This window comes from Akebia trifoliata, chromosome 6 (genome assembly GCF_017979445.1).
Source record: "Akebia trifoliata isolate Shusen 1 chromosome 6, ASM1797944v1, whole genome shotgun sequence".
NCBI classification, from domain to species: domain Eukaryota; kingdom Viridiplantae; phylum Streptophyta; class Magnoliopsida; order Ranunculales; family Lardizabalaceae; genus Akebia; species Akebia trifoliata.
The window spans coordinates 8,505,439-8,577,527 of NC_141380.1; the positions used below are offsets into that span (position 1 = coordinate 8,505,439).

The 72,089-nt window shown below is 33.0% G+C and overlaps 3 protein-coding genes and 1 long non-coding RNA gene across 5 annotated transcripts; 2 read left to right on the plus strand and 2 right to left on the minus strand.

Moving 5' to 3' along the window:
* Nucleotides 1-1,003: 1,003 nt before the first annotated feature.
* On the minus strand, nucleotides 1,004-11,339 carry LOC147400086 (putative small nuclear ribonucleoprotein G). Its single transcript, XM_086445700.1, has 4 exons — nucleotides 11,199-11,339; nucleotides 11,085-11,107; nucleotides 1,366-1,487; nucleotides 1,004-1,257 (listed from the first exon to the last, which is right to left on the minus strand). The coding sequence occupies exons 1-4, from the start codon at nucleotides 11,231-11,233 to the stop codon at nucleotides 1,195-1,197; spliced, it is 243 nt and encodes an 80-aa protein (XP_086301826.1). The 5' UTR covers nucleotides 11,234-11,339; the 3' UTR covers nucleotides 1,004-1,194.
* A 3,102-nt stretch (nucleotides 11,340-14,441) lies between these two features.
* Nucleotides 14,442-23,822, plus strand: LOC147400087 (hemerythrin HHE cation-binding domain protein). Of its 2 annotated transcripts, none has more exons than XM_086445702.1 (4): nucleotides 14,442-14,624; nucleotides 14,728-15,408; nucleotides 21,952-22,106; nucleotides 23,350-23,822. In XM_086445702.1, the coding sequence occupies exons 2-4, from the start codon at nucleotides 14,841-14,843 to the stop codon at nucleotides 23,632-23,634; spliced, it is 1,008 nt and encodes a 335-aa protein (XP_086301828.1). In that variant the 5' UTR covers nucleotides 14,442-14,624; nucleotides 14,728-14,840; the 3' UTR covers nucleotides 23,635-23,822. The 2 variants fall into 2 exon arrangements, with proteins under 2 accessions (XP_086301828.1, XP_086301827.1); XM_086445701.1 differs by having other exon boundaries at nucleotides 14,839-15,408.
* Nucleotides 23,823-26,043: 2,221 nt separating this feature from the next.
* On the plus strand, nucleotides 26,044-32,400 carry LOC147400088 (small ribosomal subunit protein uS11z). Its single transcript, XM_086445703.1, has 6 exons — nucleotides 26,044-26,200; nucleotides 27,352-27,471; nucleotides 27,567-27,612; nucleotides 30,216-30,301; nucleotides 31,396-31,525; nucleotides 32,103-32,400. Exons 1-6 carry the CDS (start codon nucleotides 26,198-26,200, stop codon nucleotides 32,168-32,170), a joined length of 453 nt encoding a protein of 150 aa, XP_086301829.1. The 5' UTR covers nucleotides 26,044-26,197; the 3' UTR covers nucleotides 32,171-32,400.
* Nucleotides 32,401-37,998: 5,598 nt separating this feature from the next.
* LOC147400089 (uncharacterized) lies at nucleotides 37,999-39,923 on the minus strand. The gene is made up of 3 exons (XR_015179526.1): nucleotides 39,039-39,923; nucleotides 38,635-38,726; nucleotides 37,999-38,448 (listed from the first exon to the last, which is right to left on the minus strand). It is a non-coding gene; the product is annotated as an uncharacterized LOC147400089 (long non-coding RNA).
* Nucleotides 39,924-72,089: the final 32,166 nt, after the last annotated feature.

The following is a 72,089-nucleotide window of genomic DNA, read 5'->3' on the forward strand; positions in this document are numbered from 1 at the left end:
TTCATTTAACTATAATAAATATTTAAATCATAAAATAAAATAAAAAATAAAAAGAAGGTAACTTTAATTAAATATACAGAACCCCTATTGACTCAATAAAGATTTTCAAAAATATCATCTAAGTCATCTTGTTTGTCTCTTGAGACGGTGGAACGAGATTTGAAGCCATTCTCTCATTTAGGCAGAGATCAAATGTGCCAACTGCAAATGGAAATATTTGAAACATAAAAGCAACCAGCAACCAGCAACCAGGAAGGATTATTTTGGAAATATGGGACTTGGCATGGGCATAACCTGAAGGTATCGTTCTCCAACTTTAACAATGGCTCAAGAAAAGAGCATTAGTTATCAACCCATCCCATACTGCCCAAGATACCACAAGTGAATAAAAAGTTAAAATCCACATATCTCATCTGAATCACGCCCTTTATCCTCTTGAAGAGAGATTTTCTTTCAAATTCTGATTCGAACTCATGTTTTTGCCTTCAAAGGCAACATGACAAGAAAAGCTGGAGTGACCTCAACATTGGACCTCATAGCCACATCTTGACGTGAAAGTGGATAGGAATCATAGATGCATTTTCCCTCATATCTCGAGGAAAGCATCTATTTTACCCCTACACTTTTGGACCAGGGTGTGCCATGTGAGATCCAATCTTGAGGTCACTTCAGCATCAGCATTATTCTAGTTTGATTTCTCTTTGCTCCACTCCATGCATGCAATTATCATCCACCATCCATACAATTCAAGATGCTCACGACACATTGATCGACCACCACCACTAATGTTTTCAATTTAAAGGGTTCCCCTTTTAATCAATTCGGGCTGTGATATCTTATGCATCCAGGTCTCTACTGTCGGGTTTAGCTCAGCTCACTTAATCAATAACCGTGGACCATCCACTTATCATCATCAAAGCTTTATCCTAATCAAGCAATCTATGAACTTAAGGGTTATACATTAGCAATTAATATCCTAGTGCCTATAGAGAATAATCAAATATGAAAGAAAAAAATCATTAGAAAACAGAAATATTCTATTTCATTACATCAGTATATATGCCAAAATAATGTAGGTAAATAGGGAATGGAAAGCCCCATAAATAAGTACACCTTCCACCTATGCTACGAACCATATGATCCAAAACATACACGAAGATAATACCTAGAATTGCAACACCACCAAAGAAACAACTATTGTGCTCTACTAACAGGCTCAAGGGCTTCAATCATAACCACACTGTTTCCCCTGATAACCTGCAGGGGATTGACCAATAGACTATCAAAGTACTGCAAGCAAATCATTGTTTTGTAGTTTATATAATAGAGATTATTAAATAATACGGAGGAAGAGTAGGGACCTACCACCATGCCTATATCGTTTTTCTCATTGCCGTTCATTTCCACCGTGTTGTCAATCACCAGATTCATAAACTGGTCAAACCCACGAAGTGTTCCAACCACAACACGGTTTGCATTCAGCTTTACTGCAACAAAGATTTCCGGCTTAAGTTCAGATGCCTTATAAATTATTAATGAAACAACCACCAATATTCACTAAAAGGAAAAAATCATTAAAGGCTATCTACAACCGTCGCACCACAAAAATGTGACTAATCCAGCTATGCTATGATTAATTCCTAATTGGCATACTCATGAACAACTGCCATTCCAAGGAATGAGTTTTACCTATTTCCAGTAGAACTCGTAAGCATGTGGGATTTGAAGAAAATAGAGTATAAACCATCAGTATGTTACTTACTGGTTCTTATTTAGAACCAACTACAAATTACTATTATTGACATGACAGCAAATGAAGAACCCTACAGCTGAAGAGAAGATCAAGAAAAGAATGAGTAAATGAGAGAACATTGGAGATAAATATCAACTTCCTCACTCTTTAGTCAGGTTGTTCACTTATGCCTTGGACGCCATCCCTATGAACAAGTATGGATTTCTTGTTAAGAGTTGTTTCGTCTCCAGTTCCCTCCTAACAAATGGACTAAACAATCCCCGCTTCAAACCCAAGAGGAGTGGAAATCAATAAATTTCAATATTTCCAGACAACTTCCAAAATTACGAAGCAATGTCCATCCATGGACTCTTATCTACTAAAACACAGACCATGATGGAAGAGGAATATATGTCCACATGAGAAACTATATTGGTATGATTTCTGTGAAAGGATGCATACCCAAACACTGACACAAAGAAGTCATTTATATTTCTAAACCTGTGCGCCACACAACCTCAGCTGCGGCCAAAGCTTCAAAAGAAGTGTTTTTCAAGTGCCCTTCAATTTTTAATTTATTTCTAGTCAACTTATAAAAAGGATTTCTTTAATTTGCACTCTTACGATTCTTTACATGTTTTTTTAACAAGTATCATAGGTAAATAAAGCCACTTATGAGACTAGCAAATTATTCGGCCATGGCTTCTGCTATCCTTTAGGCACACTAACCTTTTATTGCATGATAGATGCAGAAAATACGAAGTCTTGAGATAGTTATAGCATAATGTCCATTATGTTATTGCTGATGAATGATTAGCTTAGCTTTTTTGTGTGCAAATGGATCAAACGATGGCCATAGACCATATGATATATATAATGAGGGAAAAGCATAGAATCAATAGATGGCAGTGTAGGATGAAAAAAAAATCTTAGAAAGTGAGGTCCAAGGTCATTTAATCAATGAAAGTTAGCAGAGCCCCTTTTGGAATTTCAGCAATCAAATTTCCCCAAGAATGGGCTTAGCTACATAGAAGAAAGATAATGAACTATACGACAGTGCCAATTTGATTCTTTCTTGAAGGTTTGGTGGCAGATGATGAAAGAAACCTCCCCTAAATCACACAATAGTACCTGGTATGAGATTTGAGGTGGTGGGCTCAAATCCAATTTACCAACTAAATAAAACATTACAGTACGAGAAGTTGTGATAGCTACTTAACACCAATGAAGCCACTCCTCTGGCAACAGCATACACAATCATTTCAGAGGTACAAATAATTTTGGCTTCTTGGGTATTTGTAGGAGTTTATGGCTAGGTCTCGGGGCTGTGGCAAGGAATATTTCATTTAGTTACATTCAAAAAGTTTAGGGGGAATCTCCACCAATCCTAATGAATAAGTTCATCAAGATAAAAGTGAACTCTGTTCCATGAATGTTACATTTTAAACAGGAGGAATTGGTGAGAACAAATCCATTCAACAGATTGTACTCCAAAACCTTACATTCAGAGTTTAACGGGAATATGCACCAATCCTAATGAATAAGTTCATCAAGGTAAAAGTGAACTCTGTTCCATGAATGTATAAACAGGGAGCATTGGTGGGACAAAATCCCTTCAACAGATGGTATTCCAAGGCCGGAGATGAAAATACTAGAACATCAACAAAAATTCATTAAGATCAACTTTAACATTGTTCCATAAATGTTACATTTTAAACGGGAAGTGGAATTGGTAGGACAAATCCATTCAACAGATGGTACTCCCAATGTAGTCAAGGCGAGCACCTCAGGCGTGCCTCATGTGAGGCGAGGCAGTTTAAGTAAGGCGCACCGAGGCACGCACCTTGACCACACGCTTCAAGGTGCAAGGCACACTAGGTGTGCGCCTTACTAAAAATGAATTAATTTATTTAATTAAGACTCATTTCAGATTTGATTGTATACTTTTTACATACAAAATAAAATTTCTTTGGAAAGTTCAATTTTTTACCATAAAAAATATTGAATTTTACATATGGTGATTTTTACTCAGCCCAAGCCCGTTAGGACTTAGTTGACTTAGGCCCAATAAGGGTATTGGGCTAGTCTAAGGTTGAGCCTACCTTTTTAGGGTCTGGTTAGTGCTCAACCAAGCCTGACCAAAACCCAACCATTGATAGCCATAGTTGTTGTTCTGCCTTAGCAGCAACTACACATGTTGTTGAACCCAACTTCATTTGCTAACCACTAGCCATTTACCTATCCAAAAAAAAAAAAAAAATTTGTTGGCCTACTTTTTCTTTATTTCTTCTCTTCTTTTTATTCTCCTTATTCCTCTCTACTTTTTCTTTTACTATTGATCGTTCTTCTTGAAGTGTTGAATACTTTAACTTGTTTGTAAAAACTCACATTTATAATTGTAAAATATCTAGAAACCACCTTTCACTATTTAATTTTCAATTTTTTTCTGAGTAAAAATTTTATAAATGGGAGGACCAAGAGTCCTCAAAGGCTACATAGATATCAAGAAGAAAACACAAAGCCAAAAGAAAACAAAGGAGACAAAAAAAACCACAAGAGAAAACACAAGCAAAAGATCTACTCCCTAGTCATGGTATCCCATCTAAAAACAAAATCTTCAAAGAAAACACCTCGAAACTCCTTATATTGCTTGCACCAATAAAATAGCAAGCCGGTGATATTGAAGATTATCTCTTGAAAGGTGTTTTCCTTCCCATAGAAAGTTCGGGAGTTCTTCTCTTTCCACAAGTCCCAACAAGTTGCAAAGGGTGTTAATTTCAAAAGAATCCTTACCTTACTACCATGAAAGGGAGTCTTCCAACCAAATAAAAGGGAAGGAAATGAACGTGATTGGCACCAAGAAACCTTAAAGTGAAAGGAAATGGAACCAAATGAGATAAGCCAACTTGCAATGGATTAAAATATGATCAACCGACTCCCCACTTGATTTACACAAGCAACAATAGTCAATCAACACAAGACCTTTACGCCAAGGGACATCGACCATGGGGAGTCTATTTAAAGCCGCCAACCATAAAAAGAAAGACACTTTGGTTGGCACCTTAGAGGACCAAATAACTGATGAAGGAAAACAAACCTCTTGGTTGCCTTCAAAAAAGGAATAGAAAGATTTGATAGAATAACGACCATCCATACTACCTTTCAGATCTGATGATCAACCCAGTCTATCAAAGGACTCGTTTAAGGCTAGCAAATCCAGGATGAAGATTGCATCTTCGATTTCCTAGTCATTTAATCTTCTTCTAAGACCTAAGTCCCAGAACTCACCCCTCTCATTCTGGACCAAGAAAGCAGAAACAAGCATTATTTTCCTCGTCGTAATAGAGTATAGGCCAGGAAATAAAAGCTATAATGGAGTTTCGCTACACCAGCAATCTTCCCAAAAAAGAATACGGTTCCCTTTCCCTACCTCGAAACGGACATGCTCACCCAAGATTCTTCCCTCTCGATATGTCTTTCCAAACCCCACAACCGAACGAGATATTGCTAGGTAAACTACTCCACCCTCCTACATACTCCACAAACTTCGCGGCAACAATTTTTCTCCGAAGCTCCTCCCTTTCAACTACAAAGTGCCAACACCACTTCCCGAGCAAAGCTTTATTCACAGACCTAAATCTCCTAAAACCAAGATGTCCTAACTTTCTAAGATAACAAACCAACTTCCAATTCACAAGATGAATCTCTTCATTACCCAATCTATCATTCCACAAGAAATCTCTAACCAACTTCTCAACCTCCAACTCGATCTTCCTTGGTAGCACAAACAGATTAGAAGTGAATCGGAATGCTAGACAATGTGCTTCTAATTAGGGTCATCTTCCCCCCTTTAAACAAGTATCTATCTAGCTTTCCACACACTAAACCTCTGCTCACCCTCTCAATTAGGGCCACCCAAATCGACAAAGATTTGTGTGTTGCTCCCAACGGGAGTCCCAAGTAGGAACAAGGCAAGGAACTAATTTGACAACCTAAAAATTCAGCCCACGCTTCAATATCAAGAATTTCACCCACAGCATAAAGGTTGCTTTCTCAAATTAATGGGAAAGCCTGACACCACCTCAAACCAACAAAGGAGTCCCTTAAGGAAACAAACCTGACTTGTATTGGCGTCCAAAAAAACTAACGTATCATTTGCAAATTGAAGATGCGAGACTTGCGGTCCATTATTAGCCACACCAAAACCAAACAACGCTCCCAAAAAGGTGGCATGATGGAACATTTTACCCAAGGCTTCGACCACTATATTAAAAAGAAAAGGGGATAACGGATCGCCTAGTCTAAGTCCTCTAGAGCTTCTAAAGTAGCTAGTTGGGCTTCCATTAACCAAGATAGAGAACAATGTTGAAGAAACACACTTTCTCATCCAATTATTTCATTTCTCCCCAAAACCAATACGATACAAAAGGTACCAAAGGAAGCTCCAATTAACATGATCATAGGCCTTTTCGATGTCAATTTTATAGATAAGCCCCACCATGCCCATCCTTTTCCTAGAATCTATACACTCATTGACCACCAAAATACCATCCAAAAATATTTTGGCTCTGATGAAAGCCCCTTGTTTTTTGCCAATATTGTTTGGAATCACTGTTTTTGGTCTCAACGAAAGAATTTTTTATAAAATCTTATATGCAAACGAAATTAGACTAATAGGCTTGAAATCTCTCAATTCTTCCGCCCTTTTTTTTTTAGAATCAAAGTAATGAATGCCGAATTAGAGCCATAATCCAAAAAACCTTCCTCATAGAAATCACTTATAGCCTTTCACAAATCCTCTTTTACCATGTCCCAACAAGCTTTGTAGAAACCCATCGTAAAACCATCGGGACTTGGAGCTTTATCATTGGACATGTTGTTGATTGCTTGTACAACTTCATCCTCTCCAATCGGTCTTTCAAGCCAAACCTTATCGCTCTCGAAATATTTTCAAAGCCTAATTTATCCAACAAAGGTCTCTCTTTGCACTCCTCCGAATAAAGTTTGGGATAGTAGTCCACAAGTTTCTAATACTCTCTTCATCCTCGAGCAATCTACCCTCCACTAAAATCTTCCCAATGAAATAACTTCTTTTGTTAAAATTAGCAACATGATGGAAAAATTGTGTTGTTGTCACCTTCCTTCAACCACCTCACCTTAGACTTTGGTTTCCAACTAATTTCTTCTAAAAGAGCCACTTGTTGGAATTCAGCTTTCAAATTACATCAATGGCTTTTTTTCACACCATCGAGCGCACCCAACTCCTCTTCCTCCCTATACAAATCATCTATTTTATCTAACAAGACTTTCTTCCTCACCTTGATTCTACCAAAGCACTCACGATTCCAAGCTTTCAACGCCTTAAGATTTTTTAATTTTTATAATATTATTGTGCCTTACTTTACTCAGGCACTAGGAGGCATTTGCACCTTAAGTGCACCTTTCACCCTTAACTACACTGGGTACTCCAAAGTCAGAGATGAAAATAGTATCACATCAACAAAGAAGCACTTTGCCCGGGCAGCCATGGAGGGGAGCCATATAAGTTAGGTATATTGAAAAATATTAGCCGAGTCAATGAAACATGACTAAGGGCCTGATTGATTTAGCTGTCAGCTTCTGCTGTCAGAATCTGCTGTCAGAATCTGCTGCTAGAATCTGCTGTCAGAATCTGAAACACTGAAAAGCTTGCTTGATAGAGCTTTCTAAAAGTGCTGTGCTGTCTGAATCTGCTGTCAGAATCTGGTAATTACTGCTTGATACAGCTTCAAGAATTTGCTGTATTAGGGTAAAATGACCAAAATACCCTTAAGGTTGATAATGCACCCAGAATACATTAAAAATTACCAGAATACTCCTATAATTATATAATTACACTAAATATATATAAATATAATAAAATTATATAAAAATTAAAATAATTATTATTTTAATTTTAAAATGTCTATAAAAATTATAGAAAAATTTATAATTCTATAGAAATTTCGGCAGCATCTCCTCTTAAAAATGGACATATAAAATTTTCCTGATAAACAAAATACCTGCATAATACACAATCCACCAATACATATATACATACATAAATTCATAAATACAAGTAAATATAAGTACTGATTGGTGATCTATGTAAATCTTATTTACAATTACAACTAAAACAATCAGTTGCTGATTCAGAATTAAATCATTTATTACATCATCTATTTCTTTATGAGGATGAAGTGACAAAAGGTGAACCTAAAAGCTTGAGATTTTTGAGAAGATATCATCTGCATCACTTAAATAAATTAATGAAAAACAACAACTCTTGTTCGCACCAAAGAGCATTCCACACATTTTAAATTGACGAGGCAATCCAAGAAAACTGAGGGTGGGCAACTGGTTTTAGTCACTGATTGCATAATACACTCATTCTCTGAATAAATGAAGAGTTAGAAAAATGAAAATCATACCTAGTTCATCTTAGTTTGAAATGATGGTAACTAATCGAAAAAATAATGACATAATGTCCAATGGGTGAAAATCTTTAAGTCCATTGTACAACCCTCCAATACAATCCAAACTATGATGTCCCCAAGCGAAGAAATGATGGACTAGGCAGAGGAAACCTGATTGTTGGGAAAAGCTAACAATGAATTATATAAGAGGAAGTTGGCTTAAAGTAGAAGTTGAAATATAAAAGCAGAAGAGAGAGAGAGAGAGAGAGAGAGAAGGGAATCTTCGTTCTGGTGGCCCCCTCTATCTTACCACTTATGTAGTACTTGTTTTTTAAGCTTCAAAAAGAGTTAAAACTACAAATTCAAAATATACGCATAATCTTGACCTGGTAAATAAATAAAACCAAAACCAAAGCTTATAACATAAAACCAAAGCTTTTCTAAGTTATAATCAGACACAAAGCTCCAAAATCATATCAGATCCTTATTAACAGATGGATTCAAGCTTATAGAATTTTTAAACTTCATTTCCATATATAACTTATGCTAAATCATTTTATTTGTAAAACATGGTTCGAAGTTCCAATCTTGGGGGCTCTTTTGGTCAGTTGAAATCCAAGACAAATCCATAACATGGCATTCCCATCAGCTTGAGACCAAGACATCTTTGGATGATAAATTCTAAGAATAATCTATACTTTGAACCATGACTAATCATTTAATCATAAAAATGGGAAAAATGAAAATACATAACACTATTAGCCACAACAAATTTTAGGAGAATGAAAAGTTGACTTCAATTGGCTTGCCCTCTTATGCTGAGATTTTCCATGGTTGTGTAAAAATGTTAAAAAACAGTAAACTAGTTTTTCTTTATAATTGATGGTGGGACTAGACTAAAAGGAGATTTAGATTTTCAGATTTTCCTAAGGTTTTATTTAGGGGAGAAAAGTTAAAGATGGCTATATGAGAGAGATCCAGCATATAGGAGAGAAATCACAGAGAGAAATCACAGAGAAATCACAGCATATAAGCAATAATTTCTGATTCGATCAATAGTAAATATTTATTTTTTTAAATAAAATCTAACAAGAAAAACAGTAAAACAAATCTAAAAATCTAACAAGAAAAAGTTCTGTTAATCGATCTTCAAGTTGCAATTTCTTCAAAGATCCAAATCGATGAGAGAGAGAGAGAGCTCACAGATCTTGTTCGAAGCTGCTGTGAGAAGGAATCGAAAGGCATCGATCGGAAAAGAGGCAAACGGAGAGTTTGAGTTCGCTTAGACTTCGATTCGTCGTCGTCAATGGCGTCGATCGGACTCGGAGTTGTCAATGGCGTCGATTGGCGTCGCTGTCTTCACCGATTTTAGGTTTAATGACAAATGGGTTTCGAATCCTTTGTTGGTAATCGATGGGTTTCGGTTTAACAAGACAACGTCGTCTTTGTCGATGGGTTAGGATCGGAAAATTGATCGCCGGTCGTCAAGGTAGGTCGTCGATACTGTCGAAATCGATGAGAGAGAGAGAGAGAGAATGGACGAAGGGTTACAGTCGAGTCTTTCGTTTTATCGCTGACTGTGGCTGAAAATTTGATAAAAGACGAAGGTTATTTTCGTCTTTTCACTTCCGCGCTTTTCAACTCAGCTGTGCGAAGCTCTCGTTATGTGCTTTTCAAAACCGCGGTCAACTATAACAAATTGCGTTTCAAATTTCGAAACGCAAAGTTAAGAAGCGCTATCAAGCACGTTGCACGCGAGGAAAAATTTGCTTTTTGACGCAAACGCACCAAAAGCTGCGTTTAGAAGCGCTATCAAGCACGCCCTAAGTAATCCAAGTTTTCAATTTTTGATTGAAATAATTTATTTTTAATAATGTAAACTTTTATTATCTAAAAAAAATATGATCTTGTGACTAAACACCTACTAATCCACCTTATTTATTAAACAAATATAATTATTTGCATATAAATATGCTAATACATAAGGGAAGCGTTCAGAAGCCCTAAACAGAGCCAAACATTTTTCAAAATAGGGGTTAAAAGTTTTGGAATGGGCTATTTTTTTGTGAGGATGATCTCTATGGCGAAGAGATCATCCTCACCAAAAACCAGCTCATTCTGAAACTTCCTACCCTTATTTAGAAGTTGAAGAATCGTGGACCGATCGATTTTTATAAATCACTTTTGACAAGGTTAGAAGTTCCAAAATAGGCTGATTTTTGGTGAGGATGATCTCTATGAGATCTTCTCATCATAGAGATCACCCTCACAAAAAAACATCCCATTCTTAAACTTCTAACCCATACATTGAAAAAATGTCTAGCACAATGTTTGGCTCTCTTTAGGGCCTCTAAACACCACCCAATACATAATTATAAACCAAGTTAAACAGTTTATTCTCGTCAAAGACGGTGGGCCAAACAAGACAAAATACCAAGTTCTTAAACCATGGTCCAGGTTCCGGACTAGAATCAAGAATATCTATATATCCGCAGAGTATAGGGGTGAGGATGGTATCAATGAACAAGTCATTGCTAGGAAAATGGCTACAAAGGTTCAGCAAGGAAGGTTTCATGTTTATTGGACCTAGATTTGGAGTGAAATATTGGAAGGTACTCACTTCAAGTGAGGACTTCTCAAGTAGTTTGGGTTTGGAAGAGGCGTGCATAGTACTAAATTTATTGTTGGAGACGATGAAATATGGGGATGTGAGGAGTATAAATGGTGTGGTGTAGACAAATTTTTATCAATTTTTTTATGAAACCATATTAGTATCAATTGAACATTGAAGAAAGATAAAAATAGGATATAAAACCCTAATTGTGCATATGAAACCTAGCAGATAAGAAATACAAGAAAACATAACGAAGCAGGCATAAAAAGTTTGTACGAGTGTAAATTAGAGATCAAGAACTTACTCTGAAGCTGCTTGTCCATGTATCTGTTGCAGGTGAAGAGAAGAAGAAAAAAAAGAGATCAAAATCGAAGCCCTAGAAACACACACACACACGCATATGGAGAAAGAAGCTTACTTCTTGAGATCCGGGGGCTGGCCTGATCTGCTCATGGTGGAGAAGAAGACAAGCGAGACAGACACAGAGAGAGCGAGAATATGGTTAATCTCAAGTGATTGCGAGTCTGCCCTCAAAACCCTAAACCGCAAGACAGAAAAACGAGGGTAATTTAGATTTACCCCTTAGATTTTATTGAATACTTGAGATACCCCTCTGTTTTCAAAACATTTCCTTGACCATGGTATTCTACGAAAGTGCAAATTACTAAAATAACCTATCTTCCACCTTCTACCATAAAAATCATCTATTTCAATTTTAACTGATGATGCTCTCTCCCTAAAAATTCATTGGGAATTATGGTAATAGCCCCGGCAAAATTGGCAAATAGTGTTAGGATTATCCCCTATAAAATGTATGTTTAATTTTATCATCTTAATCCATTGTTAACTACGAAGGAGTTAACTGTTAGATTTTGAATTGGTAATTTATCTATGTTCTTAGAGAGTATTTGAACAAATACCTAAAATCGTTGATTCATCGCCAATCAATAATGCAAACTTTTGATAAACAGGGGATAAACCCAATCTTGTATTTTGTGGGAGGATAATCCTAATATGGTCAATTTCACATTGAAGTGTCATTAGAATTTTTGTACTCATTGTCTTCAATCTTTATGGAATAAATTTATCCAAGATTTGAATTTTTCATGAAAGACGATGGTGTCAATTCCAGTAGGCTTATTTACTACTCAAATTATCCAAGATCAAAAATGCCTAAGTTGTATTTCTATCCTCCTTGAAAATGATTAGTGACACTAAATTGGATCTAATAGATCTCTTCATGGAATTACACACAAACAATCAACTTTATTTTTGAACTATATAAAATAAAAATAAAAAAAAAGGATAAGAATTAATTACAAAAAATAATTCATAAAATATGAATTATTGACAGTTACCACAACAGTGCCATCACTAAGGAGCAAGGATGACAGAGCAACAAAGTTGAGTAACTTGAGGTAAACGCAAATTCCCATCTACAAAATTTATTAATATTATGAGTATATGAAATTTTGATTGATTGAATGTGCTATGATACATTACCAAAAGAAAAACTAAGTTAGGAACGTTTATAATTGCAATACCATTGGACATCCAAAAAACATGATCGGCCACGAGGAGGTAGATCACAAAACTTTTAGAATGTTCAAACAATTAAAAAAGATTTAAAAATTTTATTTTTTCACCATTGGATTTTAATTTTAGATCAAGTTCAAAATATTTTATTTCAATCTTTTTTTAAATATGTTATATAATTGTAAGTCTAGAGGATTTATTAGGCAAACATAGGAGTCGACATGAGCCCCCATGACCACTTACTAAGTTAGTAAGATTTCACTTACTTACTTAGTAAGAAAAGTATTTTTCACTATGCATATTCTTACCCAAACTGAAACAGGCAATTAGAAAAATGAAAAAAGATTATTTTTGAGTCCTAATAATATGACTCGCGAGGTGGCATACTCAATTGACTCTATGCATGACGTGGACAAGTTTGGGAACTGTAAATTTGTAGGCTTCGGGATGCATGATTCCGATCTTCGTAAGAATAGTAAGTGCTTCTCATAGTTTTTTTATGGCATCAAAATCTTTTATCCCAAGAATACATATCTTAGCTTTTTTTCTTATCTTCGTGTGCGATTTGAAAAATGTGTATTTGGAGCATTTTTCTTGACTATTATCAAATTGAACGTTTGTGAGTCAACTCAGTTGTATTGAATACACATATATTAGATTAATAATATTTTAAAATAAATAATTATTTTTTCTCCACGAAAATTTAAACACGGCTAAATATAATTAGGTCGAGTTTTTTATTTGACTAGGTACATCCTCAATCTAACAAGGATGAGTTGATAATTTGGCCTGATAATCTTTTTAATTGTCTCAACAGTTGTTCCATCAACTTTTCAACCGAGTCACTTCAAAAACCAATCAAGTCGACTTAACAAGTTTAAAAACTAGAGTTGTCAATGGATCAAATTATACTCAAAATTTGATTCGATAACTTAAGGTTTGGATCAAGATTTGGAGTCAATAAGTTTCTAATCTGATATCATATCAGATCCATTTTTGACTAATCACACCTCGATCCCATAAATGTGAGAAAGTATAATAATTACATTTTATTTTAATATATAAAGTTTATTTATATTTTGTATATCAAATCAAGTTTGGCCCACTTTGGACTTGATGCAGTAGTTGTTGGATTGGATTCGATTCAAGTATTATTTTTGAGATCCAATAGTTTTGGTTCTGATCTATTAGATTGATACTAAATGGACCCAATCAAATCCGGTCTGATCCATTGATAGTCCTAGTCATTACTCATTGAATTTTGATGAAATGATGCAATTTTGGTTGAACGCCCTTGACACACCTTTCTCTCTCTTGTCCATAGTGAAAAAAGAAAAAATTTCTGATTAGATAATCTTTTGACATTTAAAAACATGATCTGATGTTATGAAATTGTAGGAGAAAAAATTATATGAAATTTAATTAATTTTTATCGTTGAATTTTATTTTTAAATTTGAGTGCTTGGTGACTATCTATTTTCAACACCTTGGATTGAGATAAAAAATAATATCTTTTTTTTTTTAATATGAATATTTTCATGAAATTTAAAAGATGTTGTTGGATTGTCAATGTGACAATATCAAGATGGGCCTAAGGGGTCTTCTTTTAAGATTTGAAATCTTAAAAAATTAATCTGTACGCGACGGGTAGGAGAGAGAAATTCTCTCTAATGAAATGAAATGCAAATCGGCTTTAATTAAGTCGAATTAATGAGTGATTTGAAATTGGATTACCGTTAGCAATTCAATGACCCTAAATCCCGTCATTTCGTAAACATAAAGATATTTTTTTGAAATTGGCATATTAATTTGTACTAATAGCACACCTCCTTTTTTTAAGTTAAAAGGTAGGTGCCAATGTGTACTATAAGTAAAAAGATAGTCAATCTCTGTAGATTGGTGTCCGAAATACATCTCTAAACCATATTTGCCATAAGCTACCGTGACATTGAACTTGACATCGTTTCACACATTTGTGCATATAAAACCAGAGTTACATTTAATTCGTATCTCGATGAAATAAAAATATGAATCCGTACATACATCCACGTCATCAATGTATGAAACGATGTCAATTTTTAATGTCAAGTCGGCATTTTCCTTGCAATAAAGTCCAATATAGAAGAATGATATCTTGATAAAGGTTCGTAAAACAAGTGATACGCTCTTCCGCACTGCAATTTATCTATAAAAAATGCTTTAGTTCTCAATTGTTGTTTGAAATCTAATTTCTTGCGAGAAGCTCCTCTGAAGGCGTCTGCAAGTCCAAAGTGCCCCAATTTCTTCGTATTTAACGATCTTGAATTAGGTTAATTTGTTGTTATTTCTCATCTTATTATGTTTTGAATTGCTTTTGACAGAATAAAATATTTCAAAATTTTCTCCAATGGTGTTTCCTCTTCAATTTTCAGATTTCGTCTCCATTTCTGCAAGTTTCGGACGATCTTTATCTTCTTCACTGTTTTAATCTTCGTTTCTCGTCAGGATTTCGATTTTTCTTGATCTTCTCGTCTCTGTTTCAGCCATGGGAAGCTGTTTCGCTAAACCAAAGAAATTAGTAGAGATCGTACCATCAAATTACACCAAAAGTTTACCTGTCGTTCGACTTTCCGGATCTCCGTCTGGCATTCAAACCTCTCACATCCGAATCGCGCTTTCGTACAAAAACGTCACTCTGCACTTCATTACGTCCGAAAACCCTCATTTCGGATCCGATACGCCTGTTCTACAATTCGGTTCCGATATCGTAACGGGATGCTCCGAAACGCTGTTACGATACATCGATGAAAATTTTCCGAATCCTCCCCTGCTCGATCGCGTAGGTCACGTTGAGAATCAAGCGGAATCAGCGATTGTTTTGGCGGCTGTGTTGCAACACAAGAGTATGACGTGGCATCTTGAAGGATTGGTGAAGTTGGTGGAGGATCTCGCGACACGTGGAACAGGGATGGTCGTTGATCCTTCGATGGGAAGTCCTCGAATGGAGGTGAGGAAATTGGGGAGGAGGTATTCGCAGCTGCTTGAGATGATGCTGGAGCATGCGCAGTTGGAGGAGAGGGTCATTTTCCCAGCATTGGAGAGAGCTGATCGAGGTAACTTAAGAAAATTACTGGACCAGTAACAGTCATAAAATAATTCTAAAATTGGTAAATTTACCGTTTTGATAAATAAAATTAATTTTCCGAAATGACAACTTCTTAGAAAATTACCTTTATTCCCCTGTTTTTTGGAAATTGGTGACATAATAGACTAAAGAACATGACACTCAACCTCTTTAACATACCCTTTATCCCTAAAATCTTAGATTTTTATAGTTGAAATTTTATTGTTTTCTATTTTTCTAAAAAAAGTTATTTGATTTTTCTTTTCATTACTAGTCATTTTCAACTTCTTTTATAAATTACTTCAATCTATATGACCTTATCTTCAGTCCATTATCAGCATCATTTCTAAAAAAAATCTTGTTCATGAAGCTTGAAGATTGAAGTGGAAAGAGGGAAATCAACAAAAAAGAAGACGTGAAAAGAGGGAAATCAACAAAAATAATAAATTATCAATTTTGAAATTTAATATTTTTTTTTATATCAAATTTACCGTTTTGATAAATAAAATTAATTTTCTGAAATAACTTCTTCCAAAACTACCTTTATACCACTGTTTTTTAGAAATTGGTGAGATAATAGACCAAAGAACATGACCCAGCCCTTGCATGCAATCTCTTCAATTTACCCTTATTCCTTTGTAGAAAATCTTAGATTTTTATAGTTAAAATTTTATTGTTTTCTACTTTTCTTAAAAAAAATTATTTGATTTTTCTTTTCATTTCTAGTCATTTTCAGCTTCTTTTATAAATTACTTCAATCTATTTAATCTTATCTTTAGGCCATTATCAGCATCAATTCTAAAAATATATTGTTTGTGAAGCTTGAAGATTGAAGTGGATAAGAGGTTAAGTCAAAGAAGGCGTGAAAAGAGGGAAATCAACAAAAATAATAAATTATCATTTTTAAAATTTAATCTTTTTCATCAAATTTACCATTTTGATAAATAAAATTAATTTTTTGAAACAGCAACTTTTTCGGAGACTACTTTTATGCCCCTGTTTTTTGGAAGTTGGTGACATGATAGACTAAAGAACATGTCTTTAACCTTTTTAATATACCCTTAATCTTGGGTAGAAAATCTTAGATTTTTATAGTTAAAATTTTATTGTTTTCTACTTTTCTAAAAAAAAATTATTTGATTTTTCTTTTCATTACTAGTCATTTTCAACTTCTTTTATAAATTACTTCAAGCTATTTAACCTTATCTTTAGGTCATTATTAGCATCATTTCTAAAAAAAATCTTGATTGTGAAACTTGAAGATTGAAGTGGATGGGAGGTTTTAAGTCAAAGAACGCGTGAAAAGAGGAAATCAACAAAAATAATAAATTATCATTTTTGAAATTTAATTATGTTTTTATATCAAATTTATCATTTTGATAAATAAAATTAATTTTCCGAACTAGCAACTTCTTCGAAAATACCTTTATGCCCCTGTTTTTTGGAAATTGGTGGCATAATAGACTAAAGAACATGACCCTGCCCTTGTCTTCAATCTTTTTAATATACCCTTAATCCTTTGTAGAAAATCTTAGATTTTTATAGTTAAAATTTTATTGTTTTCTACTTTTCTAAACAAAATTATTTGATTTTTCTTTTCATTAGTAGTCATTTTCAGCTTCTTTTATAAATTACTTCAATCTATTTAACCTTATCTTTAGGCCATTATCAATGTCATTTCTAAAAAAATATTGTTCATGAAGCTTGAAGATTGAAGTGGATAGGAGGTTAAGTTAGAGAAGGTGTGAAAAGAGGAAATTAACAAAAATAATATATTATCATTTTTGAAATTTAATCTTTTTTTTTTAATATCAAATTTATCATTTTGATAAATAAAATTAATTTTCCGAAATAACAACTTCTTCGGAAACTACCTTTATACCCCTGTTTTTGGGAAATTTGTGACATAATAGACTAAAGAACATAACCCTGCCCTTGTCTTCAACCTCTTTAGCATAATCTTTCCTTTGCAGAAAATCTTAGCTTTTTATAGTTAAAATTTTACTGTTTTCTATTTTTCTTAAAAAAAATTATTTGATTTTTCTTTTCATTACTAGTCATTTTTAACTTCTTTTATAAATTACTTCAATCTATTTAACCTTATCTTTAGGCCATTATCAGCATCAATTCTAAAAAAATCTTGTTCATGAAGCTTGAAGATTGAAGTGGATGGGAGGTTAAGTCAAAGAAGGCGTGAAAAGAGGGAAATCAACAAAAATAATAAATTATCAATTTTAAAATTTTATGTTTTTTTTAATCAAATTTACCGTTTTGATAAATAAAATTAATTTTTTGAAATAACAATTTCTTCCGAAACTACCTTTATACCACTGTTTTTTGGAAATTGGTGAGATAATAGACTAAAGAACATGACCCTGCCCTTGCCTTCAATCTCTTCAATGTACCGTTATTCATTTGTAGAACATCTTAGATTTTTATAAGTAAAATTTTATCGTTTTCTACTTTTCTAAAAAAAAATTATTTGATTTTTCTTTTCATTACTAGTCATTTTCAGCTTCTTTTATAAATTACTTCAATCTAGTTGACTTTATCTTTAGGCCATTATTAACATCATTTCTAAAAAAATCTTGTTCGTGAAATTTGAAGATCGAAGTGGATAGGAGGTCAAGTCAAAGAAGGCGTGAAAAGAGGAAATCAACAAAAATAATAAATTATCATTTTCGAAATTTAATCTTTTTCATCAAATTTATCGTTTTGATAAATAAAATTAATTTTTCGAAATAACAACTTTTTCGGAAACTACCTTTATACCCTTGTTTTTTGGAAATTGGTGACATAATAGACTAAAGAACATGACCCTACCCTTGTCTTCAACCTTTTTAATATACCCTTAATCTTTGGTAGAAAATCTTAGATGTTTATAGTTTAAATTTTAGGGAAAATTATGAAAAAAATCAAAAAAAATTATTTATTAAAAAGAATCTAATTTTGAAAAATTAGAAAAAAGATAAAAATCAGGTCATTGAAAGACTGGTTTCTTCTCTCTCGAATTTTTTTTAAAAATACCGGTCATTGAAAAACCGATTTCTTCTCTCTCTTCACTTCTCTCTCCTCTACATTTAAAAAAAAATCAATTTTTTTTTTTAAATACCGGTCATTGAAAGACCGGTTTCTCCTCTACATTTAAAAAAAAAAGGGAAAATTATGAAAAAAATAAATAAATTATAGTAATTATGATTCTAATATTCATAGAAATCAAACTGGAACCGATCCATTGACACTCCTAATGTTCACGAAGTTGGTCACTTTTCCATATTATTTATTTAATATTTTTTTCATCCCTTTTTCTTATTCTACAAAATATGCTATCGCTTTTTAAAATTAACAATAAACGATGAGATGGTGATTAAACTCTCCCAAGTCCCAACCCTTCATACATAACGGTACAAGCTAGGCTATTTGCACCCACCATTTGTGTTCATTGCATTCACTTATAATCATAGTCACAAAAATTGGTGAATTAAAAAAAAAAAAAATCACATTTAAAATGCGATTTGCAATTTCTCTCTTTTTTTAAATGTGGGATTTGATGTATGATAGAATTTGGTAACTCATAAATGTAGAAATATGGGATTTGATGATGATAACTTGATTTTAAGAATTTTTATTAGATATATATTTTTTCATAATTTGTATTAGACATATTAATGATTGGTATTTTTTTAAAAAAATTTGATTTGATTTTTTTTAAATGTAGAGGAGAAAGAAGTGAAGAGAGAAGAAATCAGTCTTTTAATAACCGGTATTTTTTAAAAAAAATTTGATTTTTTTTAAATGTAGAGGAGAGAGAAGAAACTGGTCTTTCAATGACTGATATTTTTTTAAAAAAAATTGATATTTTTTTTTAAATGTAGAGGAGAGAGAAGTGAAGAGAGAGAAGAAACCGGTCTTTCAATAACCAAATTTTTATCTTTTTTCTAATTTTTCAAAAATTAAATTCTTTTTTATAAATAATTTTTTTTTTGAATTTTTTTCATAATTTTTCCAAAATTTTATTATTTTCTATTTTTCTAAAAAAAAATTATTTGATTTTTCTTTTTATTACTAGTCATTTTCAGCTTCTTTTATAAATTACTTCAATCTATTTAACCTTATGTTTAGGCCATTATTAGCATCATTTCTAAAAAAATCTTGATCGTGAAGCTTGAAGATTGAAGTGGATAGGAGGTTAAGTCAAAGAAGACGTGAAAAGAAGGAAATCAACAAAAATAATAAATTATCAATTTTGAAATTTAATCTTTTTTTATATATCAAATTTATCGTTTTGATAAATAAAATTAATTTTCCGAAATAGCAACTTCTTCGAAAATACTTGTATACCCCTGTTTTTTGGAAATTGGTGACATAATAGACTAAACAACATGATCTTGCCCTTGTCTTCAACCTCTTTAGCGTAATTTTTCCTTTGCAGAAAATCTTAGATTTTTATAGTTAAAATTTTATTGTTTTATATTTTTCTATAAAAAAATTATTTGATTTTTCTTTTTATTATTAGTCATTTTCAGCTTCTTTTATAAATTACTTCAATCTATTTAACCTTATCTTTAGGCCATTATCAACATCATTTTTAAAAAATTCTTGTTTGTGAAGTTTGAAAATTGAAGTGGATAGGACGTAAGAAGGCATGAAAAGAGGGAAATCAATACAAATAATAAATTATCATTTTTGAAATTTAATTTTTTTATCAAATAATAAAAAAAAAATTATTAAAATTACAAAAATACCCCTTAGTGTTTATTATTAAATATGACGTTTTGAAAAACTATTTTTACAATATAGCTTAGACCTTTTCTATTTGATAAATTATATACTTATTTATTATAAAAAGTGATAATTTACTATTTTTGAAATTAAAACAAGTAGTACATTCAAATGAGAACTCCACAAATTTCAGCAAATATTATGATAAATTAACTAAACAAAATTACTCAAGAGGTTGAAGTTGACAAGCCATGGGAAGAAAAATCAAGGGGTTTTGACTACATGTTGAAGTCAAGGGCATTTTAGTTATTTTACAATGGGTACCTCTAATATTCACCAAAATATGGTGGGGTATTTTAATAATCACCCTAAAATAAACGATAAAAAAAGGTACATTGCATGATTCGAAGTATCAAATTCATAACTAAAGTGAGAATCAAACACCCTTTATGATCATGTGTGACTCACTTCATTTTATATGTCTTACTATTATGATGTGAGACCGCCGAATAAGCGTTTGTTTATACCAAAATTACAAAAGACCAAACATGCTCCCACTTTACATTTAACCTCTCTCTTTATATTCATTTTCAACAAAAGGAACCATGACCTCCTATAATCATGTTAAATAGTTTTTGGCTTTCTAAATTTATAAACGTTCCTTTATTATTTTACTATCAAATCACTTGATTAACATTTAAAATTGTAAAAAAAATAAGTTCTTATAATATATTAAATGATAAAATTTTATATAATAAACCGCTATCTTCCCCAATGTTTAACCCCATAAATAGTGGTTCAGATTCAATCTTGAATATATCTTAAGAAATAATTTCAATTTTATTCTTTTTTCTCTCCTATTTTTTTAAGAATAACCCTTCAACTTTATTGTCTTTTCTCTTCTATCTCTTTGCAATAATTCCCCTCCAATAAGACTTAAAATGGTATGGATTTTATTTGAAATTCGAGTGATTCGAATTTGAATTTTGCGAGTTTGGTTTCATCAAGTATATTCAAATAAAAATATGATTCGGATATGACTTGATGTCCCTTGATCTGAGTTGGATTTGGGTCGGATACGATTTCATCCCTATATCCGTCAAGATCCGAATGATATATTATTTTGTAAGTTATATTCTTATATTTTTTAAATCATCATTCAACAACGATTTGATGTAATGGTCAAGGCATTTCTTCAAAATGGAGAGGTCTTGAGTTCAAGTCACTATTTAGTCATATTTTAGCAATTTATTTAAAATCTTAAACAGGTTGACATTATCCGACCCAATCGGATCAATAAATTCAGTCAGATTGAATCCAAATATACTTTTAATGAAAGTTAAATGGTTCGGATACGATCTTAGCTAGTATGATCTGTGTCTGATTCAGATCCAGATAAAAAAATCGGATATGGATATGCCTACACTCATATCCAACCCGTATCTGACCTGTTTTAAGTCCTACCCTTCAATTTTATTGTCTTTACCCTTCTACCATTTTGTTAATAATACCTTTACAATTTAGTTGTCTTTTCTCTTTTTACCTCTTAAGTACATGGACAAACTCTAGTATAACATAAAATTAGATTGTTTATTTAAAATTTTAAAATTTTAAATGATGTATAAATCTTAACTTTTGTAATACATGCGTTTTTTTCATTTTTTCCACTATCCAATACTTCATAAGTAACGAAGAAATCAATATGAAAACCATTGATTGATTAAGCAGAAGAGTAAGTTGTGAATTTTTACTCATAATTCTTCAATGAGGGCATCGTTTGTCCAACCATAAAGTTTTTATTATGGCACAGGATTGACTAAAGTTGCAAACGAGGAGCACGCGAGGGACCTACCCATCATGAATGGCATCAAAGAAGATATAAAATCCATTGGAGTGATCGAAGCTGGGAGTTATGTCTACCTAGAAGCTTTGCTCAACGTCACTTCTCGACTTAAAATTTTACAGGTTCGATCTATTAATTGTCCATTAATAATAAAAGAAAGTTTAGCTTCTAATACCTTTCAAAAAAAAAAAAAAAGTTTAGCCTCTAATAATGGGGTAAGTTGTTAGGATGAGGGAGATTAATCATAGCCATCTATTCCTCTCAAAATTCTTCAAGTCTATATGAACGGATAATAAAAAATTCAATCCAAATTCCAATGCGTATCCCAATAATCAGATCCTATCTGAAACTTTGAGATATAAGATTCAAATTCAGATAATATTCTATATTAAAGTACCTTCTTGCATACGGATTGGTATGAGGGAGATTTACCGGTTTGCATTTATTTAAATTTAATTACTTTATACCATTGTTCAACTTGAAATAAAAGTTGATGGAAAAAATAAAAATAAGAATAATTATTTAATAAAAAAAAATTCCATTTTCGTATAAGGAAATGTCCCTTATCTTCTAAATATTTTAAGAAGGACCACTTAACTAAGTGGTAAGACCTTGTGGAGGTTATTCCCAAGGTCTTAGGTTCATTTCTTATACTAAATGCTAACTATTAACCACTAATCCCACCAAGCAATAACAACAAAAAATTCTTCTAAATATTCTGAAAAGAAATTAGGCAATATTTGATCAGACTTCAAAAGTTTCATCCAGTGTCCCCATCATTGATTCAAAACTTCTAAATTTTGATTTTAAAGTCTAAAATCTGCAACAAAACAAATGGAAATAAAACTTTTGAAGTTTAAACTTTAAAGGTGGACCACTTCCATTCAAACTTCACAAGTGTTATCAAACACACTTAACTTAGTAATAGAAAGTTTCCTGACTACCTGTGCATGTGGCATCTAAAACATACATGATTGGATGCAATGTTGATCACAGAATTTTAGAAACTTAAAAAAAAAAAAAAAAAATTTATCATTGAATTTTCAGTTTAAATTTAGGAATTTGATGGCCATCTACTTTCAACGCCTTGGTTCAAGCCCAAAAAAGATTTATTTTATTTCTTTGAAATGGGGTTTTCCATAAAATCTAAAGGATATTGGTACCGGATTGCCAATCTGGTAATTAATTTATGTTAGCCCGAAGATTCTTTATTAGATTTGAAATCTTACTAAGTTATTCAGGCTAACCCTTTTCATATCTTCACCAAATAGGATCTCACAATGGTCAGGATTCATGAAAATCAAATAATATGTGACTTATTATTATTATTATTATTATTATTATTATTATCCTCTTAATTATTAGGAGCATTGCAAAGAACACTTTGAAAAGGAGGAAAAAGAGTTGCTACCACTGTTGGAGTTGGAGGCAATCGAGCCAAGCGAGGTGGGACAAGAGAGCATGATGAAGCAGTGCTTGGAAATGATGGAGGCTACTCACTCTCACCTCTTCCACTTTATGATTGAAGGTCTCATCCCTCGTGACGCCATGAAGTACTTGAACATCATCATTAGAAATAGTGACGAAGATCGAGTGGTCAGGATGCTTTGCTCATTGACCAATAATAGGAACGAAGTTACTATGTCTTGAAATGGGGACTCTCTTGATTTAAGAGTGTGATAGAAGGCAAGTAGTCCTCAATAGGGGACCCCTCTCGCAAAGGCTAAATCTCAATTCTCACTGCACATACAATCAAGAATTATGTTCTCTCTATCTTTTCTTGTCTGTTATATCTCAACTCTCTTTTGCTGGAAAAATGAAAATATGACTTGTTAACATCGAGTTGAAATTGAAGATGGATACTTGGTGAGTAAGCGAACATGATGGGGCTTAGGCCCATCACCATCAAGGCTAATTATAAATGTGGACCCCCAATGTACATTTTAAGATCTTAGAGCATCTCCAACACTGCTCTTTGAAATAAAGAGACGTCTAACTTTAGCTAACCTAAAAGTTCTTGTGTGTTTCAACAGGCTCAGCAAATCTTTCATTTGTCGAAAATTGACTTAAATTTTAATAAAAGTCGTGACCTCACATTTTGAAATCTAAAAACATAATCCAATGGCACAAGTTTCTAGTTAAAAGTTTAAAAAATTATATACTTTCACCGTTGAATTTGAATTTTAAGTTTTGGTAGTTCGGTAGCCATCCATTTCAATAACTTGGATCTTTCTCTTTCTCTCTCTCTCTCTCTCTCTCTCTCTCTCTCTCTATATATATATATATATGGGTCACGTTCCTAAGACTCATATTGAGACTCACATTGCGACACACCGTTTTGTCTTATATGGGCAAAAATATTTAGAATGAGCTGATTTTTTGTGAGGATGATCTCTGTGATGAGGGGATCATCCTGGAAAAAAATCATCCAATTCCAAAACTTCTAACCCCATCAAAATTGATTTACAAAAATTGGACGGTCTATAATTTTTCAACAAAAATTGGACGGTCTAGAAGTTTCATAATGAGCTGATTTTTGGCAAGGATGATCTCCTCACATAAAATCAGCCCATTCCAAATATTTTTGCCCATATAAGACAAAACGGTGTGTCGCAATGTGAGTCCCAATATGAGTCTTAGGAACGCTGTTCTATATATATATATATATATAATTGTTTTTGTAAATATGAGTTTTTCCATAAAATGTAGAAAGGATCTTGTGTTCGATTGTCAATGTGATAATTAATGTGGGTTCAATGACCCTTAATAATTTTTGAAATCTTACTAAGTTAGTAAGGAAAGGATTTTCATATTATATTTTTATTTATAGCGAGTCAAAGGACTTTGCTACATGTAACAAGTCTCCTGGCTACTTTAATTTTGAGCTGGCTACTTTAATTTTGACATCCAGTGAGTCTGTTGGATGTGAAAAAGTGGTGTTTCACTCTTTATTATAAGGAGAGCCTGGCAGCTAACGAGTCTCTTGGAGTTGCTCTTAGCTGTCGTAAGTGCTGAAATGTTTTATTAGTGCCTAGGTAGGGGCATGTGCTATGCACATTTACTAGTTAACGATTCGTCAAAATCAAGAACTGTTACATTGGGATTTAGTGTGATTCTCACACAACTGTTGATATGCTTCCTCGAGATACAAGTAAATATCATCTACGGCTATGTGTACACCTCCATGTTAGGAATGTAAGAATCGAAGTAATCCAATGTCACCCCAGCATTAGTGATGAATTATTAATATAAATTACTAATTTTTTTTTTTTTGCTAACCGAGTGTCCGGGCTAGCGCGCACCACAACTAATCTCAGGGAGGACTACCACAGCAACCCACCGCCATGGTCCCCCAGTTAATTACTATTTTATTTTATGAAGGATAATTTTTTTTGAATAATTGCTACAAGGGTTTTTTTTTTTTTCAATTTAAAATATATATTATAGAAATAATATTTAAATAAAAACCGCGAAGGGTTGGCTCATTCTCAATTTCGGACTGATAAGCAATTTATGCCCATAGACTGTGAGTTCGATATCTCGTAGATTGTTAGTTTGATACTCAATATGAGTATTAATTACTTAGGAGCCACCCACTAGGGCATACCCTCACTTATTGGTGTGTGTGTGTGTGATGTGTGGGTGTTTCATGTGCTCGGACTAGTCATTGAACAAGACCATGGTTTATGGATTGGGAAAAGCCCATATATGGGCCTGGTCCTTCCTATACAGGGATAACAGGCTATAAAAAAATATTTAAATAAGATTAGAATTTTTTTATAATAATTTTTCAAAAGTTTATATAGATAATCTAATTTTATGAGTTTTTGTATCCGTAGTCTTAAAACTTGTCAAGTCAACTCAAAACTTGATTGAGTCGACTCGACTAGATTGGATTTCAAAGTGAATCGATCCGGAAACTTGAAAATTCAACTCGTTGAGTCAACTCAAAAACTCATCCAATTCAAGTCAGAATTCGGTCGAGTTAGAGTCATTAGGGATAATCAGGGCTTTAGGGTGGGGCGCCCTTGGTAATAATTGGGGTGCCTTTAACACTACCCAACCCTAAAGCCCTAATTATCCCTGATATATATTGGAAGGGATTTTAACTTTCTCTCCTCTGTTGGAATTGTAGTTCTTAATCGAAGCTTGGAGTGGAGAAACTCTACACTCGAAATCCTAATTCTCGTGTAAATCTCATCTTTTCGAAGCCATGGTAAATGAATCTCAATCTCAATCCTCTCTTCTATCTCACTATGCATATGTTGTTTTAGTTCCTTGTATCGCTGATGATTCTTCGTTGAAAAAACTCTAATTTATTGTATGTATTTTACTTTTGCGTTACTCGAGATCTACAAACGATTCATCTGTATTAATTAGCCGAAAATGTGATTATGTTATCAACCTCTTGAGACCGATCGTTTTTGTAATTTTTAGATCTGAATTTAAATGCTTGTTTTGATAGTTAACTTTGTGACACAATAAAAAAAAACGTACAATTTTTTTAAGAGAAAATCTTAAATGATCATTCATGTCGTGGACACCCAAAAAAAAAGAAAAAAAAAAAAAGAAACAAATTTTCTGATTTTTAGGAAGATATGCACTTTGTTGTTGTTGTCGCTGTTTGGAATGACTGCGTACAAGGTTAAATAAATATGTATCAAGGGTTGGTTATGAGCCGAATATATTTTTAATTAGGGAGGTGCTTGGTCATAACTCCAAGATTTGTTTTGTAAGAATGTTTAAGATGTAGTTTCGGAGCCCGAAATATCCAATGTTTCGGTCCAATACATTCCCGAAACATCCAATGTTTCGTGGTCAATATTTCGTATCGGCTGATACCGATACATATCGGTTGATAAATTCCACATATACTCCGATAATTTGGACCATCCTTCTTAAGGCTATACTGCATAAAACTAATGGAAGTTGTGAATTTTAAGGAAAAAACTGTTGTGTGTGTGGTTTTTATTTATTTATTGGTATAGGGTTAGTGGTTAGCAAATGAAGTTGTTGGGTTCAAGGGGGTTTGAACTGCATTATGTGTCATTTGTTCATGTTATTCCACCAATTTGTTGGCCACATTAAAGTAATATACTAAATTAAATGTGGTTCAAATGAACACTTATGATACTTTGTAAGTATTATTTTTGGATTAGTAGAACATCTATTTCAACATTGTTTGAACAGTATAAGATCAATGAGCATCTATGCCGTTTGAGATAAAAGCTGTGGAGCATTATACATAATAAATATTACATCTTTATTGTTTTACAATTGCCCGTTTATGTCTATAATGAATTTTCAGCAATTGCAAAAGATTTTTTTTTAATTTATATTATTTTATGCTCGGTCGTGGATTTATAGTCGAGGAGGAAGGTTAGGGAACCCAAGGAGGAGAATGTGACACTTGGACCTACTGTACGGGAAGGGGAGCATGTTTTTGGTGTGGCCCACATTTTTGCATCATTTAATGACACATTCATCGTAAGTGTTGGTGAATCCCCTCTCTCCCCAGCTTCCCCTCTCAATTTACATTATTAATTGTTCAAGCACAACTGAGTTCTCTATTTGAACTGCAGCATGTGACTGATTTGTCAGGAAGAGAAACCCTTGTTCGCATTACTGGTAAGGGTTAGCTTTTATCTCGATTATATTTTAGTTGGATGCCACTTTTTTTGCTGGAACCTGAAATTTGAAAGTGTAATGATTTCCTAACCCCCCCTACATCCCCATCACAGAACCATAGATCATTTGCCTCAGAATACGCACGACCAAAATTCTTTTCTTGTGTATCCTGAGGCAATGATCTACTGTTCTGTGATGAGGTTGTGTGTCAGAAGGGGGCGTCATATTATCATGACTCATTTGGAAATGATATATGGGAACATTTATGCTTTTTTAGTTGGAAAAATTGTTATTCATTGTACTTCGTAACAATGGTGTCCAATACTTCACTCTTCTTAATTATAAATGTTAGGTTTTTCTAGATATAAGTAATTGTTCAGATGCACCATCTTGAGGGATGAAACAATATATGTGATTCGAATACAAGATCTTTTAGACATTAATTGGTGTTAGCTCAAGCGCCTAAGATTGATCAGTGATGGTAAAAAGTGCAATGTATGATTTTTTTTCTTTTCTTTTCTTTTAATCGGTTGGTTTATGCTGGGAGGCACTCATCAATAGATTAAGCAGCTGTCCTGTTACTGCTCAATTTCCTTGTGTAAATGATCAGTGTGTACCAAAAGATTACCTTGGGAAATACATTGTTGTTGCCACAGAAAAATTCACGCTCCACAACCTCAATCCTACTAGCCCGTGATGTGTAATCGAAAATTAAGAAAGAACTCCAACAAGTATATAGGGGAGAGCTTGAGATTGTGCTTTTTATATTGTCCATGCCTATCATTTAACTTTTGCCAACCATACACTAAGTCCCTGGAATTCCCTCAAAGCATGACAAAATAAACCTCAAGGAATTATACTGCTCCATTGGAACCCTTGTTAAAAAGGTGGAATCTTCTGCACACCAAGGGTGGGTTATTGTAGGGAATCTGCTTCTGTCTTTAAAGCCTTCAATTATGCCTGATTCATCTGTTCTCTTAGTCCTTCTACTTAGAGCCTCTATCATTGTATTGCAATGGATACAAAAGGAGGATCCCCATGTCTGAAAATGTTATCCTAAGATCTATTAACAAGCAGGGGCGGAACTACATAAGGGCAAGGGGGGCCATGCCCCCCACAAAATATATTTAGAGAGATTTACTTGGCAGACCTATCCGTTGCAATTTATCAAGTTTGTTACTCAACAAACCTCACCTTATAATCCCTACTAGCTTGACTAAGTAAGATTTCTAATCTTACGAAGGGTTGTTGGGCACTTGAATTATCACATTCAAATCCAACGCCACAGACTTCTAGATTTCATCGAAAACTCACATTAATAAAGGTAGAATAGAAAAAAAGGATCTCTTTTAAGCTTGATCCAAGATGTTGAAAATAGATGGCTACCGAACTCTCAAATTTAAAATTAAATTTCAATGGTGAAAATTAACATTATTTAAAATTAAAAATTGAAAGTTAAAATTTTTAAACTACAACCCTGCGGCATCAAATCATATTTTTGGAGTATCACTTTAATCGTTAAGGAAACTTTCCTTATGTTTTTCTTTATTAAAAAATCTTGGAATGGGACCCACATTTAAATTATTTTTATTAAATACAAGTAATGCCCTCAATTTATTCAATTAAATACATATTATCTCCTGGTCATGTTTTCATAAATTATACATTGAACTGAAGGAATTATAGGTATTTAACCATTTACAGTGAGGTGAGTCCCACTCCAAGGTTTGTTGAGTAACAAAATTAATAAAATAGGGAGTTTTTGTAATAAAAATGCAACAAAGAGATCTCTCCTATAAATCTCATATTTTTATACAGAGAAACACTTTCCTTACTAATGGTTGAACTCAAATGGATCAACAAATTGGAAAATTTAACACCACTGTCCTCTAGATTTCTTGGAAAAACTTAGTTCCAAATATATATATGGGTCGGGTTGCGTAGACAAACTTCTAGGCAAAGTTTTGGACAGAGTGTTTTGTCATGTGTGGGCTAAAAGTTTTAGAATGACCTGATTTTTGTGAGGATGATCTCTATGGTGGGGAAATCATCCTCACAAAAAATCACCTCATTCTTAAATTTCTAAGCTTAGTTTATAAGTTGAAGAATCATGAACTGTCAATTTTTTACCGTTAGTTTGTAACCATTTTTCATTGGGTTAGAAGTTTCAGAATGGGCTGATATATATATTTTGAAGATGATCTCCTCACCATAGATATCATTCTCACAAAAATTCAGCCCATTTTGAAACTTTTTAGCCATATAAGACAAAACTTTGTCTAGAATGTTGTCTATTGAGAAAACTTTTTTCTAGTTTGTTCCTCTTTTATTCCCTTTTTTTTCCTGAAATTTTCCTTACTGTTTTAAACCAACCCGTACTCCAACTTGATGTTTATGGTTCTTGCTAGGTAACTTGGGCAATGCCTTCAGCAAAACTTGGTCATGTTGTCCCCAAACGCCCATTAATGCATGCTTGACTTTTTGTCTGATCATCTACTTTTTTGGGATAATTCTATAGCAGCTTACTTGTTCTTTTCCCTTTTATTTCTTTTGCTTACTTTTAACATATTAAATGTAACACTAGGCCTTGTTTTTAAATCCAGGTGGTATGAAGGTCAAAGCTGACAGGGACGAATCTTCACCATATGCAGCCATGCTTGCAGCACAAGATGTTGCACAACGATGCAAGGTGTACATTCTGTTCTTGATTTGTGTTAAGGACTATGCTGATATTGAAATGCTGATTTCCTTATTTATATTTTTGAACTCAGGCATTTTCACTAGGTTTAGCCTTGTTAAGTAAAATTTAGAATAGCTATTAGATGGTTGTGATTCAGACAGTTTTAGATGGTTGGCTTGGTCGAGTTAAATTTGGATGATCAAATTTCTCCCCCTTGAGCATAGTATGAAATATGACTTTCTATGGAATATTTCTATTTCCACAAGGCTCAACACTGAATTTAAGCTGCATTTTTTTTGTATATATTTCAGCTGAAATAACTATCTGTTTCATAAAATGTTTGGGCTAACAATAAATTTTGACCAAAACGATCAACTGCAGGTACACAAGTGCAAAATTTTAGTGAAAATATTTTGATTAATGTTAAAATTTGGCTGAAACTTTTCTTACAGGAAATTATTTTATAGCTATTGATAAAATTTATAAAATGAACAAACAATTATAAAATACTTGTAATTAGTGAAATCAAACTAATCACCATTGTATGTTATTGTCATCATATATGGGCACATGTACAATTGTGATTATTTAGATATCATTTTTGATTAGCTCTATATTTTTTTAATTTATTCATATATATATTTAAAAAATAAAAAAATATAATAATACGTGAGTGTAGTTAACGATACGTTATTCTCATTTTTACGAAGAACATAATTGTTTTCAGCTATTAGGCTCTCAAATACATGCTCAAATGTGTGGCAAAATGCCACTGGTCTTCATTTGTACACTCGATAAGGTTCTTTATGGTAGTTTGATGAATTATGAGTGCATTTTCATCTTCCTTTTATTATTTTCTGCATTTTCATTGAGAATTTCTCAATATTCTATCATTTCAACAACATTTCTATCTTTTTCATGGAAATTATATTAATTCCAATTGATCGAAATATTTTCATTACCAGGCTTACCAAAATTTAATACCTTGTTGCTGAATATATTATTTTAAGATAACAATTTCTTGGGCCTGGATTTTCTACTTATTTTCCCGAAGTGTTTTCTTCTTTGTAGTTCAGATGCTTAACTCTTTTAATTCTTTGTAGGAACTTGGCATTACTGCTCTGCACATTAAGCTCCGTGCTACTGGAGGGAACAAGACAAAGACACCTGGTCCAGGTGCCCAGTCTGCACTTCGAGCCCTTGCTCGGTCTGGAATGAGAGTTGGTCGCATTGGTAAGTCTTTAATCAATTTAAAAAGCAACCCACATAATTGTTAGTTTTCAGAATATTTTCTGTAGCATTGATGATGGGTACGGTACGTATATCATGGTCCTGCATCAATTGAGCAAATATCCACAAACTGAGCACGACATTTTTAGTTGTACATGTTAAATCTCCCCTTCACCACCCCAAGTAAAAAACTTTCTCATCTCTTTTTCCTCTGTGGTTCATGCTATTTATGATTCACGATTGTTGTTTTACCTTAACTTTATGTTCATTTTGGGTTTCAATTGACCCTCACATTTTTTTAAAACCCAGCCCCCCGGTGTGTGGTTAAATTGTCTAGGTTAGTACAACAAATAATTGTTATTTTACCTTGTATTATTTCCTCGGATCACCACCATGTTGACTACCTGGTTGAAATTATTACCTAATCGACTTGTTTCCTCACTGGCTTATTGGCTGATCTGGGTTTGAAAACTTTGATTTCATCATAGTTGCATCAACAAGCATAGAAAATGTTACACTTTTTTTTATTTTCTTTTTTATTAGACCCTAATTCGTAATTTCTGTTATTATTATGTTTCAGAGGATGTGACCCCAATTCCCACCGATAGTACCCGTAGAAAGGGAGGTAGGAGAGGAAGGAGGCTGTAAGTTCTCCCCTATTATCCAATTCTAGTCTTATCCTATCGACAATGGTCGTGGTTATTTCAAATTTTCGTTGGGATTTCATTTTTCAGTTGTTGAAAGCAGTTTTGTAGTTTCCATGATGACTTACCTGAGATTAGTTTTGAGTTGCTATGAGCACAAACCTTTAGTGAGACCTCCAGTTACTCTTTTTACTGGGTTCATTTTATTAAGGTTTAACAAATCTATTCGTCTTACGTTTTGTGTGGTTTAGACTATTTGGTGACCTGGCTTAATTGGCATTAATATAGTGAAAAGAGCTTCTATTGCAACCCCAACTTTTGCTCATGCCGCCCTATTCAATTGTAAATCACTGAAGAATTAGGGGGTGGCATTAGCAAAAGTAAGTGTGTGTAGCAATATAAGCTCTCTATAGTGAAATTCAACATATTAGGATTGTCGATAGATTTAATCTGGATTCTGATTCTAGTGTCTGGATCTTGATTTTGGTACCCAATAGAGATTCTAGTTTTGGAAAATAATCCAGGAAAATGAATTGAGATTAGTAGTCTTAGAGAAATCTCTAATAGAGCTGTCTTAGAGAAATCTCTAATAGAGCTGTCGTTTTCTTTATGGTGTAAAACCCCTCTCTTCTAAGTGATGACCCTATAGGACCTGTTCCCCTTCTAGGCATCATTCCTAGAAGAAAGTTATAATGAATGTGATCCTGACCTTTCAACATGAATTTTTTAACCATTCACATTTATTGAAATTGAAGCTTAGAAAATATTTATTGTTCCCTAAAAGTAGGAAAATTTGAGAATGATAATTTATCGTTTTCAAAACTAAAATGAAATTTACCATTCTTTACTTATGTTTTTAGTTGTTGTGAATTTCCCTTTTATAATTAAATAAATGAATAAATGAATTTGTACCAGTCATAGATATACAATTTAACTGGAATATTGTATAAATATAATCAGAAACTCATTTTATTTGAAGAAGCAAGAAATGTAATGGGTATGACAGTCACCCAAACATTATCAATAAATCCTTGAGTTTTTACCCAAGGTTTCATCTTCTTTTACTTTTCCAAGTAGATAGGGTTGTAAGGTTGAGATGAGGGGAATTTAGAGGTTCAGGATGACTTGTTTTGAGAAAAAAAATATCAAGGGTTCTTGGGCACCTGATGAAGATGAGGGCATTTAAATCACTTTCATTTAAGCCGTGTTTCTCTCCGGACAAAAATAGAAAGGTCTTGTTTCTCTCCCTCCCAAAATTAGATATATTTTATGTAATTTGAATTGATTCAAATTAAAGGTAAATTATTTTAGGGTTAGGTTTGACAGCCAACATTGAAGATAATCCTCATAAAAAATCAGTTCATTATGAAACTACTAACCCCATCAAAAGTGATGAAGAATCGTGAATTATTAATTTGTAAACCACTTTTGTTGGGGTTACTGATTTTTTGTGAGAATGATTTTCTCACCATATAAAAATCATCCTCATAAAATCAGTTCATTCCAGGATAAGATGTTGGCTCCCAACGTTGGTATTTTTCGTTGGATGGCAAGCTTGACCTATTATATATATATATATATAGATTCGGCAACCAACGTTAAGGAGCCTACACGTTTGTCCTATATGGCTTAGAAGTTTTGGATCGAGTTGAATTTTTGTGAGGATTTCTATGATGAGGAGATCATCATCACAAAAAATAGTCTAATCTGAACTTTTTATACCCATCAAAAGAGATTTTAGAATATGGACCGTCGATTTTTTCCCGATAATTTGTAAACCACTTTTGATAGATTTAGAAGTTTTATATTGGGCTGATTTTTTGGGAGGATGATCTCTTTACCTAAAGACTATCCTCTCAAAAAATCAGCTCAATTTGAAACTTTTAAGTCATATAAGACGAAATTGACTTTCTAACGTGTGCTACTAACAAGATATGGCCAAAGTTTTTGTAAATCATTTTTGTTGGGCTTAGAAGTTTGGGAATGGGCTAATTTTCTGTGTGGATGATCTCTATGGTGAGGAGATTATCCTCATAAAAAATCAGCCCATTCACCCCCCCCCCCATCAAAAGTGATTTACAAATTAACACTAAAAAATGACCATCCGCGATTCTTCAACTTGTAAAATAGAGTTAGAAGTTTTAGAATGGGTTGATTTTTGGTAAGGATGATCTCACCATAGTGATCATCATAAAAAAAAATCAGCTCATTCCGAAACTTTTAGCCCATATGTTACAAAAATCTTTATCTATCTTGTTGACCCTTGAGCACGATGTATAGGTAGCGTTTGATTGCCGAAGTCTTAGCCAAAGTGTTTTGTCGTATATGGGCTAAAATTTTTGGAATGGACTGATTTTTTGTGAGGATGATTTATATGGTTTGGAGATCATCTTCACCAAAAAAAAAGAAGCCAATCTTGAAACTACTATACCCAGTTTATAAGTTGAAGAATCGTGGATTGTCAATTTATAAACCACTTTTGATGGGGTTAGAAATTTCTAGATGGACTGATTTTTTGTGAGGATGATCTCCCATGGAAGACAAAACTTTAGGCTAAATCTGTTCCCTTAATCTTCAACCTATAAGCTTTAGGAATGAGGGAAGATTTTTGGGAAAGAAAAATCAAGATTAAAATGATAGATTTAAGATGAGGATGAGTAGGTTAAAAATAATTTCTCAGAGGTTGAAGAGCTTGGATTTTTGGAAGAAAAAACCCAGGATTTTTGTTAACAACTTTGAAGATGGCATATTTTTTGAAACATAAAATAAAATCAAGGCGTTCTGGATAAAGGTTGAAAACAAGGGCTTTTCAGTCTTAGACTAGTCCATTATAAAAAGCCAATTCAAGGGGGGCATATCATCACTTAAAAAAAGTAGGGGTATTTTTAATATTGACCAAAACATGGAGAGTATATCCCCCTTTTATTTAAGGTAATTTATACATACTCCTCCCTGTTTTGGTGTGAATATTGATGTTACCCACGTGTTTTCAAATTGATGATGTGACTCTTGATCCTGGTCTTCTACTGTAGACTATTGAAATGACTCAAAAGTCCTTATCTTTAATCTCTTGGAGAAAATTCTTGATTTTTTTGAAATAAAAAATTCTGTCAAGTTGAATCTCCTCAACCTTTAAGATAATTATTTGTAGTTTATTCAACTTCATCTTCAATCCAAGCTTACCAAAAATCCTAGTGTATAATGTCGAGAGTTTCATTTCTTCTATTACTCCAAGAATCATTTTATCTTTTGAGGTTTGAAGGTGACACTTAGCTAAGTGGTAAAGGCTTGGGGAGAGTTAATCTCATGACCTAGGTTCAAATCCCGTCAAACTCATTTTCACCTCCATTAACCATTAATAATATTAAGAAAAAAAAAGAAAAAAGAAAGAGACCCAAAGGTTGAAGATGAGGAAAAATTCTACTTATCGAAGAGGTTGAAGATGACTGGTTTTAAGAAAATAAAAATCAAGTATTTTTTAGAACATGTTGAAGATGAGGGCGTTTAGGTCATTTCAGATAGTCTATAAGAGAAAACTGAGTTGAGGGTTTATCTCAAATATTCAAGATAACGTAGAGGGAATGTCTAAATCACCTTAAATAGAAAGGTAGTGTTTCTCTCCTTCTCATAATTAGAAAGAAATTGTTTAGGATTACATCATAAAAGAATCTTAATTTTAATTTGATTGGGATAAATCCAAATTGTAATGATTTGGAGTTTTAATTTTTGATAAATGTAGAGCTTTTGAATAAAAAAATTCAATACATTCAAGATCATGGATTAATCGGGGCTTATGTCATAATACTCGTGTCGGGATACAAAATCTCACACATTTGGATGAGTGATGAATTTTTTCCATTAAAAAAAAATAAAGGAAAAAGCTTATAAGCAATAACAAAAAATGCTCGATCACATTGAATGTGTTTTTATTTTTTAACTTATAAATAGAGAGCTAGCTGCTATTGCTTTTACTTATTACACTCCAAATAAAAATAAGGAAAATAAGTGAATCGTTGAGAATAAGTAAAAGTTGGGTTGCAAGAGCTGTTCTCTCTCTCTCTCTCTCTCTCTTGGGTTTACGATTTAAATGAGCCTAATCATAATTGTGAACATCTACAACAATGGTTTGAACAAGTGTTTCACAATTTTGTAATGTTGAGATTATAATCTGAGCTAAACCTTTGTAATGTTTGAAGAGTGTGTTTTAATCTATAATTGTGGTGTGATAAATAATTTAAAAAATTGGGGCATGTGTTGTAAGGTGAGATTATCATTTTTGAAATTAAAATGAACAATTTACCATTTTTTGTGATTTTTAAATTTTTAGTGCACATGATAAAAGTTAATTTTAAATTAATCATACGAACATAATTTATTTATGATCATGATTTATTTGCTAATATGATGGCCAATCATAGTTTAGTAAAGATTTTAAGTGGGCCCTCTTGGACTATGCTGTATATGTATGAATAATATATATATATATATATATATATATATTTGCATTAACCGGTCCAAAATCCTGTGTAAATATATCAAAAGATCATGTTGTTGGATTCTTAACCTAACGTTGGACTTATATATGAATAATTATGTGTTGCAGACTGTTATATAAGGTTAAGTCTGTTTTAAAAGTGATCTACTAAGGTTCGAGTAATTTGGGTTTAGGGTGTGAGCCTTTAATGTGTAGAGATTTAAGGATAATTTCTATTTTTATGATGGGCTAAAATAGAAATACCAAAGAATAACAGGGTAAGTTATATATATATAGTGGTTGTGGTCCCTAAGTCACACGTTCTATTATATTCTTTCTGACTTCCCATCATCAGAGAGAAAGAACAAAGAGAAAATTAAATGATTCTCTAAGAAAAACGTGTTGATTTGGAAGGCCAACCACTTGGCTCTAAAGAGTAATTGATCACTATGGATTCAGGTACGCTTCCGCATATTCGTCTTTCATTCTCTCAATGATTTGACATGGAGGATCTTGGATAAATTAGGTTTTCTCAATTAAGGTTTCGGCTTTATTTTCTAACACATGTTTCTACAATCTCAATTCCACTGAGCATATCTCTAGGGCATACTTTTTTTAGTGAACACACTATTCTTAGATGCGATAAATTTTCTCTAGTCAAACACTACTTTAAAGTCATGCTTAACAACTTTTTTTTTTTTTTTCAAAATGTAAAGAGGCTAAAAAATTCTCAAGGCCTTTGGAGAAGATGTTTTTTTTTTTTTCTTTGGCAGTTCACACTTACCAACCACCCTAGCACGTGTTCATAATTTAAATTTAGCCACTTTTAAGTGGAAGGGCATATAGGATTCGAAGTTGTGACTTGGGGAGCACACCCAGTCACCCTTACCATCTCATCTAGCCCTTGCTGGATTGGAGAAAATGTAATATACCATAAAAGTAATGAAAAGGAACTAAGGAAATCAAATTACGAATAACAATCCAAATGAAATTAAAGATATCCAAACAAAATTTGATCAAAAGAAAAGAAAGGATATATATATGGCACTACGTCATAATGCGCCAAAACCGACTACCCCTACAATTGAAAAAAAAGTCGTTTTAAAAGGAGTGGTTTTAAAAAACGACTGTCCTTGATAGTCGGGAAAAAATGACTGTCTTTGACAGTCGGAAAAAATGACGGTCAAAACGACTGTCTTTGACAATCGGGAAAAATGACGGTCTTTAACAGTTGTTTATTTACAGTACTTTATTTTTTAATAAATTAATTTTTTTTTAATTTATAAATTAAAAAATTATTCAATAGCTAAAAAGTGCAACTTGAGGCTGTATCATCATTTCTATTATCCATTTCAATGTAATAATTTTTTTATTAAAATGAATGTGAGATCCAATAGAAGACCCTACAATGTCACAACAAATTAATGGGATACGACAACGACTTCCCCTCGATTGTAATAGTTTGGGTATCACTTAATGAAAATGGTTCCATAATAGGTTGAGTTCAGATTCCTATGGAAGAAATTTGGGAGATAATGCTCTCTGCACTTGTTATCTAATCTCTATCCACCTGCACCCATTATTTCTTCTCAACCTCCTCTTCATCATCTTCTTCAACCTTTCAACGTTGCCCCAATTGTCATTATCCGCATATAAGTTTGACAATAACAAGCAGCTCCCTGCACTCTCAGGCTCGAGCTCATACACATTCTTAGCCACTATTTTTGCAAGTTCAATGTTTCCATGATTCAAAGCATGGATGCTACTTCTTTCTTGGTGATGCATCCTGACCTGCTTGCATCATACATCTGATGGCCACATAAAAAACATAGCAGATATTTAAGTCATGTAACTCCAAAAGATTTAATACTCAATAATTCTGCAAGGTTCAATAAAATTTATCAATAGATATATAAAGTAGAACATCAATTAAACTCGGCCGTAGGATGGATCGATCAAGAGAAGAGGAAGAACAATGGTCTCAAGATGCTTACTAAGGAACATTCAACATCGAAATGTGGTGCAAATACAATATTAGTGGTGGAAGGCCTTAGATCTTCATATTGGCTATAGTTGGCATCAAAACCTGAGATTCAAGAATATACATATTATGTGAAGTGAGTAACATAAACGAAATGTTTATAAGTAACCTGTTGGTAATTTCTTCATCAACTCCAATGCAAAAGAAGGCCCTGATAATGCAATAAAAGGTTGACAAGGGTTCCCTAGTGATTGAGGTATAATCTGAGACATCATCCTCAATGTATTTTGTTCTAAATCCTTACTAAGAGATATGAATGGCAAGTTTGAGTCAATGTGTTCTGAAAGGCCTTCAAGAAATGATGAACTGAACTGCATCAAGATAAACTAGGTTAACATAATTAAATTTCTTGAATACCTGCACAGGGGTTGCATGCAGGCAAAAATCAGCACCCAGCAATGCAATCTTTGCATCAGTTGTAGCAACAACATTTTCTGGGAATATGTGATCTGGGAAGTATTTGCTGAAAAAGTGGAAAAGAAAGAAAATGTAAAATGGATGATAGATGGATTCCAAAAACCTTTAATCAAACATTTCAAGCACAAATGAGAGTAGTTATTTAGTAATTTGCAAGCGTGGTCTCCCTGATAGCAAATTCCATGTATTATGGAAATTTATTTATTTATTTAAATGTATCATATATGGGGAGCATATCCTCACATTCACTTAGTCTTGCACTATTTTAAGGTAAAACATTACATACACAGTTCCAAGTCTGCTTGCGTTGAAAACTCGGAAAGGACAACAAGATGCAGAGTTACCCCACCAAGTGACTCAAGAAGAAATTCCATAGCTTTCCCCTTGTCCCAGTTAATAATAGGTCAGACCTCTAAAACCTTTCAACAGAGAAAACAAAGCTTAATATCCAAACCAAGATCAAAATTGACAATCACAGTATTGCCAAATGAAGGGGGGAAATAACATGAAGTAGAAGACAATCTTCAAGTCGTTAAGTAAAATACCTTCTGCCCATGAGCTAATCGCAGGCGTGGTTAGTCTTTAAGAATGTCATGAACACACTGTGCTACGGTAGTCCAATTCTGATAGGTACACCATGAAACACAAAAATAAATAACTTCAACATGAAAGCTACACATAAGCTGCAATGCAGGATTCAATATGAACAGTCTAATTCAGTTGTAGAGATCAAAGTAGCCATTTTACCTTCTAGATATTGTTACCTTCAAAACTAAAATTGAAAAACTATATAAAAATACAAACGATTAGACACATCTATCAAACTATTCTTTAAGTAAAGTAAAAGATGAAAAAACTATTCCAGATATTGTCACCTTCCAAACTAAAATTGGCTACTAGCTAAACATTTAAAAAAATAAAAAATAAAAAAAATAAAAAACTTATAATAAATTGGTTAATTCCCATGAACCTACAAAGTTATGAATGCATGAGGCAAATGATTAAAAAAAGAATTGGTATTTCTTTGTTAACATAAGCATCATAGAGAAAGTAAAACCTATAAAGAGATGAGGTATATCTCAATATTTCTATGGGGTGGGGTAATCGACCACAACAAATACTGATTAGAATCACTGAACCATGTGAGTCAGTAGGTCCACTTTAACACAAAAGAGAGCAGTATTTCGTATATGGTTTAACCACATCATACCTTGATTAGGTCGAAGAAGGTTCAATATTGAAGACAAGCCAACGAAAAAGCATTCAACGCCTATTTTTAGCTATCAGACAAGCTTACACAGTAATAAAGCATTAGAACCTCTATATATCACTATCCATTTCATTAAAATACACAGCTCAAGACATTGTATGCAGCTCAAACTATTTTTCAACAAATAAGCATTGACAAACTATTTATTGCATCAAGGTATCTTGACAATAAATTTAGGTCAATGAATGAATCTCACGTACAATGGATAGCATAAGTATTACTTAAGAAAATGTACCAAAACAGGTGAGTTTGCATTTGTAAAAAATTAGTCCAACTACAATTCTAATGTAGCCTCACACACAAACAGTCTAATTCAGATATTCGGAAGGTGACAATATATGCCACTAATTTCTTTAGTATACTCGATAAGGGATCTAAAAACCTGCCCAAGCGTACAACACACATCTATCAGCTTCAATTTATTTTATAATACAAACGATTAGACCTTTTTCGTTGCACAGTCATACACTTAAATAAAAGCTATTACTCACCTTTTTCGTTGCACAGTCATTGGTAAAAATTCACTTGCAGGTTGGAATAGATTTACCTCCTTACCCTACCTACAGGAGGAAAGAAGATCAGCAATATGTATAGAGCACAACTGTAACTTAATAGGAAAGGATGAGAAACCTATACCCTTACCTGCTTGTCAGTAGATCTAATACCATAAAGTGGTCATGAACAGACACAGAGTCTTTGACTGGGCCCATGATGTCCAAAGATGGATTGCCATGCTAAGAGTGGTAGCCATTGTTATTTTCTATGCAAGTATGAGTATCATCTGGTCACAAGTCTGTAAATTGTGCTCCATGACTTGTGATGTCTTTATGACTTAGATGTGCCTCTGCTTCTGTAAAAATGTGCGTCAGCCTCAGTATAATGAGACTTCCTATGCAGTTGCATTTTCATTCATATTAGGTTGGACCGTTGATGCATTATTTGTGAAAGTAGATCCCAAGGAAAAAAAATAGAATTGATAGATCAAACTTCTCGGAAGGGTTACTGATTGGTGATATTAGTACGAATTGGGGGCCATTCATCCCTTGATCTAATTGTGCTCCATAGAATATAAACACCATCAACAATTAAACTTTCAAAGAAACAAATATTCAACAAATCTAAATATAAATGTATATTCCAATCAAATAAAATCCAGTAGATATTTGCTCCTTAATAATAGGAAATAATCCCATAATTGTTATTTTGCAAGGTGATATTTCAGATCATAACTCATGATGAATAAAAAATATTCCAAAGAATGTGAATTTTCAAAATAGTAATTCTGTCATTAATATCTGTTTCTTAAATTACTACCAAAACATCTTCCATATTTGTCTTGACTCCTAAAGATTGTTATCTAAATCAACAACTCCATATGTCATCAACAGAAAACATAAGATGAATTGAAAAGGAAAAATAAAAAAGATGCATATTCAATCTCTACTGATTATAGATTAGAGAGTCAATACTCTTTCCTAATGAGATTATAATCTCTTTACTTCAAATTATCAATTCTTGCCAAAATTGAAGATTGAAAATATGATCTTTCTATACTATCAAAGATAATTTGAACCAAAATATGTTTGCTTGGTGCAAGTGGGGCTCCCCTACTTTTGTCTTCCTTTCAGCAGTACCCAACTCACTATCTTACCTCCATATACTTCCCCATATCACAAGCTACCAAAAAAGACTAAAATACCCCTTTCCCCTTCTCCCCCCTCCCTAAAAAAATAAAGCAAAAAGAGAGAGAGAGAGAGAGAGAGAGAGAGAGAGAGAGAGAGAGAGAGAGAGAGAGAGAGAGAGAGAGAGAGAGATACTATAATTACCTGACCTTATCCTTTTTCAATACCTAAAAAGATAAAAAAGAAAAAAAGAATCGATCTTAATAATCTATGTGGTTAAAGTTCCATCTCTTTCTAGCAACCGAACAGGCAGGCCTACATATACTTCAACAAAACTATTTAAACTCCAAGCTTCCATCATCCAAGAATTTTAAACTTGTATCACCACTCTTTCAAATCAAATTCCTATTCCATCTGTTATTTCCTAATATTTTTCAATCATGTTGAATCTTTGCTTCTTGTTCTTGTTCTTACTATCCATTTCTACGTAAAACCGAGTTCCCCTACTACAGATTTTATAATTTTTTAGATCTGGGTATCTCATAATTACCACAAAAACTGACTTTGAAACCAAACTCTGAAATGGGTTGGATTCAGAATTACAATGGGTTGGAGTAAACCATCATTGACATTTGTAACTTGCATGCTTGAATTATATATATGCGCTAACAAATCGAGCTAATGAACCTTAGCAAACCAAGAAACAAATTATCTCCGGGTTCGTTCTAGAGTGGCAAACCGAGAACCCGAATCCAAATTTGAACCAACGAACCAAGTAACATAGGTTATGACACATTTAGAGATGAACTAGTAGTTAAGATTGACTGGATGAATAATACCCAAAATAAACCATCTCAGTTACCTAGGCCCAATTATACATAAAGATGGAGAAATTGACAAGGAAAATATATTTAACAATCAAACTAAGGAAATACTTTTACAAGGATTTAATTCATGCTAGAGTTAAATTCCAAAATAGAATCATGCTGCCAAAGTAGATTCATGATGAGCCACATCCTCTGCATGTGGCTCATCCCTTGTTGAAGCCTGGCCATTATAGAAAGAAGAAAAAAAACGCATAGAGGGCCCAAATTCTATTTTTGAACATGTACAATATCAAATAATAAAACTAAGACAAATATATAATCAAAATAAAACTGATTTTCCATCAAAGGACGGTAATTTACTTGAAGGTTCTTTTGCTTTCAGCATCCTCTGGAGCCTCTTCCACAAATAATGCAGCAATTGCTCTACTTGAGCTGTATCTCGTAGACTGAAATAGAATACAAACATAACTCTACTTGAGCTCTATCAAATTTCAAAGTACTTCTCCAGAAGTCTAATTTATGAGATGTCAATTTCCATAGATTACAAAATCTTTTTTATGTGTTAATGTATAACCAAATTTCATACATAACTACAAAAATGAACTTTAAAATTTATTAATTTTTCACCCATTCTTCCCTTCTCCAATGACAATAGGATTTCTATTTTACTCCAGGTGCTACGTTTTAATAGAATACAAATGGTTGTATATGTAACTTGGGTTATGATGGATCAAGTAGCTTCTAAACCAAAAATATTGTAATATAAAACTGATACATCAAGGATACACAAATTGTTACAAATAAAACAATCAATGTTTGTATGTTTCTTCTAAAAATGTAAGCTTCTTCTAAGAATGTAGGATGAAATTCAGGTTACGACCTCTTTGGCCTATCTAGGAAGTTAACTAGATTTCGAACATTATGCATTCATCAAGCAGACCTGGACATACATTTCAACTGTAACAACTAAGAACAAATGCATACAAGTAACAGATGAATGCTAACCAGGTCAAAATAGGGATTTGGCCTTATGTACCTTTATCAGCCCTGTCTTCTTGTCAAGCTCATATTTGACCTTACTTCCTCTCGTTATCTCAACAACCTATTCCAGATGAATAAAAGGGTTATGAAGCAGTTAACCAACCTCATAAAGGGTAGAACTTAAGTAGAAAAATTATAGTGTACTGAAATTGTTTCATATACTTCTTTAGACAGGAAAAATGGCTATCAAGAAACTAAAACCTGTTTGGGCAGCTTGAGAAAGTCCATTGTCCTTGGTTACAGGTATTGTGGGGTAAAATTAAAATGTTTTTTTCTCATTCCAAAGAGAGAAAATGTATTATGCTTTATGTAAGAAAATTAATTAGTTGAAACCCATGGTCTCACTTTATGGTTTCTCACTTAGATCTTTACAGTACATTACTGCACTTAAAAAAAAAACTTATGCACTTGATAAAGATCACTGAGCAGACACATACACAGTTAACTATAGAAGGGGCTCTAGGGCCTGCACATGAAATTTGAAAAGATAATTAGTATTGATATGTTGTTTAAATTCAGATCTTAATCTATGAATCATGAAGACAATCAATATCTAGGTACCAATCTCAAGATCATTCCAAGGATGCGCAGCTACAAATCTCCTTGACAAGGATGAAAGGATCCTAGCATTCAGCTGTGCAACTGGACGTTTCTGAGGAGCTTCATTTCCATTTGCCTCGTTACTCATTTTCTGACCAGATTATAAAAAAAAAAAAAACCAATATGAAGTGTTAAAGTGAAAGGGCCAGTACTCAAGGTTTTCTTTTAATTATGAATAGTGTGCAGTAGTTCAATCTAGATGAACATGATAGGTTTCTCAACCCAAATCTTTCTAAAATAAGTTATAATTTCCAGTTGCTGTTAATGTCAGATAGCAATAAAGAAAACTCATAATGAGATACCAACTTGAACAACAATAACAACAAAGCCTTATTGAAAAATCCAGTTAGATACTAATCAAAAAATCCTAAATAACAATGAGCATAAAATATGTGTGGCTAAGAATATAATGGAAATAGTGCTGAAATAAAAGATAATATATCTATTAATCAGGTTGTTCTTTTATAGTGCTAAAATGTGAAGAACATGACAGAAGATATGTAAATATATTACCCAAACTTAATGAAATAGAAGTTGATGTCCATCTCCAATTGATGACAATGATTAGGACTCATTTTGCAAAATACATCATAACTGAAAGTTTATTCTACTTATGAAATCGCCTCGACCTGTTTTCACTCAATAGTGGATATGGGTCCGATTTATAAAATGGGGGAACTTTAAAAGAAGGGAGTCGCCACCTAGTTTAGGTCTAGGAACCATAAATAACTCCAAATAGATAATGGGTCGATCCACGGACCAAAGGTATGGGTAAGGGGTCAGGTTACGGGTTTCGGAAGGTGTTAGGCATCGAACCCGTCCGATCAAGATGATCGGTCTCTACTACAATCCAAGATCATCCTATGGTCAACATATAGAGACTACGGTCAAGATCACAGTCCAATCATCATCATCAATTCATGTTGAGTTTCCCAACATAATCCCATGGTAAAAAATTATCCCAATTGTCACATAATTTTTCTTTGAATTCCACGAAATATGGAAGGGTTTGAAAAAACCCTAATGAGCTCCATGATCTGAAATTAATTAAAAATTCCACCTGCAAGTATTCCTCAAACTGTCCAAAATAGAAAATGATGAGAATATCCTAGATAAGAAGATTACAAATAGAAACCTGTCAAATTGAGACTCAATATTTCCAAATTAGGAATAAAAATTTCCTAAATTAGGATTCAAGAGATATATGCGGAATTCCAAATTAGAAATTTCGTAAAAAATGGAATATTCCCGAAATAGAAATTTTCCAAAAATCACAATTTTGAGTTAGAAACTTCTAAATTCATGAACTTTCTAAGTACAAAATTGCAAAATCATCTAAATTAGAAATTGATGAGAAGTAAAATTCCTAAAATAGGAATTTATAAATATATTCCTTCCTCAAATAGACCATTATGCAATTTCTATATCAGAAAGTTCCAAATACGAATTTTCCAATGGGATTACAGATAGGAGTTTTCAAATCAAGGAATTATGAATTTACGATGAATCCTCAAATTGGAAATTAATCAAAATAACCATAGAAAATCCCATATTCAACCAATTCTCAAAATAATCAAACGGACATGCATTCACGATTTTCGATCTTTCCAAAATAGTTATCATTCAATAATACGCATAACTATCAATTCAAGGACTACATTAATCACATGAAAAAATCCTAAAATAATACAAAGAACTCAAACATCATCATAAATCATGCAAATCCAACTCGACCCTAATAACCATGATAAAAAAAATCCTATAATCCTACCAATCATGCAAAAACACAAAAAAACTGAAAATAACAAAACTAATTACACAAGTGGGGGGCACAAGAATTCTCTCCTAACCTATCAATATGCAACAAAAAATAGGCTTAACGCATAGATAAATAAGGGAAAAAAAACAGAAAAAATTATATGAGAAATTTTCCTAATCCTATTAATGCAAAACAATAAAAAATATAAATACAAATAAAACAAATAAAAAGAGAAAAAAAAAAAAAAACTGAAAACTACTCAAATTTCCCTAATCCTACTAAAACAAAATAAAAGCTACTCAAAATAAACAAATAAAAAGGAGATCACTCTCCAAATCCTAATGATGTGCAAAACTAAATGTAGAGTAACTCCTAATCCTATCAATATATAAAAAATAAGGAAAAAAACCGAAATAGATACATTTTCCTCATACTACCAATATAATAAAATAATTGAAACGAAAAAAATGGATGAAACATAGAAGAGACTACATAAAAAAATACCTTAATCCTATCGAAAAAAAAATAAAAAATAAAAACTACCTCAAATAAAAAACGTACTCCTAAACCCGCTACTATACAAAATATAAAAATACAAAAAAACTATTGGATCCTACTCGATATGCAAGAATAAACACAAAAAAATAAAAGTAAACTTACCGATTGAATTGGGAGTGATGAGTTGATTCCCTCCTTCAGGTATAAACCAAAGGTTTGTCAGTACTTGCTGCTGTGGAGACGCAAGAGACGAGGGTATGGAGAGATGAAGGCAGAGAGAGGTTGTCGTGAAAGATGTGGGCAGTAAAAACGTGGCTGCAACTCTCAGTCGTAGAGGCTTGGCTGCGGTGGAATGTGTTGTAGCAATGGCTGCAATGGAACGTGTTGTAGGGGTATGAAAGGGGGTGGAGAGAGATCGTATGGGAGAGGAGGTCGTTCAGAGATTGAGAGAACTTTGGGAGGGCGAGGTGCAGTGAGGAAACTGCAAAGACGTTGGGGATGGAGATGAACGTAGAGGGAGTTGTAGGTTTTAATGGGGGAAGAGACAATGGACAGCAGCAAGTCTGGACATTGGAGAGGGTTGTAATGGAGCCTGGGGCCTTGCTGATTTTACAGCAGCGGGCAGATTAGAGAGAGCCTAGGTTCATTCTTCTGAGCAGCCAAGAGAGAGAGGCGTTGAAGAAGGTCACACTCCGTTCAGCCTAAGGACGTTGAGAGGAAGAAGATGAAGCCGTTTCAGCCTCTTGAGCAGTCCTCTTGGCCAACCAACCTTCCCAAAAGAGAAGAGGACGTCCTCTCTTAAATAGAAGAGAATTTTTCTATTTTTCGTTTTTCTTTTATTTCTTTCTAATTTTATTCCTTCTTTCTTTTTCTCTTTACGCGTCCTGAGATGATCCCCCGCTACTCGTAGCATGATAACCTTGGGTTGTGATTGGTTAATTCTAGCTTTGATTTAAATTTTGTTTTAAATTTTATTGATTTGAATTTAATTTTAATTTGATTGGTTTAATGGTTTAATTTTCAATTTGATTTTGATTATTTAATTTTGAATTGGATTTTAAATTTTTTAATCTTAAATTTTAATTTCAAATTAGAGGTTAATTGTTTAATTTTAAGTTTTAATTTCAAATTAGAGGTTAATTGTTTAATTTTAAGTTTTAATTATTTGATTTTGAATTGGATGTTAAATTTTGATTGTTTATCTTTGAATTGGATTTTAATTGTTTAAATTAGATTTAAATTTTTTTATTTTGAATTAAATTTTATTTGTTTAATTTTAAGTTTTAATTATTTAATTTTGAATTAGATGTTTAATTAATTAAATTTTAATTTGATTTTAATTTTTAATTTTTCATTTGATTTTAATTTTTAATTTTAAGTTTTAATTTTTTAATTTTTTATTTGATTTTAATTTTTATTATATTTTCCTAAGGATCGAGATTTTTAAGTTGAGTTTGGAGGTCGAGGGGTATTTCGGTCATTTTTATGATTTTTCTTGAATTTCTCTGTTTTCGTCGGTTTGGGTCCCGTTAGACTCGAAATCATATTCTAAGTGCAATGGAGGTACTTTCGAGGTCTTCCGGAGGTCTGAAATTTATGAGGGGTATTTTCATCATTTTATCGATTTTTGTGGATTTTTACGGATTTTTACGAATTCTGGCGTGAGGTTTCTTTTAGTCTCAACGTGATTATTTCTATGTTTCAAAGTCGTATTTTCCTAGCGTGACGAGATCTCTAGGTTATCGAACTGTGTGGCGAGCCTACGCGTACGTGCTTGTTAAATCGGGTGTGACGTATGGCGATCATAAGCGTGCGTAAATTTCTATGTCGAGTCGTAACGAGTAGGGGAGATGAGAAGAGTGAAAACGAAGGGAATCAAGGACAGTACTCATAAGCCTTTGAGTTCTCTACGATCATCATTAGGAATTCACGGTAACCAGATGACGAATTGTCGAATTAGGCAGATGCAAAAATGGGGTGTCTATAACTTATTATCGTGTTCACAAGGTTAGTTGATCAATTAGAAGCGATTATCTTCACATGCTGAAACTGGAGAACGGTAAATGACATACTCATAACTCTTACACCAAAGCCATTTTGGGATGACTTTGCATAATGTAAAGCTTCCACGTAAAAGAATTATGGACTGTATGCCAAATAAAATGAAAAGCTTTACCTTAAGGTCGAAGATAAGGGTAATTTGGTGATTTTAATAGCACTTTAAGTGCAAGTTTTTGTCTTCATGGACATGGACTATGAATACATATCCACCATCTGGAAAATGTTTCAAAGTCAGAAACTATAAAAGCTTTCAAAGGTCGTCGAGGGTCCAATTTGCTTAAAAAGGAACAAAGAATCAATAACCTATTTATTCTTGCCATTATCCTTTGCTAATGAAATCCGGATTTTTTTTCTCCAATATTTTTGTTTTTTGTTTAGGAGTTAAATCTGTGGACATAAACAGGAAATAACAGAAGGTGACAATAGTTGGGTATGTTTTGACAAACAAGGTCTTGAAAATGGTTCAATTAACAGGAAAAAAAGCTTCAGATTAAGATTTCTTCACAAAACTAAATTAGATGACGATTTTATAATTATATCAATTAAACAACTAACATCCGAGAATATATAGCATTTTGAAATCCTAAATTAATTAAGGAAAATCAGAGATTCAATAAAAAACTTTAACATACCTCAAGATTCGATCACAAATCAAGCAAAAGGAGGGAGATTGAATAAAGTCCTAAAACTTTCGATCAAACGTCGATTGATTCTGCCCTAAAACTTGTAAATCGAAATCTGATTGCGTCTTCAAAATCATAGATTTTGTGAGTGAGAGATCGAGCGAAGATCTTTCGATCAAACGCCGATTGATTTCTATCCAAAAAAAAATTCCGATCGAAACTTAGAGATTTGATCTTCTTATTGAAATCGAGATAGAGTCGAGAGAGAGATTCGAGAGAGAGAGAGATTCAAGAGAAATATATATATATATATAGATGAGAGAGAGAGAGAGAGAGAGAGAGAGAGAGAGAGAGAGAGAGAGAGAGAGAGAAAGATTCGAGAGAGAGAGAGAGATTCGATTGGATTCAAGAGAGAGCAATCATGGATTTTGAATTTAAGAGAAAGCGAGAAGACAGACAATCGAGTGAGAGAAGAGAAGAAATCCCACCGATCATGAAGTAGAGAGAGAGAATCGAGAGCAGTCAAGTGAGAGAGAGAGAGAGGAGAGACAGAGTCGAGTGAGAGAAGATAAGAAGTTCGAGCTTCTGTAAACGAAGGTCTGAAAGTATGTTTCTTTTAGAGTAGATATTGGCACACCAACTCTTTTACTTATTATCGTCAAAACGACGTTTTAATGACAACTAAAAACTATTGCAATGAATGACATCCTTTAGCAGTCGTTTTTAGCACAATTGTAGCGTCGCCAATAACGTTATATGACGTAGTGTGGGTCCCGTTCGGCATCCAACATTTTGCCCAACATGTTTTGTCCTACATGGGTTAGAAGTTTTGGAATGAGTTGATTTTTTGTGAGGATGATCTCTATGATGAGGAGATTATCCTCACCAAAACTCAGCCTATTCCAAAACTTCTAACCCCATCAAAAGTGATTTATAAAAATTGGACGGTTCACGATTCTTCAATTTGTAAACTAGGGTTAGAAATTTCAAAATGAGCTGATTTTTAGAGAGGATAATCTCCTCATCATAGAGATCATCCTCACAAAAAATCAACTCATTCCAAAACTTCTAACCCATGTTTTAAAAAATGTTTGGTAAACTTTAGGGTTGCGGAATTGCTCCCTATATATATATATATGGGAAATGTTCAGCAACAAACATTTTGACAAACATTTTGGCAAAACATTTTTCAAAATATGGGTTACAGGTTTTGGAATGGGCTGATTTTTGGTGAGGATGATCTCTACGGAGAGGAGATCATCATCACCAAAAATCAGCCCATTCCAAAACTTCTAACCCATAAAAAATGATTTACAAAAAATGGACGGTCCACAATTTTTCAACTTGTAAACATGGGGTTAGAAGTTTTGGAATGAGCTGATTTTTGATGAGGATGATCCCCTCACCGTAGAGATCATCCTCACCAAATATCAGCCCATTCCAAAACCTATAACCCATGTTTTGAAATTTTTTTTGCCAAAATGTTTGTCAAAATGTTTGTTGCTGAAAGGGACCCTATATATATATATATACACCCAACCATTTGCTCAACTATTTTTGTCTTACATGGGTTAGAAGTTTTGGAATGGGCTGATTTTTGGTGAGGATGATCTCCTCACCGAGGAGATCATCCTCACCAAAAATCAGCCCATTCCAAAATTTCTAACCCCATCACAAATGCTTTACAAAAAATGGACGGTCCACGATTTTTCAACTTGTAAACATGGGGTTAGAAGTTTTGGAATGAGCTGATTTTTGGTGAGAATGATCTCTATGAAGAGATCATCCTCACCAAAAATCAGCTCATTCGAAAACTTGTAAACATGGGGTTAGAAGTTTTGGAAGGAGCTGATTTTTGGTGAGAATGATCTCTATGAAGAGATCATCCTCACCAAAAATCAGCTCATTCGAAAACTTCTAACCCATGTAAGACAAAAATGGTTGGGTGCCGAACGGGACCCATATATATATATATGTTGAATGCTAACATCCAAGACCTCATGGGGGACGTTAGCATTCTCCACAACATTTATTTTTCAATAATATCCCTCTTCATTTTGTCTTTTAGTAAAAAAGATAAAGGTATGTTAGACTTTTACATAATAAATATATTTGTTATGCCCTCATAATTGTATTTATTATGTTGACATTGATTGTCAAAACAGTTACTATAAAAAAATTTAAATTAAAAGATTAAATTGCCTTTAAAATTTATTATGTAAATAAGTATTTATTATATAAAATATCAATATATCATTTTCTTTTTCATTAAAAGATAAAATGGAGATGGGTATTATTCGAAAGTGAATGTAGTGGATAATGCTAATGTTCCCGTAAGGTTTTGAATGTTAGCATTCCTCATATATATATATAGGTAGTGTTCAATTGCTAAAGTCCTAGCCAAAATCCTAGTTGAATTTTTTTTTATCCTATATGGGTTACAAGTTTCAAAATGGATTGATTTTTGCGAGGATGATGTCTATGATGAGAAAATCATCCTTGCAAAGAATCAGCCAATTCTAAAACTTCATACCCCGCTTATAAGTTGAAGAATCGCGAGTCATTAGTTTTATCCTGTCGCTATATCATTATTTTTGGAAAAAATTGATGGGAAAAAATTTGTTGGGGAATTTTTTTTTTGTTCGTTGTTTATACTTTTATCGATGGTCTTAATTGGCCGTTGTTTTATCTTATATCGACTGATTTACCTGACCGTTGGTATATGCATTTTTAAATATTTTAAAATTAATTTAATTATTAGCCAATTAGACCTCTGGTTCCTCCATCATAGATTGATCAAACTGGGCTCCACAACATAATTGTAAATATCTATACATTTTTTTTATCTGTGTTTGCAATTAAGTCCAATATGAAAACAAAAACCACAATATTATATTGTCATTGAGATATTTAACAAATCACCATGGCTGAATTAATCTTCTTGTTTAGAATTTTCTTTGGTATATGTGAAATTAATTTCAAATTAGAGCCATCCTAGAGTTATTGTGTTAGGCACTGCATTGACTTGGAGGTGTGCTCAGAGCCATAGTTGCTTTTCACTCGTTTTTTGAGGAATTGCATCTATGGTTTTGAGACACCTCCACGTGAGCCAAGTGTAACATAGTTTTTAAGTAGTCACTAGGATTTTCCATATTGTAAAATTATTTTGATCCTCCAATTACATTGTTTTTTCAATAGTTGACACGCCTATCATGATGTGAAAAGAACCCAAATTTGATGGACAAAAGGGTTGAATTGGTGTCGAGTTTTTCATTGTCAAATTTTTTTTTTCGATGGGCTAAAATTGTCAAATTAATGAAGGATGAGAGAAATTCGACACCTCTAAGCTGTCAAATATGGGAATATCTAGAATTTCGATGGTCCTATACCATCAAAATTCAATTTCTAAAGTTCATGGGCCTTGGCCCATCAAATTTTTCTATCAAAATTTCCAGTTTTCACGTAGTGTATTGTACGTTTGGCCCTCACAATGAACCACATCGAATGCGAAGTTGTTGTAAAAAATGAAGAAAAACACATTCCTTAGAGGCTGTTGAGCTCAAATGGATTACCAAATTAGCAATCCAACACCACAACCCTTTAGATTTCATGGAAAAACTTAGATAAAAAAAAATAATTTTAGAAAAAAAAAATAAAATCCCTTAGAGATATTAAAGTGAACATCCACACCTCTCACTTCTCCAGATAAGATGCTAAGCTTTGAGTTAGATCATTGGTTAACCCAACCACTTGTGGTCAATTTAGTGTAGTTTTGATTTTTGAAATTTAACCACAAAGTCCTAGTTAGACTTTCATTTACACTCAAGGTCAAATTATTTCTAGAATTCTTCTAAAAGTTTGATAATGATTTGGGCTTTGTGGAAATGTTAAATTACTGATTTTCTGATAAAACTAGAGTTAGTCTAGTGCTTTTGAATACCACTTAGTCAGAAATTGCAAATCATATATCATTGTGTTGAATTTTTTGGGTATATTCACTACAAACCCTCACAAATCAAAATCGTCCAGTAGGGGTGATTTAGGGGTTTAAGGGCTTATTACATTTGCTAGTTATAGTCGAGAGGCCTACGAAAGTGACATTGTTTTTATTATTTTGTTTTTGTTTTTAATTTTCTATTTTGCTCAGGACTTGCAATATCTAGGTTTGGAGATGTGTTAAGTGCATAAAAGTCCTTATTTTACCGTCATTTCCTAAGGCACTTAACATATTTTCTGACTCATATCATTGGTTTTGATAATAAAATCATGCATATCACTTAAATCATTATATTTCATATTTTATTAGTTATTTGTAAGAAAATTTTTGTAATTGATGATCTTGATTATGAATTGTATTTTTGCAAATAAATCAGACGAAGTTTAGAAGTCAAGAGTGGGAAAACTACCAAAGTCAAAGTCAAAGTCAAGATCAAAGTATGATCCATGAGATCCGATGGTCTTAGATCCGCAAAAAGACTGACAGGATCAAGTTTTCTTTGAATCCTAATTTGTCATGTTATGTTTTTTATAATGATTCTTGGCTAATCTCCTAATCTACAGAGATTGATGAAGCCAGAATACTTGAATTATAATTTAGTTTTTATTTTTAAGTTCTTCTATGTTCTTGCAATTTGTAATAGATTTCTCGTCAAACTAACCTTGGTTCTTCAACTTATTTAGGATCTCTCCTTATCTTCCATCATTGGTTTAATTCTATTTATGGTTGATCATTGGTAGATAACACCTCTGAAGTGAAGAAGATCTTGGCCAATTATTAATTAAAAATCAAGTTTATTTTTATAGCCAAATTATTTGAATCACAAACTTTTGTTAGATCTTGATTTGAGTTATCAAAAAGAACTTGAAATTATAAATTAGATTTTAATTGAATTATTTTATGTGAATTCATTTTCCCTAGGCTTTTTTAATTGCAGACTTTTCTCAAATTTTAATTTAGTTTTATTTATATAATTTCTTGCCTAAAATTAATTTTAAATTCTTTTCATATGATTTTCTTTAATTTGGATAACTAATCCCCAATATTTGTGGATTGACTTTACTTGCCAAAACAAGAAGATTTCTAATTATTTGTCTGGAACGGATCAGGGGACATATGAAAAAACACATGTAAAAACAATGTATCATTAATAAATTTCCAAAATATGAGTTATAAGTTTCGGATTGAGCTGATTTTTTGTGAGGATGATCTCTATGATGGGAAGATGATCCGAAAAAAAAAATCAGTCTAATATGAAACTTCTAACCCCATTAAAAGTGGTTTAGAATGTGGACCGTCGATTTTTTGCCAATAATTTGTAAATCACTTTTGATAGATTTAGAAGTTTCAGACTGAGCTGATTTTTTGTGAGGATGATCTTCTCATCATAGTGACCATCCTCGCAAAAAATCAGCTCAATCCAAAACCTCTAACCCATATTTTGAAAAACCATTGTTTTTACATATGGTTTTACATATGTCCCATGAATCGCCCCCTTATTTGTCATATTTATCTACAGAAAATCATTTTCTTCTGCTAAGCAAGAAAAGATTTGTATGAAAGAAAAATGGAAACCCCAATTAATTTACAGATCTGACTATTGGGAGAACTAGCTTGCTGCTCTTCAAAGCCTTTCTAACCGAATTAGGAAAGTTTAACTCTTCGATATGGAAATCATATACCAGCATGAACACTTACCTTATTCTGAGATTTGAAACCCTTTTTATTGGTTAGAAACTAGAACACCCGTTTGCATTAGTCTATTAGAGAAGTTAGAGGTCATAATGACATGTAGGCATATTGGTCAATATGTGAGTTCTCTATTTTTTTTCTTTCTTTCTAATCAAGAGAAATTTAATTAAAGAAAAAGTATACAAATTACCAACTCCTAGGGGATGGAAGATTCATCTTCATAAACATTTTTTATTTTTATTTTTTATCTATCAAAGGTAGACTCACCATAGTATCATAAGTCTCATTACATTTTGAGTTTGAAGTTAAAAAAGTTAGAGCATCCGCAACATGATTAGCCTCGCTGAACACATGTCACATTCCTATTGAGGGTCTTTAAGAATATGCAAACTTCTGACAAACAAATTATGAAGTTTCCAAGGGGAACGAACCAATCTGCAATGCCTTCACCACCAACATAGAATTAGATTCTATAATGAATTTCGTCCCAGCCAACTGCATTAGTTTTACCCCATCAAGAAGTGCCAACAACTCAACGACATTGCTGGAATTGGAACCCAAGTAATAGGCAGCTACCTCGATCAATTTTCCATTAGAATCTCTTAAGGTACATCATATGTGAAAACTAAATTTATTGAGTATTCTTGGATGAATATTACATGAATCGTGATAGGATATTTATAGGTGTTACATCAACCAAGATAAGGAAACTAGCCTAACATAAATATTCTAATTTATTAGAACTTCCTAATGTAGAATATCCTAATTGATATTGCTACAAATATTATTCTCCAACATTCCCTTCCTTTCAAAATGAGATACATTGATATGATATAATGTATCTCATGTATCGTAATATATTGCATCCGATTCTTTAATATCCTCTCGCAATTGCATGGTCTTTTGAAGAAGGAATATGCAATTGGCTTCTTCGAATAATTTCTTTTGATCTCATTAAATGATACATTTTTAGATCGTCAAAAATCCAATTCCACTTCTTGGTGACCACCGCCTATCTGTGAAATCCATTATTGTCGCATCCCATTTTTTTTTTTTTTTGAGTTTGTTGGAGTTGGTGGCTTATGAAACTAGGTCTGTTAGGATCTTTCCCAAAAGCAAAGAAATTAGGATTGTGCGATTTAAATGAAAGAACTCTCATTGGATAGATTTTTTTTTTGTAAGGATCATGCGATTCTCTAATATCATGCACTTGTATCCCCTAGATTATTCAAGCTATGGAGGGAACCTTTCCTCTTGTTGGGGGGCTTCCCCTTTGATCTGAGGAGCCACCATCTTCCCTCCAATATATAATGACCATCACTATTAACATCATCTAAGATCTTATCTGCCACTTAGACCTCCTACTAACTTTCACTTCAAATGGAAGAAGATGTAAGAAATAACTTACAAGCAATACATAATTCTATTTAAAAGTACAAACTAAAAATAGGAAAGGAAAATTTTATAGTCTAACATGGCTTGTTCAATTTTTTACTTCATGACACCAAATATTAAAGTCATCATCAACTGTGACAACAAAAATCAACAGAAGTTATAGAAACAATAATATAGCAAATTCTAAGGGAAAAAAAGTGACAATATGAAGCTGAATTGGTAGTCTTTTAAGTGTTCTTTATTGTATTTTCTTCAAATTCCAATATATTGTACATAATATATCCACCGTTATAGAACAGTATATATAGGTGGATTTAATTCTCCGTTGTGAAATTACATCACCAAAGCTCATAAGTGTTGTAGTGAGATAACCATTACAAGCTTATAGTTTAAATTTGCACATATATTCTGCAAAATAGATTTGATGGTATCGTTTAAAATTTCTACAGTAGACTATAATCAATATAACCATTACAAGATATTGCAGATATATTCCGCAACAATTGGCATTGGAATAGAATGGAAGAGTGCTCTGAATTTTCATGTTTAGAGATATAAAGTACTCATAATTCAGATTGAACCAATGCTCAAAATTTAAGAGGTAATACAATAGAAACCAAAATTGCTCCAGAATTTCCAAGTTTATGACGTAGAACAAATGATTTGTTCATCCAACAAGATAAGGAATTTCAAGGATCATTAGACAATAAAATGGAATAACACCATACGTAATATAGAAAAGAAAAACATAAACCCAACGGATATTTGAAGAACAACTCTTCGACTACGAGTGGTACTTAACTGTTATCAGAACAGTGAGCGACATCAGTGAGATCTTCAACACTATAAATCAACCCATTCAGATGATTTAGGTCATTACACTGACGCCCCCAAAATGAAGTTAACAACCTAGATAACAAAATGAATAGAAATTCTTAAAGAGATCTGGAATATAACCCTAAAGATTGTTTTTGATTTATTATTATTAAAAAAGAGATTTTTAATTTCTTTATCATTTTTTAACCAGTCATCTAATCATCTTCAACCTATGATATTTAATCTTTAAAATCTGTAAGTCATCTTCAAACACCAAAGAAGATGATGGACTTTTGGCAAGAAAAATCAAGGTATTTTGGCTAGATGTTGGAAACAACGGATTCAAGATGAAGTTAATAGGTTTTTAGGGTAGATATCAAATATGACCGATTTTTGGAGAAACATTACGGGTTGAAAACGATGTATTCTAGATGAGGTCAAATAGTTTTTTTTTTGTTAGATCTCACAAATATCGAATATTTGAAGTCGTTAGAAAGTTAATTGCTGTCTGAGACTCAATGGAGTTGAAACGAGATCTGTGACTGTGATGAGAAGAAAATAGCAAGGAGACTCTCGGTCTCGTCTTTTTTTCTTTGTAATTTGTAATTGTTAAGTCAGTATATTTTTACAGAGCTGCTATTGACAGTCCAACCATTTCTAATTAAAGATTATGACACACTCTTTATACTTCACAAAGGTCTGGCTGGCTCAAATTATAATCCCAATATTCAAAACATTATCACTTGTTTGAACAATTTCAGTAGTTTTTTAGGCTCATATAAAAGAGGTGAATCTCCATTTCTCAAGCTGCATATGACAGAATTTCGATTTTTGTAAATTGTTCATTTTAATTTCCAAAACATGCATTCGTCATTTTTATAACTTAAGAACTCGTGAGTTCCTCACTTTTAATATCTACAAGTTTGTAGATATACCAGGGAATTCATTGATTATAAAAGTAATAAATTTGCTCGAAATGCATGTTTTGGAAATTAAAATGAACAGTGTACCAAAACTGGAATTTTGACATAAGTTGTGCATGTTTTGGGAAAAATCCCCATATAAAATTCTAAACCCACCAAAAAAGGCTTCTATTGGCACCCGAATTTGTACATATTCTTAATTGTGTTCTTTTTTATTAATTGGGTTGTATTAAGTAAAATTTTGGATGCCAATAGCACCTCTCTATTTTTTTTTTTAAAATATAAATTAATATAATTATTAATTTGATAAAATTAATTTTTGGATCAGATATTATCTGAATGGATATACCACCATTAGAATACATATCCACAATGTATTCAAATGTTAAAAGTTATACGACTCGAATCAAATATCCAAATTATGGAGAAATAACTAATTATTTGAATAAGAATTTCAATTTGGATTGAATTTTCAACTTTCTATTGATAACCCTAATTGGCTTAAGTAAAATTCCAAATCTTATTAAGGGTTCTTGGGTGATGGCGTGATCAACGACCATGATATGCAGATGGATAGTGGGGCCCATGATGAAACTATCTCTACCTCTTTAATTGATGATAAAACCAAGAAAAGGCCATCACGTGAGATTCGAAAACCAACCCGTTTCTATGACTAATGGGGAAAATTATCGTTGCTCTTTAGGAGTGCAGATATGGTCCTAGTCAAAGGATTACATTATTTCCTTTCTTTTATTTTCGTCTTATTCTCTTCATTAGACTTCCTATTTTATATTTGCTAGTTATAGGAAAGTAGAGAATCCAGCTATGATGTTTCTTAGTTTATTTTACTTTCTTAGTAAGTGGGATATGTGATAAAATGGACTAACAGAGTAGTAACATAACAGCTTTTTGAAGTAGTATTTCTCTCGAATAAAGACTTTTTATTTCAGAGAAGCGTGTGATACTTGTTTGGGTTGAATTGCATTTCTCTTCTCTCCCTCTATTTAATTTTTATATACTAATTCCACCTGGGACTGTATTATTGGGCCCACATGCATTGCCACATTGGCAATCGAGCATCACAATTATAGAATTAATGGTATGAGTCAAATGTAAAAAGTATTCCAAAAAAAATTAATAAAAAAAATAAAATTGTGCTTGATCCAAGGTTTTGTAAATAGCCGACCAAATAAAAGCAAATGGTGAAAAAAAAATACTTTTATTAGTTTCTTCTTTCTTTAAAATTCTTAAAATTTAGTGATCTACATCCATGTGGTATTTGATCGTGTTTAACTTACCTGCTTCATATGAATTTTAAAAGGTGGAGAATCCGGAGTATCCATCTTTTCCGCTTGTTAACCATCTAGAGCCAAGCTGATTAAGGTAAAACGAAGACAAAAATTTTCCATGTCAGCATAAAGATAGTCCTTCGATATTGTTGGGCAAATGGTAGGAATTCAGTGTAAAAGAAGCGAGTATATATGGACAAACTATACATATATGGGATCAAATGTATCAACATTCAAATACATAGTCGATAAGCTTTTGAATGTAAAATGTTACACGGGCTTAGACCTATGGCTTGGTTGGTTTGATATATCAAAGCAACTTTGAGGTCATGGGTTCAAGTTCAACTTACCCATAAAAATGATATTATCAAATAAAATCTGCACTTTCAAATACAAATTTGAATTTGATTAGAATTTTCAACTATCAATTGACAGGCATATTTTCAAGTGATTTTTGAGTTTACAAGAGCTTCTAGGAGCTCAAGAGAAGACTAGAAGAGGACATACCTTGAAACTATAGAAAATCGGATTGATCCAACAATGAGAGATAAGGTTTCACAGTGATTTAGACATACCCCTCCATGTTTTGGTCAATATTAAAAATACTCCAAAATTTTCCAAGTGATTATCGATATACCCCCTTGAAAGTTGAACCAGCTACTTCTGAGATACTAATGTAAGATGATATACTCTTGTTTTCAAAGTTTATCCAAAACTCCTTGATATATATATATATAAATTTTTTTTTAAACATGCCTTTTTCAAAATTTTTAACAAAAATTCATCATCTTCAAGCTCTTTAATCTTTGTGAAAAATTATTTTTAACCTATTCATCCTTATCTTCAATATATCGTTTTAATCTTTCCTTGAGCTCTCGTAAGAAAATCTTGATTTTTCTTTCCCTAAAATCCTATTTCAATCTTGAAGCTTGTAGGTTGAAGATAAAAGGATGCTTTAGACATATCCCTCAATGTCTTACTCTTGGACCTAGATTTAATCTGAGAAACTAATGTAAGATTACTGAAATACCCTTTTCTTTAAAATCCATCCAGAACCCCTTATTTTTTTCTAACCAGAAATCCTTGGTTGTATTTTACCACAAATCCATCATCTTCATGATCTTCAACTTCTAAGAGAAAATATATCCATTCTTATCTTAAATCCATCGTTTTAATCTTGCATTAACCTCTTGTTGAAGATTGAGGGCAAAAAAATAATAATTTATGCTTAACGTAGGATGACTGATTTTGGGAATAAAACCAAAGGGGTGGTTTGTTTGCTAAATATGGATGATGAGGGCATTTAGCTTATCTCTCAGAGAAGACATAGGTCATTCAATTTGAAAACACAGGGTACCTCTAATATTAACCAATAGAGGTGCGTATCTAATTAAATCACCCTTCTATTTAGGATCTTTATTTAGGCATTTAAAATTAGAAATATGATTAATGCGACTTTATATAAGGAGTCCCAAACGGCAAACGCAAAATATTCGAAAAATAAAACAAACTAAGGAGACTCCTTTCCCTAAAATACCTCCAATGGGAAAAGCTGTAATCCTTTGTTGAAATAATAAACTTGATTTATCATAGTTTGTCTCTAGAGTTTCTAGAATTTTCTTGTAATTGCTAGAGTTTCTAGAATTATCTTGTAATTGCTAGAGTTTCTAGAATTTTCTTTTATTTACTAGAGTCACTAGAAATACTCTTGTATTTTCTAGAAACACTCATTTATTAATTGGTATATAGGAAGTATCTAGAATAATCTAAGTTATTTTATGGTGTATCTAGAATTGTCCATAGAGTCCTATAAATAGAGATGTTCTCCCACCATTTTGTATCATCCAAAAAAGATCAAGTTGAGTTCAATAATAAAAAAACCTCTTCCATCCAAAATTATTCTCTCCAATTTTCTCTTTAATTCCCAACAAAGTGGTATCAGAGCAGTCAGGTTCGTGAAGAAAAATGGCAAGTGGAGGAATGGTCCCCTTCCAAGTTCCAATGCTCACCAAGAGTAACTATGACAATTGGAGTATCAAGATGAAGGCACTACTAGGAGCTCAAGATGTGTGGGAAGTTGTCGAGAAAGGCCATAAGGAGCAAGACGATGTTGCTCTTTCCCAAATCCAACGGGAAGCCTTGAGGGATTCAAGAAAGAGAGACAAGAAAGCTCTCTATCTCATCTATCAAGCAGTAGATGAAGATGCATTCGAGAAGATCTCAAATGCAACTACGGCCAAAGAAGCGTGGGAGAAGCTTCAAACTTGCAACAAAGGAGTCGAGCAAGTTAAAAAGATTCGTCTTCAAACTCTTAGAGGTGAGTTTGAACTTTTATTCATGGAGGAATCTGAATTAATTTCTGATTATTTTGCTAGAGTATTGGCCATTGTTAATCAACTAAGAAGAAATGGTGAAGATATTAGTGAAGTGAAAGTTATGGAGAAAATTCTTCGTACTTTGAATCCAAATTTTGAATTCATTGCTACGAACATTGAAGAAAATAAAAATTTAGAAACCATGACCGTTGAGCAACTCATGGGTTCTTTACAAGCCTATGAGGAAAAACAAAAAAGAAAAAAGAAGCAAAAGGAGACTATAGAGCAACTACTACAACTCAACTTGAAGGAAGAAAATTTTGGAAATAATAGAAATCAAAGAGGAAGAGGACGTGGCCAAGGACGTGGACGTGGACGAGGAAGAGAAGGAAGAGGCGGCTTCAACAACAACTTCAACAATTCCAACAACTCTAATTACTTCAACAACGGAGAAAGAAGTCGAAATCCACAAGCAACAAGAGGGCACGGAAGAAACAACTCATGGTCAAGGAACGACAAATCTCACATCAAATGCTATAATTGCAATAAGTTCGGTCACTATGCCTCCGAGTGTAGATTGCCAAGCAAGGTCGAAGAAAAGGCCAATTTCATCGAAGATAAAGGTAGAGAAGAAGGTACGTTGCTGCTAGCTTGCAAAGACAAAGATGAAGGCCAAGAAAATAGATGGTATCTTGACACCGGCGCTAGCAATCACATGTGTGGACAAAGAAAAATGTTCGTGGAGCTCAATGAAGCGGTAAGAGGGAATGTCTCCTTTGGAGATGAATCAAAAATACCCGTGGAAGGCAAAGGTAAAATTCTCATACGCTTAAAAAATGGAGGTCATCAATTCATCTCAAATGTTTATTTTGTGCCCAACATGAAGAATAATATTTTGAGTTTGGGTCAATTGCTAGAGAAAGGGTATGATATTCACTTAAAAGAAAATAACCTTTTCTTAAGAGACAGTAAAAGTAATTTGATTGCCAAGGTGCCCATGTCAAAAAATAGAATGTTCCTCTTGAACATTCAATACGATGTTCCAATGTGTCTAAAAGCTTGCTATAGTGACTCATCATGGCTATGGCATTTACGCTTTGGACACCTCAATTTTGGCGGGCTCGAACTTTTGGAAAAGAAGGAGATGGTGAGAGGTCTACCATGCATCAACCAACCCGATCAGCTTTGCGAAGGATGTTTGCTTGGGAAGCAATCCCGGAGAAGCTTTCCGAAGGAGTCATCATCAAGAGCCACAAAGCCGCTCGAGCTCGTACACACTGATGTTTGTGGACCAATTAAACCAAACTCTTTTGGTAAGAGCAAATACTTTCTCCTTTTCATTGATGATTTTTCAAGAAAAACGTGGGCTTATTTCCTAAAGGAGAAGTCGGAGGTGTTCGAGAATTTCAAGAGGTTCAAAGCCCTTGTTGAGAAAGAAAGTGGTCTTGCTATTAAGGCCATGAGATCTGACCGAGGAGGAGAATTCACATCAAACGAGTTTCAAAAGTACTGCGAAGATCATGGAATTCGTCGTCCCTTAACGGTGCCGAGATCCCCCCAACAAAATGGAGTGGCAGAAGGAAGAATCGAACCATACTCAACATGGCTCGTAGCATGCTCAAAAGCAAAAGAATGCCCAAGGAGTTTTGGGCCGAAGCGGTGGCTTGTGCAGTCTACTTGGCAAATCGCTCTCCAACAAGAAGTGTGTATGAGAAGACACCACAAGAAGCATGGAGTGGAAGAAAGCCCGGAATTTCTCACCTCAAAGTCTTTGGAAGTGTTGCTTATGTTCATGTGCCTGATGAAAAGAGAACCAAGCTCGACGACAAAAGTGAGAAGTACGTATTCATTGGCTATGACTCAAGATCCAAAGGCTACAAGTTGTACAACCCAATTACCGGGAAAATTCTCATTAGTCGTGATGTAGAGTTCAATGAAGAAGATTCTTGGGATTGGAACACACAAGAAGACGAGTATGATTTTCTTCCTTACTTTGAAGAAGAAGAAGAAATGGAGCAACCAAGAATGGAAGAGACAAGACAAGAACTTCGAGAGCCTACTACTCCACCGATCTCACCAACCGGAAACCTGCATGAAGATTCGTCATCAGGTGAAAGTTCTAATGAGAAGACGCCACGCTTAAGAAGCTTACAAGAACTTTATGAGGAAACCGAAAATCAAAATGATATCACTCTTTTGTGTCTCTTTGGTGATTGTGAACCTCTAAGCTACCAAGAAGCGGTAGAAAACAAGAAATGGAAAGACGCTATGGATGAAGAAATCAATTCAATCACAAAGAACAACACATGGGAGCTAGCTACACTTCCACAAGAACACAAAGCGATCGGAGTAAAATGGGTGTACAAGACGAAGAAGAATGCTAAAGGAGACGTGGAGAGATACAAAGCAAGATTAGTGGCTAAAGGCTATAGTCAAAGAGAAGGCATCGACTATGATGAGGTATTTGCTCCTGTTGCTCGTCTTGAAACCGTTAGATTAATAATTTCTTTGGCAGCCCAAAATAGATGGAAGATCTACCAAATGGATGTAAAGTCCGCCTTCTTAAATGGTTTCCTTGAAGAAGAAGTCTACATCGAGCAACCATTGGGCTATGAAGTAAAAGGACATGAAGATAAAGTTTTGAGGTTGAAGAAGGCTTTATATGGCCTAAAGCAAGCGCCGAGAGCTTGGAATACTCGAATTGACAAGTACTTTCAAGATAAGAATTTCACCAAGTGTCCATATGAGCATGCACTCTATATCAAAGTTAAAAATGGAGATATTTTGATTGTATGCTTGTATGTGGATGACTTGATCTTCACAGGTAGCAACCCGAGTATGTTTGAGGAGTTCAAGAAAGAAATGGCGAAAGAGTTCGAGATGACAGACCTTGGGCTCATGTCTTACTACCTCGGCATTGAAGTAAAGCAAAAGGACAAAGGCATCTTCATTACTCAAGAAGGCTATGCTAAGGAAGTGCTTAAGAAGTTCAAGATGAATGACTCTAATCCAGTTGGCACGCCGATGGAATGTGGAATCAAGTTGTCAAAGCATGATGAAGGAGAAAAGGTGGACCCAACTCTCTATAAAAGTCTTATTGGAAGTTTGCGCTACCTAACTTGTACTAGGCCGGATATTCTCTATGCCGTTGGAATCGTTAGTCGCTACCTGGAAGCTCCAACAACAACCCATTTCAAGACTGCAAAGAGAATACTTCGGTACATCAAAGGTACAACCAACTATGGCTTGTTTTATTCATCTTCTAACAATTATGAGATAGTTGGATATAGTGATAGCGATTGGGGTGGAGACTTGGATGATAGAAAGAGCACCACCGGATTTGTGTTCTTTATGGGAAACACTGCTTTCACTTGGATGTCAAAGAAGCAACCAATCGTCACACTATCAACTTGTGAAGCCGAATATGTTGCTGCAACATCATGTGTTTGTCATGCTATCTGGCTAAGAAACTTGTTGAAAGAATTGAATTTACCACAAGAAAAGCCTGTCGAGATTCGTGTTGACAACAAGTCAGCACTCACACTAGCAAAGAATCCTGTCTTTCATGAAAGAAGTAAGCATATCGACACTCGTTATCATTATATACGAGAATGCATTGGAAGAAAGGAAGTAAGGTTGGAATTCGTAAAATCTCAAGATCAAGTAGCAGACATATTTACCAAGCCACTCAAGAGAGAAGCTTTTACCAAATTACAAGGTATTCTTGGAGTCACAAATCAAGTTTAAGGGGGGGTGTTGAAATAATAAACTTGATTTATCATAGTTTGTCTCTAGAGTTTCTAGAATTTTCTTGTAATTGCTAGAGTTTCTAGAATTATCTTGTAATTGCTAGAGTTTCTAGAATTTTCTTTTATTTACTAGAGTCACTAGAAATACTCTTGTATTTTCTAGAAACACTCATTTATTAATTGGTATATAGGAAGTATCTAGAATAATCTAAGTTATTTTATGGTGTATCTAGAATTGTCCATAGAGTCCTATAAATAGAGATGTTCTCCCACCATTTTGTATCATCCAAAAAAGATCAAGTTGAGTTCAATAATAAAAAAACCTCTTCCATCCAAAATTATTCTCTCCAATTTTCTCTTTAATTCCCAACAACCTCTTGATCCTTGTTTCAGGTACTGTTCTTCATTCTCTTTTTCTTGTTCTTGTTTTTTATTTTTATTATAATTCTTGTTCTTGTTTTTATTTTTATCATTGAGATGATTATTATTTGGTATATATAAATCAATCACACGTCCATCCTTCCTTTTCTTTTGAGCCCTTTCGGTCTTAATTTGTTTCCTGACTTACGAAGAACCACTGTAGAAATTGTTGATGGTAGTGCAATATCATTTAATACTATTGCATTTGTGAAATTTTTCATGAACGAAAAAGAAAAGAACAAATTAATGATGAGAGGGGTACTATATACTCAGTTAAATCGAATAGAAAACTCTGTCCAAATCATGTGTTTTACTTCTGTTTTCCCCAACTTCTACTTTTTACACCCAGATTAAAAATAAAGAAGACTAGTGAATGGTTGAGAACAAGAAAAAGTTGGGGTACCAATAGAATCTCTCTCAATAAATAAATATATATATATATATATATATATATATATATATATAGGGTCCCGTTCAGCAACAAACATTTTGACAAACATTTTGGCAAAACATTTTTCAAAACATGGGTTAGAGGTTTTGAAATGGGCTGATTTTTGGTGAGGATGATCTCTATGGTGAGAAGATCATCCTCACCAAAAATCAGCCCATTCCAAAACTTCTAGCCCCAGTTTACAAGTTGAAAAATCGTGGACTGTTCAATTTTTGTAAATCATTTTTGATGGGGTTAGAAGTTTTGGAATGGGCTGATTTTTGGTGATGATGATCTCCTCACCGTAGAGATCATCATCACCAAAAATCAGCTCATTCCAAAACATCTAACCCATGTTTTGGAAAATGTTTTGCCAAAATGTTTGTCAAAATGTTTGTTGCTGAACATTTCCCATATATATATATATATATATATATATATGAAAATGTTCAGCACCCAACCATTTGCCCAACCATTTTTGTCTTACATGGGTTAGAATGAGCTGATTTTTGGTGAGGATGATCTCCTCACCATAGAGATCATCCTCACCAAAAATCAGCCCATTTCAAAACTTCTAATCCCATCACAAATGATTTACAAAAATTGGACGGTCCACAATTTTTCAACTTGTAAACATGGGGGTAGAAGTTTTGGAGTGGGCTGATTTTTGGTGAGGATGATCTCCTCAGCATAGAGATCATCCTCACCAAAAATCAGCCTATTCCAAAACTTCTAACCCATGTAAGACAAAAATGGTTGAGCAAATTGTTGGGTAAATGGTTGGGTGTCGAATGGGACATATATATATATTGGTTTAGCCAAAAATCAGCCCATTCCAAAACTTCTAACCCCGTCACAAATGATTTATAAAAAATGGACGGTCCATGATTTTTTCAACTTGTAAACATGGGTTAGAAGTTTTGGAATGGGCTGATTTTTGGTGAGGATGATCTCCTTACCATAGAGATCATCCTCACCAAAAATCAGCCTATTCCAAAACTTCTAACCCATGTAAGACAAAAATGGTTTGGCAAATTGTTGGGTGCTGAACGGGACCCATATATATATATATATATATATATATATTGTGTTTTTTTATTTTTATCTTTTTGGGTTTAGGAGTTGATATTAACCTAATCATAATTATAAAAAATGATGGAAATTGTTTGAACGAGTGTTGTGATGTTGAGATTATAATTTGAGCCAAACCTTTGTAATGTTTGAAGAGTGTGTTTTAATCTTTAATTGGAGTGATAATTATTTTTGGAAATAGAGGTGTGATAACTAAAAATTGGGTTGCCAATAGCAGTTTTTTTTTTGTTTTCTCTTATACCAGAAAGTGAAATAAATGCTAAAATCGATCCATACAATACCCACACCCTCCTCTTTAAGCGTGGGTGATTTAGATTTTAGGGATAGCATTCAGCAGGAGACCTTGTTATCTGTTCCCAGTAGACAGCCGTACCAACCAACCAATTTGTAAAATCAATTATTCTAGTTCACTGAATTTCACCATTGGATTAAATGAACCTAAGAGTGATGATTCAATATATTTAAATTGGAAAAAAATTTGAATACACCTCTTATACATACATACACACAATATATGTTTAAAAACAAATTTATTTACCTATTAATCTTCCTTCCTTTTCTTTTAGCATGTGCAAAGGCACATGTATCCAAAGGGCTTATCTTATTTGTTATTTAAAACATTGATTAACGGTAGGGGTGGAGTCAGGATTTTGCTCATGTGGGGGCAATCAAGACTAGAAAAGAAAATTTGTGGGGACAATTAAGAGTGAAAAAAATAGTTGTGGGAGCAATTAAGATTGGAAAAAAAATTTGTGGGGGCAATAGTGATAAATTTCTTTATCCACTGCTCAAATCTGTCGCAATAGCACATTATTCCATGGAATTTGAAAACTCTTGTGGGGGCAAGTGCCCCCACTGCCCCCACTCTAAATCCACCCCTGATTAACGGGTTTTTAAATATTACATAGTAAAAAAGATACTTTTGTAATTTTTAAAATTAGGCTGCAATTTTCTTAATTTTTTACCAAAATGACACTGACTATATTAAATTTAAATGTAAATGTGGGAGCACTTGTGGGTTTCAAAATTTAGTGTTCAATCAGTTCTAATCCACCTTCTCTCATTATATAATAATTTGTGGAATGCCTGTGCCAAGCATGTGAGTGAAACTAAACAAAAATGAAATTATGTGATAGTGTAAATATAGAATTGTAATCTTAAGAATATAAAAATTAAATAAGATATATGATGAAGATTTACAATATTTCTAATTATATATACACAAATGTAAGAATGTCTTAAATAAATAAAAAACAATAAATTCCTTAATTTTTTTTTCTAATAATTACAACACAAATAATATAAAAATTAATTATTATAATAATATAAAAATTAAAATAAAATATGTGAGGAAGGTTTATAATTTTTCTAATTATATAAATAGAAATCTAAGAGTACCCGAAACAAATAGAAATAGTAGAATCATATTTTTTTTGTAATCATTTCAACAAGAATAAACCACTAAATAAATAGTAGATTCAGAATTTTTATCGTTTAAAATATAACTAAGAACATATCTTAATCCTGATTTTTTTAAGGTCTATTGAGAGACCATAATCAGTCCCTTTGACTTCTCACTAACCCTAAAAAATAAAAATAAAATTATTTAAATAAGAACAATGGATAAATATGTTAACATATTCCCTAAATGCATACCTCAATCTGATTATTTTAGGATTTCTAGATAACAATGCCTCCAAAATTCACGTTAAAAAAAAAAAAAAAAAAAAAATTATTGGAAGAGGAATAATGAAAAACATAAATTAATTGCGATTTTTTTAGATTCTCTAATCTATTGATATCTATTTAAATGAGAACAATGGAGAAATAAGATTTTAGTAGCAAGAATGAGAAGAAATAGAATGGAGCTTGGAGTGCCTGCTTTGATAGAGAAGATGAAAAGGACGTTAGAGAAGGAATTGATTCTTCTAGGGTCTCAATAGAGAAGAAAAATTGGGTAGTGGGTATTTGAAAGTATTTTGTTTTGAGTCGCGATCCAGAACGGTTGTCCCGTTTCTATAACAACATTAGGAATCTACATGGCACATTTTTAGAGTTCAAACACATCACGCTGCGTGCACAGCTGGGTTAAGAGCCCTAGGTCTTTTAAACTCCAACAAAAACGTGCCATGTAGACACTTTATCTTTCTTATAGGAACTGGACACCGCTCTGGATCCTAACTCGTTTTGTTTTTTTATTTTAACTTGAAGATATTAGTAGTATTAGTAAAATAATTTTTAAAATTGTATATAGTAGAAAAAATATTTTCTTAATTTAAAAAACTGGCCAACGGATTTTTGGGATGTGAGATAGGATTTTCTAAATATTCAGTCTAGCCTTACTAAGTTAGTAAGGATTTCACCATCACTAAGAGTACTTGGGCTCACCTTGTGGCATCAAAAAAACATGATTCAACGCTTGAGGATTGTAGAGGAAAATTTTTTATGAGCTTTGAAAAAGGAGATTTCCAAAAAACAAAAAGTTACTTTTCACTGTTGAATTTCAATTTGAAGTTTGGGAGTTATGTGGAAGTTTGATAGCCGTCCATTTTCTAAACATTGGATCAAGCTCAAATAAAATTGTTTTTTGAATATTTTTTAGATCTGAGTTTATCGAAGATACTTATAGGGCGGTGTTGGATTGTTGATATGCTAGTCCATTTGAACAAAACGTCCCTTAGTAAGCCTTAAAATCTTACCATGTTAGTAAGAAAAAAGGTTTTTCTTTTCGAATAATTGACAAAGGCTTGGGACATGGATATTATTTTCTATTTCGGCAAATTGCATATTTGAAAAAGATATTTTTTAATGGGATCCACTACTTTTTGTATTCTAAAAATGCTGAACACTATTTTGGATCTTAGGTTTTTTTTTTTTTTTTTTTTAATTTCAAAAATTAACTAACTCGATTTTGGGACGGATGATAACTTTTATCACTTTTGACTTTCAACTCAGCCTTAGATTATTTATTTTGACTAAAATGACCTTTGAGATATTAATTTTATATGTTAAGATGGGGGCAGTTATGAAATCCAAATTTTGGAACTATTGATTTTTCAACTCAGCCTTATCTCATTATAATACTAAAGATACAGATAAATATGAAAAATGCTAATGTCCATTATAATAATAAATAATTTCTCTCTTTCTCAATTATTCTTATTTGCTTAAGCTCCTTTCAGATTTTCAGATCTTGATGGCTTCCTCCTCTAATAGATTATGAAAGTTTCAGCTGTATTTGTAATTTGCCAGCTTGAATTATATATGCACAAATGATTCTAATTAACAAACCTAAATGAACCAAGATGGGAATTATATCTTCCAACCCCTACAAACCAGGTTTGTTTTAGAATGGAGAACTACAACCCTTAGACATTTACTTTATTTTAGAGTGGGTGCTATAAGTGAAAAAATGGTTGTGCCAATATAAAGTTCACTAAATTTATCCCATCTTCACTTTCTTAAGCTCTTTACAAGATAATTTTTTTTTTTCTGAAAAAGTAGTGTTTTATTATTATTATTATTTTAATCGTTAGAGGTACAAAACATGTTTTAAACTAGATTTAAAAAAAATGGAATTTTTTGTTATTATGATTATAACTGCCATTAATTTTCTTAAAAAAAAACAAGTAGTCTTGATTTTAATTTTTGTAATCTAGATACTCTTCTGGATTTTAAGAATACTTGACATACTTTAAGGGTATGCACTGGTTTAAAAGCTTATGCCTCATGGCATGAGTCATACGTCTCGAGGCGAGGCTAGAGATTACACCTTGAGGCTGAAGTCTCATAGGGATTTTGTGAGGCTTACGCCTTAAGGCTTAAGCCTCAGTTTTGGTGGAAAATCCCAAACCCATGGGTCATTTTTTGAGATTTCTTTTGCACAAATACCCTCCTCCATGTCATTTATTTACTAAAGCCTATTAAATAAAATAATATTTATTTATTTATTTTTGCTTTAGAAATATAAGTTTTGAAGAGATTTCAAACCCTAATTTCTCCCTATGCCAAGATTTCTTCCTAGAACTTCCAATACTCATTTGATGTTAATTATGTCGCTTCCTACAACTTTCTTGCAAAGATTGTGGTCAAATAGAAGTAACAAAACAATGATTTACTAAATTTTTGAGGTATGTGATTTTCATATGTAGTTTCTTGAAGTTTTTTACTTTTTCTTTTCTTTTCAAAATCTCGCATTTCTCTTATCTTTGTGTTTGATTCATTTGTTTTCTATTTTAAAACTTCCTTCCTAGGCTTAAACTAGTTGTTAATTTGATGTTTGATACCATGAGTGGTGAAAGATTGCTACTAATCTACATTTTTGTTGTTTAATGTTTATTTGATGCTTCATGATTGTTTACTTGTTTTTATAATTTTTTTAATGAATTTATATGAATGTTATATATTTTTTGGGTTTCTTTTTTAAATTAATTGAGCCTTACGCCTCAATATTTCTTGAGACTTGTGCCTTGCCTCAAGAACCCAAAATGAGTACGCCTTAGGTACTTTAAACATTGAGGGTATGTAGAATTATGCATGGAAAATGGGTGAGAAAATTATTTCTCCTATATT

Bases quoted from the DNA above. Each gene is read 5' to 3' on its own strand.
- LOC147400086 (XM_086445700.1), bottom strand. From the start codon at position 11,233: ATGAGCAGATCAGGCCAGCCCCCGGATCTCAAGAA. The intron at 11,108-11,198 runs GTAAGCTTCTTT...CACCTGCAACAG, and splicing joins CAGCCCCCGGATCTCAAGAA to ATACATGGACAAGCAGCTTC. The intron at 1,258-1,365 runs GTAGGTCCCTAC...AATCCCCTGCAG, and splicing joins AAAACGATATAGGCATGGTG to GTTATCAGGGGAAACAGTGT.
- LOC147400087 (XM_086445702.1), top strand. From the start codon at position 14,841: ATGGGAAGCTGTTTCGCTAAACCAAAGAAATTAGTAGAGATCGTACCA. The intron at 15,409-21,951 runs GTAACTTAAGAA...ATTATGGCACAG, and splicing joins ATTGGAGAGAGCTGATCGAG to GATTGACTAAAGTTGCAAAC. The intron at 22,107-23,349 runs GTTCGATCTATT...CTTAATTATTAG, and splicing joins CTCGACTTAAAATTTTACAG to GAGCATTGCAAAGAACACTT.
- LOC147400088 (XM_086445703.1), top strand. The intron at 27,472-27,566 runs GTAAGTGTTGGT...TTTGAACTGCAG, and splicing joins CATTTAATGACACATTCATC to CATGTGACTGATTTGTCAGG. The intron at 30,302-31,395 runs GTGTACATTCTG...AATTCTTTGTAG, and splicing joins ATGTTGCACAACGATGCAAG to GAACTTGGCATTACTGCTCT.